Consider the following 69,670-nt stretch of genomic DNA (forward strand, 5'->3'; position numbering starts at 1 on the left):
GTCGAACGCGTATAAAAACTCTGTACTTAGACCTTTCATAACTGAATAAATATAAAGGGATCTATGTCCAAAAAAATCAGAAAAACTGATTTATAATGGCTGAAAATCAACATTTAATAAAGAACTCAGAATCCTTTGAAAATACCACCAGTATGTACCCCTGTCACTTCCGTCAATTCCCTGGCAGGTCTCGGGCGTCACACAGACTACTCGAGCCGCAAACTGGCGAAATCAGGGGACTATGATCAGCCCGTCCCGCCGGCAGATTCCTCGATGACACCAAGTCAACTCGAGTCGCTCTGGCAGGATACAGGGGACCGTAGTCAGCCTGATCCGCAACCCTGGCAGGTCTCGGGGACATAAAGTCAGCCGAGCCGCAATCCTGGCAGGTCTCGGGACACCAAGTCTGCCGAGCCGCAAATCCTGGCACTCACGGTCCGAGCGTCCCCGAAACTCGGGAGGCAAGTCAAGTGCACTGACTGAACTATAATCAGACTGGATGTCCGTAGACATCGGTCCGACTCTGGGTAATCACCATAAAGAAAAACGGGTACGAGGTGGTTTTAAAAATAATGTCCTTTTAAAAAGAAATATCTGAATAATAACTGTAAAACTCAAGTCGTGCTGCGGTCTTAACTGATTCAAAACTCAAACTCTGTTTCTGTAACTGGTAAATAAGCAGCACCAACTTATAGAATTATTACTGTACTGATCATATTCAAAATCGTATTAAAACTTACTCAAAGACTGAATGAAGAAACTTACTTAAATAAACTCATTTATAAAACTCATTTATATAAAATCATTTATAAAATCTATTTTATATAAAAGCACATCAATTCATATAAAAGCACATCAATTCATTCATGAAATTTGATTTATGAAAGAAGGTCCACTCACTGATGGTCCGAGCTCCTTCGATCCCTCAGAGGTCTCCTTTTAAAATCCTGTCGGGCTCCTGGTGCCTGATTACCCCGAAAGATTAAATTAATAAACTGCTGAATAAAACGAAATTCAACTAAACACCCTGCCCCCGGCTCCTAAAAATACGTGCTTTTCAACTCAAATTACTCCTATACCCACATTAGCATTTTCAGACAGTTGGACCAGTTTTTGGGAGGTCCGATACTCAGCTAAACGATAATTGTCAGATCGGCCGACTCGGGACCCGTGGGGTCCACGATCTCCGATGGCCAATCTGGACTTCCCTGAAGATTTCTCATAGGACGGGAACCATGTTCTGCGAATTTGGCCAGAAACGGACGGTCGGATTGGCCAAAATCGCGTTATCGCTTAAAACCCTAACAATAGCCCCATGATTCGCGATTCCGAAGTATCCGGGACTCCGATTCGCGATTCGTCGAATCCTACGCGATCCTGAAATCACGTAGACCGACATATCCAAAATTCAACGCGATCCAACAATCACACGACACTGCACCGACGGACCGCGCAATATGGAAAATCCGTTCGGGGCTCAAACGGACTCCGAATTGAGATCCGCGAAATCCCACGCACTCGTGACGACACGAGGACCTCAAAACTGGCCAGATCCATGCCACCGCCCTGGTCCACGCGCCGCCACACGCGCGGGGCAGATCGGGTGTCCAAAGCGATTCGGGTGTGCCGAAAAATCATGGAACCGAGACTCCAAACTCCTACCCTAGGTAAAACACCCCATTTGGAGTCACTTTTGTTCTTGGACTACCCCCAAAAAGTGACCGAAAATGGTAGTTTTGAAGGGCCGAAGTTTCGGCCAAACTTCAAGTCGAAAATTTAACCCCTTAACGCTAAAATCGATCGAAGCTCATATACCCATCAGCTAGAACACGAAAAATAGCTGAGAAACCATACCTTACTCGATCGATTTGGTGGAGAAACGGGGGAGAAATCTGAACTGGAAGTTCGAGTTGCATTCGGACGAACCGTCAGCTTCCATTGCTATTTCCGGCCGACTCCGGCCACGGCAGCGGGGGCGCTGGGTGGGGGGTTGTTCGCCGTCGTGTCGTGGTTCATTTGGGACCGGTCCCGGAGATCGGCCCCAAGTGTGGTGGCCGGGGGAACGGTTTGAAGGGCGAGAGGTCGCTGCCCAGCCAAAACGGGATGAGAGAGAAAGGCTGACGGGGGAGAGGAGAGAGAGAGCTATAAAAATCTGACTTTTTGACCAAATTACCATTTTGCCCTTCGCGGTTTTTAGACCATAACTTCTTCGTTACAGCTCCGATTCTGGTCTACTCCGTGTCTACGAACTCCTTTCGCCGCGCTCTACGCAATGGCGTAAGCGAAATTCCCAAATTCTTTCTCGATTAAAAAGTCAAATTTTCCCCTATTAAAATATGCGAGGGCAATTTGGTCCTTTCGCTAAAAGATATTTTCTTTACTTTTTAGATATTTTCTTTCTTTTTAGATATTTTGTTTTGGGTTCTTACATGCCTCCGAGGTTTGCTGTTATAAACAAAGGCCTGAGGTGGTTTGCCATTTCTTTGGTCGGTTTGGGGAAACAAAACTGCTCTTCCGCTGGGTTTTTGGCAGTTCCGCCTGTTCTGACGTTGTCTGCCTGTTGTTCTGGCATCTCCTTTGTTTCCGCCAGTCTGCACTCAAAGCTCTCTTGAGAGAAAACATCTCCCTCCAAGGTGCTTTCTTGTCCTTCGGCGGCCCTGAATTTTTCTGGTAGGATGAATACCATATTAACTCCCAAATCACTCAGCAGTAAGTCTTCTAACTCTGCGCCGAAAGCCTCTGTTTCTGCATCCAACTCTTCCTCAAATTCCATCAGTTCTTCCCCGTTTTCTTCCGTCCAGTCATCTTGTTCTTCAGTTCCGAGGGGTTCATTCTGCCCTTCTGCAAATGTTCCATAATCCAATTGTTCCTCTTCATACTCCTCCGTGGGGTCGTCTTCCCCTTGCTGCGGGGTAGGCTCGGATTCCTCTCGTGCCTGCATGATGTTGGGTTGAATGCCATACGACGAGGCTGGATGGATAGGAGCTCTGGCTGAAAGTTCTGTTTCCGGTAGCTTTCTTGAGCAACAAGCTTCCTGTTCTGTGTGGGGAAGTGCTTCAGGATTCTTTCCTTTTCTGGCAGAATTGGTGTCTGCATGTACCTGCGTTTTATTCTGGCTCTTGAGATATGTGCAGTATTGCCTCTGGATTCTCCTTCTCTGAGTTCTGGTTAACTCCATGGTTGGTCTGCCGCTTTTTCCTACGGAGTACCACCTGCCCTCTATGATTGTTGCCATGGGGTTTTCACTCCCGGGTGCCTTGATTGATGTCTCCTTCCTGGGCTGTTCTACCTTCCTTTCGCTGTATTGTGAAGGCCTGAAATGGTTCCTGTGTCTTGCTTTGCCCTGGGGTGAGGTTCCAATCCTATCAAAGACACTAGGTGTGGGTTGATTCTGTTTGTCTAAAACCACTTCTAGCTCTGTTTCACACTTGCACCTGCTACAAAGGACTACCCCAGCTGATATGGTGGCTCTTGGTTTCTGGCTGGTCTCCCTTATGATCCTTCTGCCTCTGCTACAACTAGTATCTGTCATTGGCTGAGTTTCTCTCTGTTCTGGCCAATTCAAGTTGACCATATTGACTTGTGGTTGAGGGAAAGGATCTGTCGTGACCGATGGCGGTTTTTCCGCCAGTTTCAACCTTCCTGCCGTTATTCCTTCTTGTATCACGTCCCTGAAAACGACACAACTATTGGTGGAATGGTTCCAAGAGTTGTGCCACCTGCAGTACTGTCTACCCTTGAGTTCCTCCGGCTTGGGTATTCTGTGAGGCGTTTCTATTGCCTTCTGCAGCAGCATTTCATCGAACAAAGCATCAACCTTGGTTAAATCAAAAGAGTAAACCTTGTTCTGCATTGGCTTGTTGGGAACGAATCCTCCCGTGAATGGTGGTGGCTTTTGGTCTTTAGGTGGCTTTGTAAGGGCTTTGCAACTAATAGGATGTTTTAGTTTTGCCATTTCTGCCACCGAAACCTCTTTCTCTTCTGACTCTTCTGTGTCCTCCTGTGATTCCACCCCAATAGGTGGACTGAAGAGGAAGGGGATTTGTAATAAGTGCCTTTAGAGGAGTTCCTTCTCTGTTGTTCCTCTCTGAGCAGCTCTTCGTATTTGGAAGCCTTATCAGCCAATTCTGCCAGGTCCCCGAACAATATCCCGTCGAACCTCTTTCTGAGAGAGATTTTAAGGGCAGCTTGGGCCATCTGGATGAAATGTCTCTCCTCCATGGGGATTCGGCACTTCATTTTGAGCTTTCTGAACCTGGTTATGAAGTCTTGGGCTGGTTCATCTTCGCTTTGTTTGAGGGAAGCCAGATCACTAATGGTGACTTCTGGCTGGATCCTGTAATAATAGTCATGGAAGACGTTTTCCATCTGTTCCCAAGTTTGCACCGAATTAGCTGGCAGGCTAGTATACCAGGTGAAAGCCTGTCCGGAGAGAGAATTGCCGAAGAGTCTTAGTTTCAACAAAGGGTTGTTCTCAATAGCTATGCATTGGACGGAGAACCTGCCTATATGTTCAACTGAGGAAGCATGGGAATCTTCCCCGTTGAACAAGGTGAAGTTTGGTACTTTGAAGCCTGGAGGTAATGGTATTTGATCGATGCAGGCTGGATATGGGTTCCTGTATATAGGCCTTTCACCTCTTCTGGCCTCGGGTTCCATGATTTCCCTGATCATTCTCTGCAATGCCCCTATGTCATTCAAAGCGTTGACGGGGGGAGGATTCTGTCCCTGTTCTGCCTGAATGTAATCGATTCTGGGCTCCATTCTGTATGGTCTGAGTGGAGGTTCTTCCCTGTGCCCTTCCTGCTCTTCGATATCTGGGTGATTCCTCCAGTTTGCCCCTGGTCTATTCCTGTCCTGGTTAGCAAAAAGGTTATTGCCCCCTCTGCCCCTTCTCCCTCTTGCGGGTGGAGGGAATGGATTAGGGTCCATCCTTCTGGGTCTATATGGCAATACAGCTGGTGGTTCTGGCTGAAATGCCAAAGGTTGATCATGCTGGGCCACCAAGGGTGGAATGGGCTGAGGTTCTGGCTGGTTCTGCTGAACCAATGCAAGGTCATTTGGTCGGGCTGGGACCTCCTGCTCTTGATTAGGAAGGATTCCCTCTCTTGGTCCAGCCTGGACTTCTCTGTGATCTGGCAGTCCAGCAATCTATGCAACTAAAGGATTTTCCTGGTATGGCCATGCCAGTCCTGGCGGAGGACCGTGAGGGAGATCCAACTGCTGGACCACAGTATCAGGGTTTTGGACTCTGGCCATGGCACTCTCTCGGTCTTTCTGGAACTGCCTGTTAACCTGCCATTGCATCATTGCTGTCATATTATTGAGAGTGTCTTGGCTCCTTTGGACCGTGACCTCTTGTCGGAGTATTGACTCCTGTATTTGATTCATCCTTCTGGAGTTAGTTCCAGAATGTCTACTTCCTGTACTACCGCGAGCTGACTGTCTAGCATCGCTTTCTTCTGACTCTGGACCTTCCCTGCGAGCCATTTGGTTGGCCTCCATATCTGGTGTGGATTCTGGCTAGAGCTTCCTGTATTTGTAAATCCGTGAACAACCCTGTCAGAGTGTGTATACTGAGAGATCCCACCGGGCGTGCCAAATTGTTCACCCGTTTTCGCGTTTAGCTCCTGTGATGGAAGGGCGAAATTCCCCACTGGCTTGGAGACCATATACTGGTCAAACAAGTCAGCTTTCTTTGGTGTGCGAGCGTGCCACTGCTAGCAACGTGAATTCTAGCAGATTTCTTTTAGAAAAGATAACTTGCGCCCCAAGTTACTGACTTCTAAAACAAACGATTGTGAATTTGGGTGAGGAATATCTCCCAAGTAAGTTCTTTTCTTGCCTTAGACCGGTAAGGACTTTCACAATTTATCTCAGTATCAAACGGCTGTTCTGGCCAGAAGTGTTTGATAGAAGTGGACTGTTCAGGCAGAACTGCCTTTTACAAGATAATAAATACACATATTTAACTCTAGACAAGTTAAGAGACTGTCGGAACTTCGTTTCCGCTTGAATGGAAGGTTCCGCTGTAGGCTGGACTGGACATATCTGGGTTGGTCCGTACTGCTTTGTGACTTCAAATGCTAGGCTGACCTGCAAATCGATACCAAAGTTGGATTTTGGCAGAGCTTTACGTCTTCTTCACGTTTTGTGAGGCCTTTTGAATAGGCAGAACTGCAACTTCTCCTGCTTGGAAGGGACAGAAGTGGCTATTCTCGATGGTCTGATGAGCTAGGGATTATACTACGAGAGTTGTTCTGCTTGAACAGGGCTCTTCCTGAGTTTTCTGGGGTCCCCACGTTTGTGAAAACTCAAAACTCTGCTTGTCTTGGCTTTTGCTGAACCAAATTTGTAACGAGGTGTCTTGTTCCAGAAGACTTGTTTCCTAAGTCTTGAACCTTGGAATTCAAGTGAGCTCTTGGCTTTTCTTGGTGTTGTGTTTTTTTGATTGATGAATTGAGTGTCCTCTTTCTTGCCTGCTTCTGTTTTTTTATAAGAGATTCTCTCTTGAAGGTGATTTTAAACTTTTAATAATGGGCGGCAACAAATCTTTCAAAACGTGAAGCAGGAAAAGATTTATCATTTATGGCAGATAGGCTCTCAGTAGTCTTTTCCTATGGCGATCCCTTCCCTGGTTTCCTGGGCGGCTGCTTTTGTTTCAACCAACGCCACCGCTTGTGTGGATTTTTTATGGCGGTTGGTTTAATTTGTTTGTGTTTCCTGAATGATTCCCCTTTTTCCGCTCTAATTGGGAAGGCGTGACCTGTGAACCCTTTGGAAGATGGCGTCTCTTTTTGGAAAAAATCTCTGAGTATAGATGGGTTCTTTTGATCTTCAGTTTCTGGCAGTTTTCCAGAGACGTCCCTTCCCATATAAAGAATTTTTAGTTTGAAAATGCTGACTTTCAAAGCTGAGGTAGCCACGTGAGTGTGTCTTTAGTTTCTTTTTTGGGTTTGAGTCCAAACAATATTCGTGGGTTTGATCCTTTCGAAGCCCAGATGACAGCTTCCTTTTTTTTGGGTTTTCTTGGGCTGGGGGCTTTCGTTTTTGACAAAAAGCGTAAAGCCCAAGCCGTCCGGATCCTTATTTTTGTCATTCCCAAGCTTTTGGGCTGAGTGGGATATTTTATTTTATGGGCTTTTGTCTTTTTGATTTTGGCGCGCGAATTTTAGGCCCAAACAACTATACGATCATACTGATTTAGGCATAGCTTAAAGGTGCTCATCAAGATTCTCAATAGAGTTATGAAAGTAAATGAATGTACAACAAGGAATCTCTACTCTCAATAAATGAGAGAGAATACTCCATGATATGATTGGTCAAATCTCTGCGCAGAGTAGTGGATAAGACTTGAAAGAAGAAGTCTTCAAATCTTACCAGGATAATCATATAAAAGGAATGATTCACTTTAGGATATTGACAATCAGATTCCATGATCTAATAATGTGAATAAGGAGTATTGACATAAGAGAATGATTCAATTGCACGGTCATTCCAATTCGAATAAGTTCTTTCACAACGTCTCATTTAGCTCAGATAACCATGACTTGCTGCTAGGCGACAACCATGGTTTGTGGATGTCCTAAAAGGTTTTAATTAACCTTTATTAATAGGAAGAATTTAATTGTAGAATTTAATTCGTCTATCATCTCTGAGGAGTTGAGTCAACCCACTACCTTGTTAAATGGAACCTACGAATCTGCACACCCAAAGAATGTGATTAGAGATATAAATGAGGTGAAATGAAATGAGGAGACACAAGTCAATGGTTGATAATCAAATGTCAAAGTCAACGGTCAAAAGTCAACATGTTAACCAAAGAAATTGACTAAAGTCAAATAATTTGACCGAGTCAAATAATTTGACTGGGTCAATTAAGTAAGACTATAATTATAGTTTAATAGTTAAATTATAATTAAAAGATTAGTTATGGAATTAATATTGACATATAGAAATATTGGATTGGGCTTTTAAATATGATTTAAAAGGAAATGAACAAAATAGCCCAAAAGGCTATTGGGCTCAAAGGATAAGTGGCATAAGATGACATGACCCATGGACCAAATGGAGCCCCAAATGCCCAACCCAATTGCCTTTTGTGTTGTCCTATATAAGCTAAATGTTGGAGAAAACCTAGCTAGGGTTTTTGGTTTTCCTACTTTGATTGATGAGTGATCATCTTTGTATCTCATTTTTCATAAACCAAAAATTGGTCCAATCAAGAAGTAAAATAGCATCCATACGTCTTGATTGCCTTCCCTTCATCTCTAGGAGCATTTGGTGTGGTGAGGTAGAGGACTCCAATCTTGGAGCCTTAGGGTGAAGGAGTCAAAATCAAGAGAAAGAAAAGACATTTCCAACAAAGGCGTTCATTCTTGAGAAATCAAGAAAAGGGGTAAAGATCTATTCCATTTTCTATTTGTGTTCAAAGAGATTAGGCTGAGATACTTAGTTTAAAATAAAAAAGGTTTAGCTTAACTAGTATAAACAAAATGAATCCACCATTTAGAATGTTTTTGTTGTATAGGTTGTGGCTAAAGTTCATTTCCTAAGCATTAGATGCTTGTTTCCTTCAGTTGGTTCATTTGATTGGAATTTACCATAGATACAAATGTTGACCATTTTAGACAAGTGTTGTATTGCAGTTGCCGCAAACTGCATTGCAGTTTCCCAAACTGCATTGTAGTTTCCACTTTCATTTAATTACAATTGGCTAAATTGTTTTGTCATTGGATATTTTTGGTATGATTTTTGAAGTTAATAGAAATTATACAAATGTGTCCTCAATGGATATGCCTTTTTGACTTTGTTGCTTATTTCACGATGGCTTTGGTTTTTGGACAATAGGTGCTTTGCCTTTTTGCACATTGCATCACAATTTTTTTTTAAAACCTTCAATTGTTAATATAGATACTATGTTACATAACACATATTACAAAAACAAGGTTGGTGTAATGGTTTAAGTTCGAGGCTTCCTCCTTTGAGGGTCAAGGTTTAAGTAGGGCTGGGCACGATCCGGTTTGAACCGGTTTTCAATTAAATTTAGAACTTGAACTGTACTGTTCATCCGGCTCGGTTCAGTCTGATTCTGATGAAAAATTTACTACTCAACCGATCCAATCCGGACCTGTTAATATCCGATTCGGCTCCGATTTTTCTAATTTGGACTGGCAAATAATCTTACCTTAGTTTTTTGTTTTACTTTTTATTTTACAATCTTCTCCATCAGATTAAAAAAGTTGAAAGAAACAATAAAGGCATAGGCTTGCTTGGATTATTAAGAATTGAGCCAATTCCAACTAAGTCCAATAGCACATCAGGGGCAGTGAAAATAACTAGGGCTTTGTATTACATATTAGAACGCTCCAATTTGGGGCGGAAAAAAGGGCATGGCCATGGATGACAGCAACGCAGAGTTAGCCATTGGGTGCTTCGTCTCCATTAAGACCACCTTAAGTGACGAGTTTCAGGGGCAAGTCATCACCTTTATCTACATCAAGACCACCTCATTAGTCATTTGTCGGCACATGGTTGAAGGTAACAAAATAAATTTTTTCCTAAGATTAGATATGGATATGCTCTGAGATACTGACCTGAGTAAGCATCTAGCAGGAGGAACGTCACCGTCGTTGCTGCTAAGCTGAGAGCGAATCGAAAAATCTGTACAAGAAAAACCAGATATGAACCTTAAAAGAGACCCAAAAAAAAAAAATATCCAGCAAAATAGATCCAATCGATGCCCAGTAAGAAACAAAAAGAGAAATCAGACATGGAGGATAGGAGAGGAGAGAAAGAGAAAGAGAAAGAGAGAGAAAGAGAGAAAGAGAGAAGAAAAAAGAAAAAGAGAGAGAGAGAGAGAGAAAAAGGGAAAGGCAACAACAGAGAAAATGAAAGGAAAAAAGAAAAAGCATGCGGCTAGGGTTTGGATTTGGAATAATGAGAGAGTGAGAGTGAAAGGACCCGCCCCGATTTTCCCAAAAAAACCGAGGCGGATCCTGTGGATTTCCCGACATCACCCCGATGTCGGGCTCACTTACCAAAGACCGAGACTTTCTGCCAAAATTTCGGCAGAGTCTCCCCTGTAAATTGGACATTTCCCAAAATTTCAACCTGCATAAAAACATATTTTTAATATTCCCAACGGGCAGCATGCACAATATAATTTCATGCAACTCACATAAACGGCCTTCGGCCTTCCTGTAATTCTCAACTACCAAGCATGCTAGCAAATCAATTCATGCCTTAAGTAAGGCAAACGATAAATTCAGAATGTAAATTATTACTAACATTTAGTCTGCGGCTGCACCTAATAACCTTAGGCTGCCTACGTACCCTTACTGAGGGATCAAGTCACACGTAATTCTTCCCTTAAAACCCAATTCCACATATAGGCATTACCTTATTTCATTTCTCTGTATTTCACATAATCTACTCATACGCCGGTACTACCAACGCCACGTGCGACCATACCATACTATCACAATATCTCCCCATACGCCGGTACAACCAATGCCACTTATGGGGTCTGTCTCAACGCCGGATAACCTACGCCACGCGAGACCTGAACATCATATCACATGTCTCCCCATGCGCCGGTATAACCAACGCCACGTATGGGGTCTGTCTCAACGCCGGATAACCTACGCCACGCGAGACCTGAACATCATATCACATGTCTCCCCATACGCCGGTACAACCAACGCCACGTATGGGGTCTGTCGACACGCCGGATAACCTATGCCACGTGCGACCTCAACATATTATCACGTAATCTCCCCATACGCCGATACTACCAATGCTACGTATGGGGCCTGTCTGCACGCCGGATAACCTAGGCCACGTGGGACCTAACTTCAATAGGATGGTACGTGTAGTGTAACCAAAATCCAAGGAGGTGCCTAAGGTAGTGCGTATAGCAATTCAAACTGATATCCTAGACTCTTTTTATACCTTTACAAACACATATAAATATATGATTTAATTCTAATATTATGTAAACCTCAACCATAGTCTAGCACCTGATAATCCTCCTGGGAATGTGAGATTACTCCGGGAGACTCACGGTTAACCAAAGGTCAAACTATCTTAACCCTGGTCAAACGGGCCTACGGGGCCCATGACCTCCAAATTCCGATCTGAAAGTTCCTATGGGTTCTATAAGGTATAGGACAATCGTACTGCAAATTTGGTCCAGATCAGACGGTCGGATCGCTCACGATCGCACGATTTGACGGTTAATATAAAACATAAACTTTAAATTATTTAATCGGAACATCCGGGGCTCCGATTCACGATCCGTGAATTCCTACACGATCCTAGAAATACCTAGATTAACATATATTATATTCGAGACCATCTAACGGTCCCAAACTATCGAACCCGAATAACGCGCAATATACGATCGTCCGTTCGATAGTCAAATGACATCCGAATTGAGATCCGTGAAATCCTACGCACTCGTGAGAACCTTAGGATCTCATCGAGACACAGTGCAACTCCACTACCCTTGCCCACGCGCCACCCCACGCACCCGCAGCGTTGGGTGTCCAAAGTGATTACGCATCGCAGAAAAATCTCAAAACCACGGCTCCAAACTCCTATCGTAGGTATAACACCCTATTTGGAGCCACTTTTGTTCTTGGACCTACCCCAAAAACTGACCGGAAGTGGCTGGAATTGTAATCTCAAAATCGACCGAATTTCAATTAGTAAATCGGATTACCTACGCTAAGAATCGATCCAATCCTACCCAACAGGCAGCTAGAGCGTGAAAAGTAGGTGAGAAACCTTACCTCGCTCGTCGGAATCGGTGGCCGGAGGAGGGAGATCGACGGCGGAGAAGTTCAGACGACACCCGCCGCTTCTTCTGCATTTTCTGGCGAAACCGAAGCGGATGGAGGCTGGAGTCGGTTGGAGTTGGAAGAGGACGACGGCCCGATCATTTTGGTACCAACCCCGTCGTCATCGGTGGCCGGATGAGAGCACGGCTGGCCAAAATGTGGCCAGCTATCGTATCGGGCGTGAGAGAGAGAGAGAGAGAGAGAGAGAGAGAGAGAGAGAGAGAGAGAGAGAGAGAGAGAGAGAAATCTGATTTTTTATAAAAATCTCATTTCAAAATAATTACGATTGTGCCACTGGGTTACTTTTGACCATATCTCTCTCGTTACAACTCCGATTCGAGCCCACTACATGTCTATGAATTCGTCTCAGTACGACCTATCCAAAAATACTAGTCACTGCCCCAAACTCTCTCCGGGTAAGAAAATGACCAAAATACCCCTATCTCAAGGGTAAATTTGTAATTTCCCTTAAACAATTAAATAATTTAAATAAGGGGTTAAATTTGGAGTCGGGGTGTTACAGAGAGAGAGAGAGAGAGAGAGAGAGGAAATAGGTATGCAGCTAGGGTTTGAATTTTGGCTGAGGTGATACTAATTAAAAAAGGTAGGCTACTAAAAAGATTAAAATATAACGTGTTGGGCTTGAGATATAGATGATAGGTTTAGGCCCAATTCTTTGGGCTTCAAAGTGTGAATGGAAGGTTAAGGTAAAATAAGGCCCAATGTATTTATAAAAATTAAAAATTAATTATATTAAAGCCGGTTTGGTTTGGTTCGGTTTGGTTTTTGGAGGCATGGAATCGAAACTCGAACCGGTCCAAACTGGTCGGTTCGGTTTTTGACAAGTTGTTGACTTTTTAGTCAACTCGGTTTTTTTTTCCCTCAATTTTTTTCGATGCAGTTCGGCTCGAATTTCCGGTTTGCCAGTTTGAATGCCCACCCATAGGTTTAAGTCCTTGCAAGTGCCCAAAATTTTCTTCTTTTTTAAGGGTTAATGAAGGGTGGCGGAGATGGTGGCGTGATTGGCCAGCGAAGGTGGCTGGAAGACGGCAACTGGAGGCGTTGGCAGACGACGTTAATGTTGGCAGTGGCCGGACGGTGGCGATGATGGTTGGGCACAGGTGGATCTCTGGATATGTGGCATAAGTTTATTGACTTCAAATAAATTAGTTTAGATATAAGTGGAGTGGCATTGTGTGTAATTTTGATATTTTTAAATTACATTATTATAAAATTACACCCTATTTTGTGGTGATTGACCTCAAGTGAATTAGGTGAAATTAGTTTCCTCTCTATCATAATAATAAGAAACTCTATAGTGACTATAAACCAAACCTCCCTAAAAAAGTAGCTCATATGTTATTTTCTAAAATTGTAATACCAAACACGTTTTCACTATTTTTATTTTATGAATATATTTTCTAATTAATCTACAGGAAACATTCTTGAATCTTGAAAATGTAAATTCGTTATTTGGTTTTCATTCTCTGAAAATATTCTCTGAAAATGTTACTAGATGGGCCCTAAGAACCATGTCATTTAAAGTCACTCACCATAGTCGGATACTAACTGATCTCAGCTCCTAAGTATTGTTTGTGCAAATATTCTCACAATAGAATATCCGCTTATAGATTCTTCAACCTTTGATCTTCCTTCTCTCTCTTCCTCGATTCCTGTAAAAAAAACGGAGTAAATAGACCACACCCGGGGGGGTGTTGGCCAAAGGCCCTTCGATACCTAAGTTAGTTCAATTGAATCTAGGTGAAATAATAGCTAAAAAGGGTAGGAGATTTCTCTAGGGTGAGAACCGGGTGGCTAAAGCCGTGTGGAGAAAATATGGAGATAGGAGAGTGGCGATGCCGGCAGTAATGTTGTTGCCGTCGATTAGGAGAAAAGAGTAGAGCTTCATTTATTTTTCTTGGGTTTTTAGAAGTACCTTGAATGTTTGGTGTAGCCATGTATTTATAGGCTCCTTGTGTGCTAAGGTTTTGCAAAGAATAAACTCTTATTTGGAAGAAGTTTATTCTTTCCCCAATTTGTAGAGATTGAGTCGATTAGGGATTTGATTGTGATCAAATCTCCTAAGGATTTGATTGGGATCAAATCTCCTAAGGATTTGATTGGGATCAAATCTCCTAATTTGATGATGATATTATCTCCAATCTAGATAATATCTAAATTGGTAGCATTATCTTATTAAATAAGGATAATATCCCATATTTAATATATTATCCATATTTTTAGTATTAATTAATTGGCCAAATAAATAGGCTCAATTAATTTACCTAGGGAATATTCTTCTTGTCCACGTGTCATCTTGTGATTAGAGACTAAAATATTTGCACCCACAAATGGCCCCCAGCTTCTGCATGGTGCTTATATGGCATGTAAGAGATGAAATTATTTTTTGGGCTCTCCAACTGCGCTTGGGCTTTCTTCTTTCAGTTGGACTCCTTTTGTAGATTGGGTTCCCAATTGAAGTAGGCTTTTGACTTTTCTTTGAGTTGGGCTCACAGTAGGAATTGACTTGTGATTCCTTTTTGACTTAGAATGCCTAACCTATATAAATACATGGCTTTTCTTCATTATTCTTCACATCACAAACTTAACTTCTCTACTTTCTAACTTGAGAGAGATCTTAGAGAATTTGTATTGCTTGTCGAAGAGAGGAGTTGCGATGCATCCTAAGGTAAGTCGAGCACGTATATTTTTTTTGTCCTCATTTTTTCTTCTTCTTGACGAGGACTGAGCCTGGCCAGTTGTTGTCGTGACGGTGGCAGTGGTTGCTATGGCAGCTGCCACGACCTTTCCTTTCTTTTGGACAGTGGCGAGGACTAGCGGGCTTGGTTCGGTGGGTTGTCATCGCGAGGAGCCAGGGAGGCGGTTGGTGTGACAGTGGCTATGTCATGGTAGTTGTCGCAGTCACGACTACCGTGACTCTCCTTTTCTTTTTGCTTGTGGCGAGGACTAGCCAACACGGGCATGGCTAGTTGTCGTTGCGAGGTGTCGCGACGTAGAGAATGGCTACTGGCGGGACGCTAGTAGCTTTGGTAGCGCTTGTCGATGGTGGTGGTGGTTGCTGGTAGCAACTGCCGCTGTCACTTCACTTTCCAAGGTCTCGTGGTACAACTCGGGGCTGTAGATGCTACCTGGGCTGTCGCGGCTTAGGCAAGAAGTCTACGGCCCTAGCCTGTATATTCTAACTTGCAAAAAATTTCTTTTCTTCTTGCAGTCGTCCATTCACCATGTCTTCTGAAGATGGTAGCAGGTCACCGAGCTCACAAGTGCCTTTGTATCTGTGGATAGGCTCCAAAGTGCACAAGAAGAGGTTTGTGGCTAATCTGCACCACGTTATGTCTGAAGCTTAGTTCCAGAAATGGCGGGCCACTTATGCTTATGTCATTCCTGATGACGTGCATGTCAAGCTTGTGGAGCCTTTGACTGATGATGGGCCTTGTGTGGATGCGAATGATCCAAATGCTAGGATTATCACCTTTCGTCCTTTTTATTTTTCATAAGGCTTCACATTCTCGCTCTTAAAACTTTTCAAGGAGGTGTTCTATGCCATGGAGTGTGCTCTGAGTCAGTGTACTCCGAAATTTTATCAGGCGATATCTCACTAACAATATTCTAACAGCTCACTCCTTAATCTGCTGACACTTGGCACTATCATCATCATTGGTACTCTTACAAAAACCACCATTTCCAAAAATGGTACCATATCATAGCAGAGTAGTAACACAATGATGTAGGACGAAATATGGGTCAATTATGGTGTGAAAAATTAATTAAAATAAAGTGGCTTAAAGTTGGAAGGAAATCGTGCAAGAGAGGAAAATTCCAATTAAATGTCAATTATGGCGCTAGGAAAAGAAGGAAGGCGTATCGCTGGGATTTTCTAATTGATTGAGGAAGTTTGAAGCAATTATGTGTGTCAAGATTTGTATTTAATTTAATATTTAATTTTATATTTCGAAGAATAAGTTATCTATTAGGATGTTATTTTTAGCTAAGTTTAGGAATATTTTAGAATTTAGGGTTTCCTACGGTTTTAGGGTTTCTTTGTTTTTTATTTAAGCCAACTTATGGCGTTGTATTTGTCAGTTTATCTATCTCATTATCAATCAAATATCTTTGAGTTTTACTCAATTTTCTGGTGGATTCTAGTTTGTTGGTGAAAGCACTGTTGCTCGGTTCGGTATGAAAACGCCGTAGTTTAATTGCGAGAGAGAGCGGTTTAAGTTGTTGATCGGGAATTGAGAAGAGAGAGGAGATCAGGGATGTGAAGGGGTTTGCATGGGTGGAGAAGTTTAAAGAGGACTACGACTGTGCCAGTGACAAGTGAAATTATGGACAGACTTTATTTATTATGGTAAACATTTTTCATCATGCATGAATGAGTATTAACTCCATCACAATCTCTACAACATTCCAAACAATTTATTTTGGTACGTCTAATGCTTTTGTAGACTTTTTCTTATCTATTCTTTTAGAATACGATAGTTTGGAGTTCAAAAATTATTACAACGTGGTAGGTAGACGCAAGACAAGAGACGGTTGGATCGGTCAAGTACAATTCCATTACACCATTTTATTACCAGCGATGTGTGAAAAGAAAAAGAAAAGCGAAAAATAACAAAAGATATCATACTACCTACACCTCTTCAAATTCTTGAAAAAAAAATTCTCAAAAAAATCTTCCATCAGTTCAGGTTTTTGAATTTTGTAAAAAATAATAATAATATTGTACTGTTATTGTACGTTTGTGTAATATTACACCATCTGGCTATCTTTCGGCCAGACGAAACCCCAAATTTCTCTCTCATTCATTTTTTTCTGCAGAGATTTTATTTATTTATGAATTCCTCTCCAGAACTTGAAGAAGAGGAAAACCACGAATTGCATAATATTGCATGCATTGTAACTTGTAAGCGTGACTGTGGCCAAACCAGGGACACAACGAGGGCTTTGTCTCCCCCAATTTCGTTAACTGCATCAGGAAAAAAAAAAGAAAAAAAAAAGGGTAATATATCCCTAAGGTAAAATCTTATTGTTATTTAAAATTTTTATGAGATTTCTCGTCATCATCAAATTGTAGAGTCTCTAAATCTAAACGGGCCTGGTTTCAATCCTATTCTTAAATTAGGATTATATTTTAGATCAAAGACAACATTGGGCTAGGTGTTGCTAATTAATGAGATTAGCTAGATCATTGGGTTAACTGTGGAAAGAATGATTCTTTCTCACGCACCTTGATTTTTTTATTGTATACATATTATTTGAGGATCCCTCAACAGAACCTCTTTGTATATATGCATACTGATTTTTTGTGTTGTGTGATGAATGTCTATGCTTATGGCAGAAACGTTTTCGTGTTCCCTTAAAATGGGAATGGGAAACGCACAAATTCTATCATGTTTGCTTCCAAAAACTTTGACGAGGTTCAAGTGCGTCTCTAAATGGTGGTGTGCTCTCATCAGCAGCCCGGAGTTTGTAGTGAAGCACGTGCAACACAATTCTGATCCCGACAATAACATTTTGTCCTCCTCCTCCACTTGTACAGTACTTTTGAGGCGATTATTAGTGGATGATGTGGTATGCGAGAGCCGACCCCGTACCCAGCCCCGGAAGCACATCATTCATGGTTTCGAAGACCAGGACACCAAATCTGTTGTATTCTCAGTCCTTAATTTTTTCTGCTACTGCTGCATTGCTAATTCTGATCATTGTCATTGTACTAATATTGATCCGCTTAGGTTTCTTTCTAGTTTCGAGGACATGGACATGACCAACCTAAAGCAGCCGCTGATTGACAAAGAAAAAACATTTCGTATTGTAGGCCACTGTGACGGTATCATTTGTGTCCAACTTAATGCTGCAGAGGCGGTGTTATGGAACCCAGCTGTTTACACCATAATGAACCGAGCAGACCCAGCATCAAAGCGACTAGCACCAAAGCAGCCACGCCTTCTCCCATGCCGAAGGAAGACACACTTCCGAGGTGCCAGACACCTGCCGAAGCTCTCAGCTGCCAAACCTAATCTCCAGGACACGTGTCGCCACCACAACGGCTTGCACAAAGTCCCACATTGGAACTTTGTGCAAAGCTCCCACTTTCACTTCCCTATAAATAGGGAACAGTACCCAGGTAAAACCAAGAACGATTCCCCTACTTTTACTGTTACTCTGCCAGAATTACTACCCGTAACTGACTTAGGCATCGGCCGGCACCACACCGGTGTCCGAAGCTTAACAGTTGCTTCTCCCCTTTTTATCTTCTGCAGGTTCCTCACCAACCCATTTCACCAAGGGCCTCAGCCCTCTTCCCTGCTGAAGACCCAGCACATATAATCACTAAGTTGGACTCAATATTGGCCGGGCCATTTTGAGCATCAACACCAGCAATTCATGAGGCACCCAAGCTACTGCCTCCGGAGCCGTACCTAGATGTTCACATTGCTTACTTAAGACGGTATCGTGACATGTCACAGGCCCTGGGATTTGGCTATGATCCTAAAACCAATGATTACAAAGTTGTTGACAGTGGATATCCTGGCAATGAATTTTATGGCGAGTATTGATGATGGAAATGACCATATAATTTATACGCCAAAACCAGTAGTGTACAGTTTGGGGACGGATACTTGGAGAGAGATCGCGACGGGCTCCCTGGAAACTGAAACTACAAACCTTTGGCCGGAGGATTTCCAGTTCTACTTAAAAGGGATGTGTTACTGGGTGGGGCACGAGCAATCTAAGTTGGTCGACGGCTTGGCTGACATGCTGGAGGAAGACATTAGGGATGTGATCATTTCGTTTGATAAGAGGGATGAGGTGTTTCATAATATAATGTTGCCGTATGTATATTGTTTAAGCTCAACGGGTTTTTTTTATAATATACGGCTTCTGCTGTGGTATCACAAGTCTGTTGCTCTCTTTGGATGCTACTTGGACCAAACACCATGCTTTTGATCTCACTTTGACCCACAAGCCTTTGGCATTTTGGAAGAGCGATGAGATTCTTTCGGTTTCTTTATATGGTTATCAACCTCTAGTCTCCTACAACCTCCATACAAAACCATCATCTCAGTGTCTTCCTATTCTAGGCGTTCCGAAAGGTTTTGCCGCTGTTATTTACGTGCCTAGTATGGTTTCTGTTTTGGGATTTAGAAAGCTTCACTCCGCGTCAACCAAGGTCTTATAACTCAAGTGATTAAGAATATTATTTGTTGTGCACCCATAGTCCTAAGTTCAATTCCCCCTTCTCTAACAAGCTCCGCTCCACACCACACAAGATAATTGTTGCACCCATGGCACATGCAGTCAGTTGTTCTTTCTCATAGTTATCTTTTGTTGAATTTTTCCGATAAGTCCAATTCAAATGGGATATAACCAAAACATTTAACAACACTCTTATGTAGTGGCCAGCAGATGCTAACAACTTTAGGACCTCAAGTGAAAGATTTGTAGTGTTTTCTTTAATTTTCATTCAATTTAAGAGCTGTAAGTTTATATTGTCTAAGAAATTTGGTTGCCTATTCGATCAAGTATTAGCTTTTGACTTTAATTTTCTTCTAAAAGCTGTGTATATATTGCTATTGAACATATCCCACCAACTCTGATGCAGCAATGCTTGATAATCTTATTCAGTATCTGCAATACTAGTTTCGTGCAGAGCCCAAAAGGAAAATTTGCCCTAAAATATTTGCTCTCTCCGTTACATATATTATTGCTTAAGTCTGTCATGGAAGTTACGTCCTAATAATTCTTGGTTATCTTTTAAATATAGTTAACTTCTACACTATTATATTTCCTGAAATTCTTAATGTAATGTTTTTATTATACTAATGCATTGATAATCTTATATTATCTAGTGCTTATGTACCCAATTTGGTGGAAGACATTTAAATGTCTCATTTTAATATTCATTTGGTTAATCCCGAGTTCATTCTCCAATTTGCATGAAAACTGATTAAAAATCTAAGAAAATTATATTCTATGCTTCAATCATTCAAATGCTCTTTAGTCACCACGATTTATGATTTTGAAAATTGACAAAAATCTGTTTATATGATTTGAAACTCAATGTGACATTGGCAGGTGTAAATTGTAATGAGAACGTCACACAAGGTTTGCAAACAGGGAGCATATACAAATGGTTTAATGACATCAATGTCCCTTAAAATTACGATTAAATCTCACATTAACTTAAAGCCCACTTACATCCCTTGACCGAGATTTGGTGACCCGTTTTGCCCCATGCCGTTAACTACATCCAAAGGTTTGTTAACTTTGATGACGTGGCAGAGATGTTTTTGTATTTCGTACACATGGATCATTATTCACCAATTGAATGGGTGACATGACAAGTGGAGCCCACCTCCGCATAGATAACAAACAAATAATAAAAAATTCTTTATGCTGTAATTTAATTAAAAATTATAATAAAATAAAGAAAAATTCACTATTATACCCAATATAAGAGTCCAAATTATAATTAAAAAAATACTATATGAAATGGACTTTAGAAATATACCAAAAACCCATTTACAACATAACAAAAAGGCTTTAACTTTTTTTAAATTACAAAATTGCAATTGATTTCTTAAAACAAACCCAACCCCAAAACCTCATAAAGAAAGCTCAAAACACTCAATAGGGCATTAAAGTAATTTAATAATCAAAATTAAATTCGATAAAGCCAGCTATCATTTTTTGGTTGTTTTTTTTTTTTTTTTTTTTGTTTATAGAAATTAAATGGTGTAGGGTTTATCTACGTTATTATGCATTTTCGCGACACTCAAGGAAGGAGGGAAAGGAAACGTTGATTCTAAGGAGAATTTTTTCTCCATGCGATTCGGTTTGGAACCAACTTTAGGCTTTACTGGAGGTTCCCCGACGTGTAGGGGCCCTTAAGTGCTTGTCATTTTAAAGTTTCTTTTGCTTGTGGGTGATATATGCAAGAAGAAACGAACGTGAGAAGATCAATCCTTTGACGCCCCTGGCATTTCCTGTAGAAACTGTATATTCGATTATAATACTTGAGATATTACAACCAATATTTATACACAAACTATAAGATATCTTCCTAGTGGTTACAATGAAATGGAAAACTCATCATATTATAATAAAGGCTAATAACAACATAACAGCTAAAATACTAATGTATTGTCATTAAAAACCCTTAACTATGGTAACTCCCGTAACCCCTAAAACTCCCCCGCAAACTTGACGCCGGAGAGGTGACAAGTTTGGAAATAAGACGTGAAAAGAAGAAATATAATAAAGATGAGGAATGGAAACAAAAGAAAATTCATCACATGGAAAGCAGAAAAGGATGTGTATAGAGAGAAAATAAGGAATATTTGAAGGGAATAAAGGGGTTAAGAGAGGGCGCAGCACAACAGTAGAGGATAGGAGGTGAAACCAACTTGGGACATAGATAAAAGAAAACGAGAGCATGGGCAAGTTTGACTTTCAAAGCACCATAGAAACAATAAGGTATGGGGAAGAAAACCATCGGGGAACAAAGAAGTAATAAAGAAAAGATTATAACAAGAGGATAGAGGCCCATATAGATTAAAATAAAGAGAGATGATTGACCCAAAAAACAATAATAAGAAATAAAGGAGGAAACCAAGTGAGTCAGAGAAAGGAAAAGAGAGTGTGGGCAAAACACAGAGTTAAAATCTTTTCAAAATAAAGATGGAAAAAGGAGAGAAAGAAAGAGAGGAGAACACAGGTTGAGCATAGATAGAGCGTGAGAGGCCGATACCAAGGCAGCAACACAGTGATAGGGCTTGACTGGCCGATACCAAGTCTGCAACACAGAGGAAGAGACATGGGTTGTGCAAAGGGAACACCGGCAGAACAGAGAAGGCTCAGCGAGCGTTGATGAGGCTCACGGAGGAAAGAGAGACGGCTTGGTGAGCAATGATAGGCAACATCAACAAAGAAAGGGAAAGTATGGATACCACGATAGAGAAACCACAATTACAGACTAGGAAAAGTGAAAGGAAAGGAAGGTTTATTAATTTCTTTTTATAAATAAAAATTTATAGATATGAGCACGAGTGTTTGGGCAAGAGAGAGATGAAGCTTAAGGGAATGAAGGGGAAGCATGTGTGTAGAGAAGAGAGAGATATTGGAAAAATGGAGGGCTCATGACACCAAAGAGAAAGAGATGGAGTCTTGATATAACCAGAGAAAGAGAAAGAGTTCAAGAGGGAGTTTTGATAGAGAAAAAAAAAAGGAATGAGATCCTGGAGAGAGAGAGAGAGAGAGAGAGAGAGAGAGAGAGAGAGAGAGAGAGAGAGAGAGAGAGGATAGAGCACATGAGGGATAGACAACGGTTGTGCAAAGGGACTAACGACAGTGAAGCACAGCAAGACAGAGACAAAGGCCGGCTAGGATAAGGCTTGGTGAGCGATGACAACTGACAAGGGGGAGAAGGCGCAATCTTCAATAGAGAGCATAAGAAGGAGAAATGGCTCAATCTTCAACAGAGAGCATTACATGGAGAAATGCATGGCTCAATCCCTAACAGAGAGCTAGACAGGGAGGGAGTGAAAGATAAAGGCTCATCAATGAGCAGAGCGCTTCACAGGGAGCGTTGAAAAATAAAAGGAAATGGCAGCAGTAGAGAGAGAAAAAAAAATAATACAGATTGTAGAAGGGAGGAGAAGATGGAGAACTATATAGAAGCAAACACCCTTTCGAGCTAGGAGAGCCAACGACTCTCAAAGTTGGTACATGAAGGATCGCTAATTGGCGTTAGCCATTAGCTTTAATACCATGTAGAAACTGTATATTCGATTATAATACTTGAGATATTACAACCAATATTTATACACAAACTATAAGATATCTTCCTAGTGGTTACAATGAAACGGAAAACCCATTATATTCTAATAAAGGCTAATAACAACATAACAACTAAAACACTAATGTATTGTTATTGAAGACCTTAACTATGGTACCTCCCGTAACCCCTAACATCCAAGCAATGTGGATATGAGGAATGGGGAGAGTATATCTTATCCGTGAAGCTCATCTTTCCCAAAGGTTTGTGTTTGATGACAATGGATATTACCATTGTTGTGCTTCCATACCTTTCCCTGAAAAATGCGAATAGACTGATTTACGGACACTCAATATGTACGTTTTCTTATCTCGGGTAGGAAACGATACGTAAGATAGGAAGTAAGCTTTGGAATAAATTCAATCTCCTCTGATTCATGTTTAAATTCCAAAGAATCTTTTTTTTCTTTTGGCCAGGAGCAGATATCTTTGTTCATCTTTAAATTCCACTGTGTCAACTTTTACAACTGCCCATGGACCATGGGGACCTCTGAAGTCTGAAGGACAGTGTAAGCTCAACTACATACACGTGCCATCTAATAAGATGATTATTGCAAACCTGGACCTTTTGTTCCCTGCCAGCCTGACAGTTATGAATGTTCAAACCTACCCAGATTCCCTGGTAATATTTCGACTCTTCCATTTTCTGAATAACAAACAAGAAAAGACAAGAGAAAAACTGCACTGGATACCACATTGCAGGGCCAGAGGAAAAAACAACCCCAACATCCACATTCTTGACAATGAAAGCTTCAATAAATTTCCACCAGCATTGTGTATGGTTCTCTTATATGTTTATCTTTGCAAATGCTCACAATTACACTTACAAAGCATACATATCTCAGTCTTGTTCATTTTTATTGAATACCAACCCATTATTCATGCCCATTGAAGTAAATTGAAACATTCTAATAAATTTTCTAGAGACATGGTTGACGACCAAAGGAAATGCAATACTCATTGAAATAAAATTTGCAATGTAACCTCTAATCCTTGGATTTGCAGTTCTGGAGTTCTACAGATAATGCAATGATGAATTATTAAAGAAAGAGGGACCTCAGTTCTCAAATCTAAGACTGGTTCAAAATTTATTTTTTATTTTTTATTTATTTTTTAAAACCTCAACAAATTAAGCAAGAGATCAAAGCTTACACGTCCTTGTCCTGCCTCCTACTGGAAATAGTTGCCTAGAAGCTTTTTCTCTACCCATGAAGGTGACAGCACTGGACTTGTCTCACACTCCACAATCTCTCTTTGTGGGTCTTTGGCAGACTCATCCATGTTTACCTTCTCTGTGGGAAAAACTTTGACCCTCCATACCTTAAAAGTTTGGTCCAAGCTTGCACTATAAACCAACAAACCCTTCACCCCCACCACATTCTCTGTTTCCAAAGAAACTGCTAAGCATCTTACTGGCCCATGATGGCCTTCAATGACAGCGATGCATGAATGGAAGCAATTCCCTTCCTCTCTCCTCCAAACCCTTATGGTTGCATCCTCGGAGCCACTGAAGACTAATTCTCCTAAGGCTACCAAGCAAAGAACAGCAAAATGATGACCTTGCAGAAACCCTCCATGGTTGTACCTCCCAGACATCTTCTCCTTCTCCCAAAAGTTTATAAGCCCATCTGATGAGCCAGAGTAGAGGAGGGTGGTGTTCGGTGACGAGCTCAATGCCAAGGCATTCACTGGCGAAAGCTGGAACTTGAGAGTCATGGTCAGAATGTGAGAACTTTCACCAAACACCCTTCTCCAGATTTTGACTGAGCCATCTGAGGAGCAAGTGAAAACACAACCATCTTCTTGGTTGATGACAATCCCATTTACTTGACCTTCATGAGCCACAAATGAATCCACACAACACCTCTCGTTGATCTTCCAAGCTTTGACTGTTTTGTCCCACGAGCCTGTGTACAACAGCTTGTCTTCCTTGTTGTAAGCTAGGCAAGAGATGTGATCATTGTGCTGCTGGCTGCTCTTTCTTGAAAGGAACAAAAATCGATTTCTTTGAGGCAGAGTTGTGATCTTTTTCGGCCTAAAATTCTCTGCAGTGGACGCATCCCATATGCGAACTTTGCAGTCACCATGTGTGGTGAATAGCATTTTCCCTGAGGACAAGATGGCTCGAACTTGACCTGAAGCAGCCTTTATGTAACCAATTTCAGTGCAATCCGGCTGCTTCCAAGCATGAATACGGCTACTTTCTGAGCCTGTGAATATAAAATCTTTTGATAGTGTGATGGAGAAAATGTTACCTTCATGTCGGTGGAGGGAGGCAATGCAATGGTAAAGAAGGGGTTGGGAGGGAGAGGTGCGCACTGGGGATAGTGTCCATGGTGTCCCAGGGCTCATAGGCCGTGTAGGAATTGATGGTTCAGAAGCAGCAACAGAAGGTCTTGCTGAAGAAGCTGAATGAATGTTGTTGGTTTGTGATGAACTTTGTTGCTGGTCACCACGAGGCAACTTGATTCTCTTTCTTTCCTCATCCATGAAGCTCCAGAGGTTTTTCTCACAATTGAACTCCATGGCATTGCTGAGCAAAGCAACGGGAACAGTACGTGACAGCTGCAGGAAATGACAGGAAAAATTAAACCACAATGGTGCTTAAAAATTTGCTTTACTGTGTGTTAGATTTGGAGTTGGTGGTTGTTTAATTTGGAGCATTGGAGGGGACTAGTGTAGGCTTTCAATTGCATTCAATGTGCGTTACCAATTAGAGCATGCTAGTCACTGAGTTGGACAAAATGCAAGGCTCCATCTCCCTCAATGATGATGTTGGAGGGGCCTGGGGCTTGGCTGCACAAGTTTTTTTTCTACTTTGTGCGAGCTGTTGATCAAAAACTCTTCGGATGGAGCAACAATAACTAAATTTAAAAGCCTCTTCCTACCTCCCCATTGCATTTGATATAATAAAATAAAATAAAAATTATCTTCCAACTACTCATAGTACGGCAGCTGCTAATTAAAGCTTATTTAGATGAGAAGTTTAGAGAAAAATAACAGCACCCAGCTGCTAAAGATTATTTGATTTGCAGTAACTCCTATTTCGGCAAGTAGAACTGCTTTTTTTTAAATCACATTACTAAGATGAGATTCTGGTGAAGTGAATCTTTAATTTTGCAAGGAGATATTATAGCCAGAAATAAATGTGGTACATATTCATTGATAGGAGAAATATGCAATACCTTTTAGAGATATTTAGTGATATACCCATTTCTAGCACTAATATTATAAATAAACCCTACACAATTGAATTCCTATAAACAAACCCAAAAAAAACCCAAAAAATGATAGCTAGTCTTATTGAATTTAATATTGATTATTAAATTACTTTGATGCCCTATTGAGTGCTTTGGCTATTTTTATGAGATTTTGGGGTTGGGCTTGTTTTAAGAAATTAATGGCAGTTTTGTAATTTATAAGAAGTTAAAAGCTTTTTTGTTATGTTGTAAATGGGCTTTGGGTGTGTTTCTAAAGTCTATTTTATATAGGGTATTTTTATAATTTGGGCCCCCATATTGGGTATAATAGTGAATCTCCCTAACTTTTACTTGCAAAGTTGGATGCCTGCTCCTCTTCCTATCTTAATTTTCTGCTTTCCTGAATGCTCATGGAAAGCTGTCATTTCTTTTGGTCTGAATTATCATAAAAAGGAAGGGTCAAAAATAAAAAATCATAATGAAAACAAACAAACTTTGATCTCCAAAATTATTAAACCAGTGAATAGTACAGAAATAGTCATTGAGATTCCTCTCTATCCCTCCTCCAATTAGGCAGCAAATCCCCAATAATTAAAACATAAAACAAGTAACATGATCCAATGCTTCTCACTATAATCCCCCCACAATTAATCTCATCCACTCATTTTTCAAATCTCGCAGGCCCTCATGCCTTAAGAGGATACAACTGTATCATCAATAAGGAACGACTCCAGCCAGAGGGGAACCCTTCTACCCTGGTTACAATAGAATTACAGTTTAAAGCATGTTTAGCTAGAATATGAACAACAACCTGATTACATCCGCTTGGAATGAAAGAGACGGTTACATTCTCTAACTGTTGCAAACTCCTCTTGATATCATCAATGAGATGCCCTTTTGGTGCGAAAGACTCCTCATCAGTATTTAAATTGTTAACCACTGCTTGTGAATCAGACTCAACCAGGATAGAAGAGAAGCCTGCATCCCAAGCAAAGTTCAACCCGAATTGAAGTGCCATGATCTCGGCATGTTTGGGGGAGGTGGCAGTGTGAAGGGGAAGGGCCGTAGCCACCATCACTTCCCCTTTCTCATTTCTAATGACAGCACCAATTCCACCCACACCCATATCAGGAATATAAGCAGCATCTACATTGAGTTTAAACTTACCAACAGGAGGGTGAGACCATTTGGAAGCCTTTTCAATAACTATATTAGATTCTCTTCTCATTAGATCTCCATATTCCTCAGCCAAATGAACTGCTCCATTAAAAATCATTTCTTCTTTTTTAGACCAAGCTTCAAAAATCGCCTTGTTTCTATCTTTCCTTAAGCTCCAGCATGTACACAAATAGACGCATTTCAAATGTTGAAAGATAATTCGTGGCAGCTTCAAAGAAATCACCATAAGTGGACAATTGCAGCCCTTTAAAAACTTCCATGAATCTCACTTTCTTCCAAACTTTTTGGGCCCCAGGACAACTCCAAACTACATGTATTAGATTTTCAGAATTTACAATACAGATGGGGCAAGCGTCATCAGAAACAATTTTCCTCTTAAGAAGATTAGCTTTGCAAGGACGAGAGTTGTGGATAGCTCTCCAATTAAAAAAGATGAGTTTTTGTGGAATCTCTTGGGACCAAACTTTCTTCCAAAAAGAATTTTGGGCTCTTGGATCCGAAGAGGAGCCAGCATCCCCATTGCAGTCTTTTTTTTGCAGCATTCCCAATCAGTATCCACTTTTCACAGAATAAATTCCATTATTAGTATAGTGCCATATCCATCTATCCTTATGATAATTAGCACTCAATAGAAACACAGTTTTAACAATTCAATATTCCATACCCCATTAGGAAAAATAAAAGCAATTATTTTGGTTTCTTGATCCAGCACGGGAGGAGAGATAGAGCGAAAAGAAGTAGGCCTAGGAATCCAAGCATCTCCATAAACAAAAGTATCTGCCCCATCTCCCCACAGCATAATTTGAGATGCATTGAGCCACAGCATTAATAAGAAGAGACTTTTCTGCTTTTGAAAGCAATAACTCTTTCCAACCATTGAGTTGAGCTTCTTTCTTAATTTTTCTTTTATACACTTAAAAGCACTCTATTTTTTTCCTACCAATCGCCGTTGGCAATCCCAAGTATTTGGCATGAAAATAAACACTCTGGATGTGTAGGAAGCTGCATACCTCATTCCTTAATTGCATCGGAGCATTAGGGCTGAAAGCAATTGCTGATTTATCAAAATTTATTTTTTGGTCCGCCGCTGACCCATACATCTGAAACACTTTCTTAAGAGCCCTGCAAGCTTGAGGTGTTGCTTCTATAAATAACAGTCTGTCATCAGCGAAACAAAATTGAAGCCATGGTGTTGCTTCAAAATTGAAGCCTTAATTGAACATAATTCTTGAATAATTTTTCAGCATTCTCAAACTGTTTATATCGAGTCAATTTTGTGCTGTTAAATTTTTCGAATTTCATCCAATTTTCTGTCAAAATATGTCACATGCAACTTTATACGTCTCAGTTTTGATCTGAGACATATTTAGGCCAAGTCCAATGCCGGCCAAAGCAATATACACCTTGGTATGGCAAGACCATGTAACCTTTTGAAGCCCAACCAAAAAGGGACTAACTGCACTGAACCTAGCCCTATATCAACTGCAAACAAGGCCAACATATAATTTGGCTAGTCACACTCATCATTGGTGCAGCTTCTTCTGCTAGTTTGGCTCCTCACTGCAATTATGATCATAAGAGCGACACGTCGTTTTCAGAAGCATCTTTTGTATATGCCCTTTAGTGATAACCTGGGACAGAGAATTGCAGATTTTTTCTTTTAGCTCGTGGATTTTCTATCCCAGGTTATGTGTGGCCTTACTAGTTTTCAATTGTCGGAACATAAAATTTTTGTTCAACTATCAAACATGGATTGCATCTCAACCATTTAATTATATACGATCTAACTGTTGAAATGTAAATTCTCTTCTCTCACATTCAAATGCAGGACCATAATGAATATCCAATTCCAAAACCCCTTTCTTTTTTCGTTTATGATAGAAACAAACGGAAATCAAACGTAAGAACTTGAATATAAAGATAAATGCTTTTAACTATATAATCCTTTAGCCAAAACCCCTTACTTGAATTACCATAAAAGGGAAGGGTGTAAAAGAAAAAAATCACAGTGGTAACAAAGAAACTTTGATCTCCAAGACCAGTGAACAGTACAGACAGAGTCATTGAGATTCCTCTCTATCCCCAATAATTAAAACCTTACTCTAATCCCCCGCACTTCTATTCTTATCCACACATTTTTCAGAATCTCTTCCTTCCTGCCCATTTTTGGAGCATGGTCGGTGGTGTTTGTGGCCCAAACTTCGTCGTGCCACCCATCACCTCCTCTTTTATCATTATTTTCTTCACAAACATGTCCCACCACCATAACACAATCCTTTATACTTTCTTTCTCAATTGAATTAACATGGTAGAATCATTGATGAGCTTCCAGACATATCCATTAAAGCATGTTGGTGACAGCTAAGACCACCCCAAAAGAGACATGATTGGATGTCTGCACTGCATGTATGGACATATATATTTTGGTACTACCCCTTCCATATATATTCCCTTTTGTCTTCTAAATGTCAAATTAATTCATCAAACATTATGTATACTATGCATAATGTAGAGTACATTTGATAAACCCCAATTATTATTTTCAACTTGCTATAGCTGTTGTTATTTTATAAAAAATACTTATCTCGTTTTCAGGTAAGTAGAAGTTTCTATATTCTTTCGTGTCAATAGCAGTGTGATATGTGTATATAAATATATTAATTCTTTTTATTTTTGATGTATTATTTTTGTATATGTGTGAAACTATAATTCGCAAGAAAAAAAGAGTATATCCTTACCCACAATGAGGCAAGTAGTATTCTTATTATATATATGAGACCTAGCTAGGGCTTGTTTGCCATCTGAACCTTCCTAATTCTAAACCCATATCTTCTGCTCTCCATACTCTTTCCAATTAAGTTTGCTTTTTGAAAGATGGCCAGAATAGCATTTGGGCGCTTTGATGATTCTTTCAGTTTGGGGTCCCTTAAGGCCTATCTTGCAGAGTTCATCTCAACCTTGCTCTTTGTTTTTGCAGGAGTTGGTTCAGCCATTGCTTACAGTAATCATTTCTTCTATTCAACTCATTTCTATCTTTTGATCTATCAAAAAAATATGCTAAAACTAAAATTAATAGTTCAACTTGCGAGGTACTATGTCATGAATTCGATCCCGTGACAGAAAGACGACGATACAATCTATTAACAATTTATGATTTGAGATTTAATTACTTGCAAAGCAATTTAAATCATGCACTAATAATCCTTGGTGATTTTGTAACTTTTTTTTTTCTTTTTTTTTTCCGGTTTTTGTTTTGCTTTTTGTGTGCAGACAAGTTGACATCCAATGCTGCTCTTGATCCTGCTGGGCTAGTAGCCATTGCTATTGCCCATGGCTTTGCTCTCTTTGTTGCAGTCGCAATTGGCGCCAACATCTCTGGTGGACATGTGAACCCAGCGGTCACCTTTGGATTGGCTCTTGGTGGCCAAATCACTGTCCTCACTGGCATCTTCTACTGGATTGCGCAGCTTCTTGGTGCCATTGTTGCTGCCTACATCCTCAAGTTCGTCACCGGAGGCTTGGTAAGATATTGCTCAACATGTCAATCCAAAATTAATACAACTTTTTCCACGAATAGTGCATGGAATGACAGCTTTGTCCATCCCAACCTAAGCCTTCATGCACAAAATAAGGGCAATTATGATATTTTGGTGTTCTTAATTTTGGGAGTGACAAATTATGACACTTAAGGCTTAACCCTAATCAACTTAGCTAGCACAACAATTAGAATTTGGCTGTCTATTTATCCGTGAATGAAATTAAAAGGTTTTATTTGGGGGATTTAATGGAATTTCTTCGTACAAAATAAAGTTGTGTTGCTAATTTTTGTGATTTATGCGAAGACCGCTAGGAATACCAGATCTGTTCACTAACAACATTTGATTGATTCTTATTTGAGTTCCTTTTAAATTAAATCTTATCTATTATGAAGAAGTAAGATATTACCACTTAAACTGAGACATAATTTAGTGAACAAATTTGATAACTATGACGTCACTATTATGGAAAAAGTGTTTTAAACTAATTATAGTTATTATTTAGCGTATACGTACAAAGGAATCTTAATTTATTAGTTTAATTCAGTGTTGAAACTAACTATGGAATTTCTGTTCAGACAATTCCCATCCACAGTTTGGCTGCCGGAGTTGGAGCCATTCAAGGAGTAATCTTTGAGATCATCATCACCTTTGCTTTGGTTTACACTGTGTATGCAACAGCAGCTGACCCCAAGAAGGGCGCATTGGGCACCATTGCCCCCATGGCCATTGGTTTCATTGTTGGGGCTAACATCTTGGCTGCCGGCCCATTCTCCGGCGGATCAATGAACCCAGCTCGCTCTTTCGGGCCTGCCGTTGCTAGTGGCGACTTCCACGACAACTGGATCTACTGGGTTGGGCCCCTCGTTGGTGGTGGGCTTGCTGGGCTTATCTATGGCAATGTATTTTTTCACACTGAGCATGCACCCTTAGTCAACGAGTATTGATAGCGTTGACAATTGAGTTTGTTGCATGTGTTCCTTCCTAGCCAGTCCTTTTGCCCTTGTAATAAAAGAAGGAAGAGCAAGTTTTTGTTCTTGCTTCTTTTTCTTATCAACTTTCCAATTATTTATTCTCAACTTGGAACCCTGTTTTTATTGTGCTGTTTGTAAAGCCCATTTGTAGCTCACTTTTTCCTTGTGAAAATGAATGAAGTTGGTGAAGCCCGGCCCCTCTTTCTTCTGTGTATATGGTTTGCTTAATTTTGTGGGTTCTTTTGTTTTTTTTTTTTTTTTCTGGCTTTATACAAAGATTCATTGGATGCTCAGAAGTTTCGAACTTTTGACCACATGAGTGAAGGTTGAAGAGTTCAACCAATTGAGCTATACTCCATTGACATGAGTTCTTTTGGTTTTGGATGGAAGGAAAGTCCATTTTTCCAATAATGCAACTGATGACATTCTGTGCATTTGTGGAAATTGGCTTTAGATTACGTGGAAGTAAGACAATTTAAAGCAAAAATACATATGAGAATGTACATGCATTGAAGCCTTAAGCATAACCTAATTATGAATTTTGTATCATTTAAACTGGATTTTGAATTTAATTTATTTATCTAATTAAAACTTTCCAATAATGGTTGGCAAAAATGTCCTATGATGGTTGTGAAGGGTCTACTAGGATTTCTTCATAACGCCATTCATGTGCTTTCCATTCTGGCAGTTGTTGGACAACAACCTGCAATCATATGAGAAAGAAGCAATTAATTCAACCCAACTGTCCATGAATTGATGAAGATGTTTGTTTAGAGACAACATAACCAAAAATACTATATTGTTTTCCAACATAAAGACATCACAAACCAGTCCTCTAGAATCAGGTTTCCCAACTGTGGTTTGGCAAGCAAGTCTCCAATTTTTCGGTTTCTGCAAATTGTTCAATGTTAAGCCCTTCACTACAATTAGGCATACTGCTCTCACAATGATAGTCCAGTCTAATCTAGGCCTATGATCATACCTTTTTAAGGTGTTCCTTCTCTTTTCCTGTTCGAGGGTTTAACAGCTCTTTTCCTTGAACAACCTAGCAACACAAGGAAGATTCTTCACTTGTTGAAAAATTGAAATGACTCAAGTCAGATACAAGAAAAAGGGGGAAAAGAAAACTGGGAAAGATCACCTCAACCATACATGTCCCGCAGGTTCCTACTCCCCCACAATTGAGCAGAGTCCTGGCCTGAACATTTTGAACATTTTGAGCATGTAAATGTTTCTGTTCTAAATCACTAGAGAGAAGCTTAGAGCAAGAGAGAGAAGCTTACATAGGGTCCATACAAATCAATATTTGAATCCAACATTATATTCCTAAGCTTCTGCCCTCCACAAGCTTGACGAAGATGCACATCTGGTGTTTGATCAGGAAGTAACACAGACTGAAAACAAAACAACAAAACCAATGAAGGACACAAATTGTAAGTTTTCATATGAACATATATATACATAGTTTATAGAACTTACACTAACAAATGCAAAATCAACCAAAGGGGGTTGCTCTGGGTCAATAGCTCCAGATGGGTTCTCTTGGGATGTGCTAACTGCTCTAATTTTTCCTCTGGAGAAGAAGCTGTGAGGCTTAGAGGGTCTGAGAGTTGAATGGGAGTTGGCAATGGTGGAATTTATCAAGTGAAATGGGAGGGAGCAAAAAGATGAACCACAAGAGCTCAGTTGGAGACTGCCCATTTTGATGATGATATGTTGAAAGAAAGATTATTATTAATTTTTTTTCTTCAAAAGATAGGTTGTGTTGTGTAGGATAATTTAGCAGTGCTAGTTTCATGGGTTTGGTTTGCATCATGATGGATGTGTGGTGGATTTTGCCAATTACCTTATCCCATATGAAGTGCCTGCCCAACAAATATGATACATAAATAAAATAAAATAAAATACAAGATAATTAAAATGGGGCCAAATCTCAATTGGAATGCAAGGCCTGCTCAAAAAATTGGGCTGGGCTACTTTTGGTTTTGAAAACATTTGGGCTGATTAAACTGGACCAGTCTAGACCCAACAATTTAGAGGCAAATTTCAAAAAGCGCTAGAAGGAGGGTTCGAACCTCCGACCTTGTGGTTAACAGCCACACGCTCTAACCAACTGAGCTATTCCAGCACGTTGGCAATTATTCTAACATTAACAATTTAAAGTAAGTGAAAAGAAACATTACTTTGTGTTGGCGTAGCTAAGTGAGGGTATTATGGACATTTCTCAGTACCAGCTCATCAGTGTTTTGACGGGATAAAATGCCGTATGAAAAAAGATATAAAATGTAAAACTTTCAAATTTTTTTTTTTTTATGAAACAAAAATATATGGTAACTTATTTTGGCCCATTTTTGGATTGGGTTTGATGGGTGGGTTGGGTACAATTGTGGACCTTACAAGCTAATAGCCAATTCTCCCCATAAAAAACACCCAAGATTTCAAACACCCTGCTAAAACCCCTTTTGAAGTTCGAAGTTGCACTACATTTTTCATTTTTATAGACCAAATCAATGAGAATTGAGTCGGAATGCCAATGCTTATGCCCCAAGTCACAAACCTCCGTCTCCTCTTCTTTTCCCCTTTCCCTCGTCTCTCATTATCTTCCCTCAGTCTTAAACCCTTAAAACCTCGCACTCTCTTCACCGCCCTCGCTTCCTCCTACCGAAAACGACACCGTCCCATTCCCAACCAATCTCCCAATCCTGGTGCCAGAAACAAAACCACTCTCAGAGAGAGTAGAGGCAGAGACAAAGCAATGGAGGAAACTAAGGAGACTGAGACTGCTGGGTTCAATAAGAGAAGAGCAGAGGGTAACGATAAGAATGATAGGCCCAAGAAGAACCTTCAGCGAAAAGTGCGCACGCTCAATCCTATCAATACCCTATCTTATGTGCAGGTATATTGACTTTTGAGGTTTTGGCTTTCTGGGTTTTCATTAACTTTTGAGTATACTGCATAATTGATTGCATTGGGTCTCGTGTTATATTTGTTAATCTGATTTATGGGTTTTCTTTAGTTGTTGTTGTTGAGTATAGTGTATTATTCGTTGCATCGGTTCTTGGGTTACATTCATTTCTTTGATTTTTCTCATTTAGAATAGTTCTGCTTGTTTAATATGATTCATCTCAAGTGGATAATAATGATTCAAATAGTCAAAGGTTGTACCTTCAGTAAACCATCAAAACAGAACTACTTTCTGCCCTGACATTTCACTTCATCCTCTCTCTCGCTTTTTTATTACACTGAAAGGCATCTAACCCTCAAATAAGTGACAGTGACTTTACTCGAGTAAGTGGACTTGGGATTTGAATTATAAAAACCGGGTGGGGGTAGTAAAGTTGGGAGTGTGATTCTAGGAACTGGTTGCAATTTTTTTGGATTTGAAAATCTGACTTCTAAATTGGTATTCTGTTTTTGGACTTCAGTTTGGATTTAAATTTGTTCTCATGGTAATTTCTTGGTTGTGGGATTTGACTATTGGTGATGAGAAGGAATCAAAAAAGTTAAATTCAGAATGTTATGGTTTTGATTTACCAAGCAGATTTTTGCTGAGTTTTGCGTTGAATGGATACTTCTTGAAAACCAAAAAAGTTTGTATGTCTTAACTTTAGAAAGCACTGTTTGTTTCTATCATTGATCTTTTTTAGTTATTTATGGGATAATAATTTGGTCTTGCTTTTGCTCATTGCAGGTACTAGGGACTGGAATGGATACTCAGGATACATCTCCTTCGGTGTTGCTATTCTTTGACAAGCAAAGATTTATATTTAATGCTGGGGAGGTAAGTGTCAGGTGATTTGCATTAGGAACTCAATGATAAACCCGTTTTAAAGTAATATAATCTCTTACTATGCAACTCTCACTGCAGGGATTGCAAAGGTTCTGCACAGAGCATAAGATTAAGTTGTCAAAGGTATAAGATATCTGGAATCTTTACCCATCGTCTGTTGTCGGAACTTGGAATAAACATATAAATTGTTCTTCAGGTTTCTTCCTATGATTGAAATGCCTAATTGATGTTCTTGATTCTTCTTCAGATTGATCACATATTTCTCTCTCGTGTCTGCTCGGAGACTGCAGGTGGACTTCCAGGTTTGTTTCTTGAAAGATCAGCTAAGATGTTGCAGTTGCAGTTAAAGATTTTTTATTGTATTTTTGCTCTATCACCAGTAAACTGTGTAGTAACTCTGTATGATGAGATCTTTAAGCATAGTATTGTGCTTTCAATATCTGCACTGGTAATGAAAAAGAGATTGTTCTTGCTGACCCTGAATTGCCCGGCTTTTACTTTACATCACAGGTTTGCTGTTGACTTTGGCTGGCATGGGTGAAGAAGGAATGTCTGTAAGTATCAGATTGACTTTCTATGATTTTCTTCTTTACTGTAATCGGCCTTAAGTTTTATTTAAATTGGATCCAGTCTCCCAGATATTAGTTTAAATCATAATTTGCGTTGTTTTGAAGGTCAATGTATGGGGTCCATCAGATCTCAAGTATTTGATTGATGCTATGAGGTGTTTCATCCCAAATGCTGCCATGGTTCACACTCGGAGCTTTGGGCCCTCTGTTGGGGGTCTTATGGCTAGTCAAACAAAGTTTACAGAGCCCATTGTTCTTGTTGATGATGAAGTTGTCAAAATATCAGCCATTGTTCTACAACCAATTTTCTCGAACGGAGCTCAGCTCCTGAATGAATTATCCATCACTCAGAATCCTACAGAAAAGGTTTTTAATGACGGGGTGGATGTGTCAAAACCCTTTAGTCCTAATGGAAAAAATTCACCTACTGGAAAGCCTGGTGACATGTCTGTCATTTATGTCTGTGAATTACCTGAGATCAAAGGGAAATTTGACCCTGAAAAAGCTAAAGCTTTGGGTCTTAAACCAGGGTCTAAATATCGGGAACTGCAACTTGGGAATTCAGTGAAGTCAGATTTTCAAAACATCACGGTTAGTTCTGAAAACTTTGGAAAGAAATAAGTATAGCATTTATTTTCCAATGGTGTAATCCATTGAAAATGTTATAGTGCATTCTATGTTTTAAATGTTCTATTTCACCTATTTGTTTAGGTTCATCCAAGTGATGTAATGGACCCGTCTATTCCTGGTCCAATTGTGTTTCTTGTCGACTGCCCAACGGAATCTCATTTGCAGGAGTTGTTATCCATGCAATGTCTCAGTAGCTATTATGCAGATTTCTCGGGCCCGCCAGAGAATGCTAATGTTGTGACTTGTGTCATTCATTTGGGTCCTGCTTCTCTAATAAGCAATCCTAACTACCAAAGCTGGATGAAGAGATTTGGTTCAGCCCAACATATCATGGCTGGACATGAAAGGTGAATTGCTTTTCCTTTCCAGAAATCATCTAGGAGCTTCTTGGTGTATGGTTTTGAAAACCACTCTTGGCTTCTCTTTCTGTTTCCAGGAAGAATGTGGAGATTCCGATTCTAAGATCGAGTGCAAGAATTGCAGCTCAACTTAACTATCTGTGTCCACAGTTCTTTCCAGCTCCAGGTTTCTGGTCTCTTCAGCACCTTGATTGCTTGGCACCAGAATCCACTCCTTCAAGTGAGGTTTGTTAGAATATCTTTTCTTCTGTGTACATTAGGTTTGTTAGGATGGCTGGGAAGTTGGCAGGACCTTGATCAATGTTATATTTTATTTTTTAGCCTGCTTTTTAGAAATTTGGGGCTCATTTTGCAGCTAATTTGGTTTTTATTTTATTTTATTTTATTTTTACCAGGGTTCTGTTTCAAAGGTTTGTGAAAGCATTTCCGCTGAAAACCTCCTCAAGGTACAAATTGTTGATTTACTTGGATGCACTAGTAAGTAGTTTTGTGGCACTTATCATGTGAGCCGGATTTTCTTTTCTGCTTCATACAATAATTTTCTTCTTAAAGTAAGACTTTATTCCTAAATTTGCATCAGAAATATATATATATATATATATTTTTTGGAAGCCCTTCAATCTATAAATTTTTTTTTTTTTTGGGTTGAAAGTCCTTGAATCAGGTATTTAGGAAGTCATTTTTTTTTTTCTCTTTTTCATTTTTTTAAGTATCTAAAAGTTTACAGCCCAGAGACAAATTCGACACTTTTGGAGAGTGAGTTTGGTACTGAGAGTTTTCAAAACAGTGCTTTTGGTTTAATTGCATCATGTCATCCTTTTTTTATTTTTTTTATTTTTTTCTGTCTTTTCTTTTACCCAAGTATGATTATGAAAATTTTCCAGCAATGAAAGGATAAGTTTATGCTTACATGTTAGAACCTGTTTCTCACTATCCATGCCTGCTTTTCTCTGCTGCATTGCAAGTTCTGCAATCACTTTATTAATGTAAGAATTTTAATAATGAAGATTTTCCTGTTTGTTGAACAGTTCACTTTGCGTCCTTATGCTCGTCTTGGATTAGATAGGTCGGTTATTCCAAGTCAGGTGGCGTCCTCAGAAATCATTGATGAGTTACTTTCAGAGATTCCCGAGGTTGTAGATGCTGCCCAATGTGTTAGTCAGTTATGGCACCAGTCCACAGAAACAAAGGAAGAGATAAGGTTAACTCATGATGATAAAGTCATAGTTGAAGAGCCATGGTTTGATGAGAATACTCTTCCTAGTTGTTTGGAAAATATAAGAAGAGATGACTTGGAGATAGTTCTTCTAGGGACTGGATCATCTCAGCCATCTAAATATCGCAATGTCAGTTCTATCCATATCAATCTTTTCTCTAAAGGAGGTTTACTTTTAGACTGTGGTGAAGGAACCCTGGGACAGCTGAAAAGAAGGTAACACCGTTCGAACTTTAAAATTGCATTTACTACTCCTTATTCCTGAAAGTTTCTCATTCTTTCTTCCCCTTTAGATATAACATTTTATGTACATTGACAACAGATATGGCGTAGAGGGTGCTGATAATGCTGTGAGAGGTCTTAGGTGTATTTGGATTTCTCATATTCATGCTGATCACCATACGGGGTTGGCAAGAATACTTACTCTGCGACGTGATTTGTTGAAGGGAGTGCCTCACGAGCCATTACTTGTTGTTGGACCGAGAAAACTTAAATTCTTTTTGGATGCATACCAAAGACTTGAAGATTTGGATATGCAGTTCCTTGATTGTAAGCACACCACCGAAGCTTCCTTACATGCTTTCGAGGGCGTTACTGAAACAAATAAGGATCACTCTTTTCTAGGAAGTCCAACTAGTTTCGAGGACCTAATAGATAAAAATACAGATAGGCAAGTGGCACAGAAAGTTGATTCTACTCTATTTGCTAAAGGATCGCGTATGCAGAGCTATTGGAAGAGACCGGGTAGTCCTGTTGACAACAATGTAGTCTTTCCAATTTTAAAGAGCTTGCAAAAAGTGCTCGAGGAAGCAGGTTTGGAAGCCTTGATGAGTTTTCCTGTCATCCACTGCCCACAGGCATTTGGTGTTGTCTTGAGGGCTTCGGAGAGATTGAATAGTGTTGGAAAAGTGATTCCAGGTTGGAAGATTGTATACTCAGGTGATACTAGGCCCTGCCCGGAACTTACAGAAGCATCTCGTGGTGCAACAGTTCTTATACATGAGGCAAGTGATGACATGTATTTTGTGTATTTTTCGTTTGTCAAAGTTGATGGAATTTTGCAATTCCGTAAGAAATTGTGTGAAAAGGAAGAGGATGGTAGTTAATCAATTGCACTGCTGATTGTTGCAGGCAACTTTCGAGGATGGCATGGTGGACGAGGCTATAGCACGAAACCACAGCACAACCAAGGAAGCCATAGAAGTTGGGAACTCTGCGGGTGTTTTTCGCATAATCCTTACCCACTTCAGCCAGCGATATCCAAAAATCCCAGTATTCGATGAGACACACATGCATAAGACATGCATCGGATTTGACATGATGAGTATTAACATAGCCGATTTGCCCGTGCTTCCAAAAGTACTCCCATATTTGAAACTGCTTTTTAGAAACGAGATGATAATTGATGAATCTGATGAGGTTGTAGATGCTGCTGCAAGTGTAGCTTCTTGATAGGAAATTAAGTCATTGTTGTAATTCCCTTTTTTAATTAGTTAATTTTTTTCCTTAACCGTCTGTAGTTTTGAGTAAATTATTCAATTTGAGAGAGCATTGGTAATTGCATGTGGTCTAATGCTAGTCTTTTTTCCCTACTACATGCTAAACTCTCTCACCCGTTCACGCTTATCTCTCCAATACTCAGCCCTCAATCTCTCATCTCTTCGTCCTCCTCCTATCTCGCCAATGAAACCGAGCAAATCAATCAAGTCAACACTAAATATTTATATATACCGTTTCGGAGGGCATCAGAAGGTTCTCTCTCTGTTGTGGATGGAAGAAAAGGTTGCAGAGAAGGGTCGGGTTATTGTAAGTTTGAAATAATTAATATCCTTTTCTGCACTTTGGCCAACCTACATATCACAACCAACTATATCGTGTCTATCTCTATTATTGTGGTGGGCATCAATCCACCCGAACCAATGAAACCAGCCAATTTAAATTATAATTATCGATTTAGTTTGGTTTTAATCAGGAAAAGTTAAATTATTTAAAAATAGAGTTATACTGTATATGGTTTGGTTTAGTTTAACTTCGAACTATTATGAAATATTCAAAATACCACAAACTACCCATATTTAATGAAATAAAAAAGTGAAATTATTTATTAAATAAGGATAACATAGTAAATAAAAAAAATTCATATTTCATTATTAATATGAAGAAGAAAAAAAAGTTTTATATGGCATTTGTCATGTTTTCATGGAATACAATTTTATATTATTATAATTTGTGGAGGTAACTAGTTTCATCATATTATATATTATTATAATTTTTAATGGTGAAGATCTTATTATTTTTCATATTCATCTTCATCTTCCTTGCTTAAACTTAATGGGGGCTTGATAGTTTTATTTATTTAACGTTTTGATTTTCTTTTTTTGCTTTCCGTTCTTAATATGTTGGATCCACATACTTTTCTTCGTTTATTGTGAAATATGTTTCTAATTTGATGCTCTGACTTCGTTCAAACAAAGAATAAATAAATAAAGAAAACCAATTTTCCAATTTGAATTTTCAGGCAACATGCACTATAAATCTCAAGGTTATGAGTCCTATAGTCATTCATGCTATAATTTTCCACGAAAATATGACAAGTGACAAAAAAATACACAAAATACATGTCATCACTTTTTGCAAGCTCTTTAAAATTGGAAAGACTACATTGTTGTCAACAGGACTAGCCGGTCTCTTCCAATAGCTTTGCATATGCGATCCTTTAGCAAATAGAGTAGAATCAACTTTCTGTTCCACTTGTATATCTGTATTTTTATCTCTTAGGTCCTCGAAACTAGTTGGACTTCCTAGAAAAGAGTGATCCTTATTTGTTCAGTAACGCCCTCGAAAGCATGTAAAGAAGCCTCGGTGGTGTGCTTGCAATCAAGGAAATGCATATCCAAATCTTCAAGTCTTTGGTATGCTTCCAAAAAGAATTTAAGTTTTCTCGGTCCAACAACAAGTAATGGCTCGTGAGGAACTCCCTTCAACAAATCACGTCGCAGAGTAAGTATTCTTGCCAACCCCGTATGGTGATCATTGGCTTTCTTTGCTATGCTGGACACCAAGGATCTTTATTGGTGTGGTGAATAGAGGGGTGCCAGTTCAATTGAATTTCTAGTTTTGGTGTAAAATTCAAATTTTATTTCTTAAAAAATAAGAAAAGATGCTCCATTGAATTCATTTCTTAAAATTGAGAAGAACAAAAATTGACTTGTTGCATTAATGCTTCAAGATATTTTGACTTTGTTGAGGGACAAAAAAAAAAAGGTCTACTTTGTTGAGGAAGAAAAAAATTTCTAAGATAAATGTATATAACACCATGTACTACCTGCACTTCCCATAATTGATATTTTAACTGTGTTCTCAATATATGATTAATAAACACATGCAACAAAATTCTTAGTCCAATTCAAGTAGTCACTTATTTGGTACCTCACAAGGAGAATGAATAAGAGTAGGGAAAAGTAGTTGTACTCGGTGGGCACTCAACTTTGGAGCAACGTCTAGAATTTGATGTTGATTAACTTAAATAATTAGTAATCGTGAATTTAGCCAACGAAGTCTAGCCTACTGAAAAATGACTTTGACTTGCAAACTAATAGTCTCAAATTCGAACATCCATCCTTGACACATAATAGTGTACGTTTAAATAATGTGGATGGATTTTTAAAGCGTTTCATTTTCTCTCATGTTAATATTGCCTTAAAATGAATCAATGCATAGCAATGTTGTCTTTTCCTCAAGTAATAGCAATTACATTCATAAATGCATAGCAATATTGCCTTATGCATACAAATGTTTATTAGAAAAAGTGTTATTCCATGAAAGATGTCTTCTATGATAAGAGACATTTGGCATATGCTTCATCAATTTTAAAGTTCGAGAAGCTAAGATAATTGTGGATAGTTTAGCACATTATTTATGAAACTTTTTATGATCAATTTTGTATATAGTTTAGTATACTTTTTATATTCAAATTTGACATGTTAAGAGCATCCACAGTGGGGGGAGTGTAAAGCCACTTTTACATCTCCTTTACATCTCTTGGAGGTGTAAATACGTTTTTTGCTCTAGAAACGATGCAAATCTAAGATGTATAATTGATTTGCTCCATTTTCCCTCTCTTTTTCCCAGCTGGATCCCACATGTAAGAGATGTAAAAATAGATGTACAATTGCATCCATATTTACATCTCATGGTGGTGATGTAAATATACATTCATTAACAAACACCCTTTCCCCCCCCCCCTCCAAAATTGCGGGTGATTCCAATCACCCGGGGTGTATATTTAACATACATCCCATTATACACCCCCCCACTGTGGATGCTCTAAGAATTACAGTCTACACAGAGAGAGAGAGAGAGAGAGAGAGAGAGAGAGAGAGAGAGAGACTCAACACTCTCACGGCTCTATTTAATACAAGTCTTCCAACAAACATTTGAGAGAGTGAGAGAGAGAAAACAAACAAATCAAAGAGAAAAGAAGAAGAAGAGGAAAAATGGTTTTTGAAAGAATTAAGAAGGTTGATGAAATCATTTCAAGCATCCATGAAATGATTCCAAATGTCAATGAAGTTGTTTCAAAGGTACATGAAGCACTTTCCACCAAGACGGGTGCCAGTTCAATTGAATTTCTAGTTTTGGTGTAAAATTCAAATTTTATTTCTTAAAAAATAAGAAATGATGCTCCATTGAATTCATTTCTCAAAATTGAAAAGAAAAAAAATGGACTTGTTGCATTAATGCTTCAAGATATTTTGACTTTGTTGAGGGACAAAAAAAAAAAAAAGGTCTACTTTGTTGAGAAAATAAAAAATTTCTAAGATAAATGTATATAACACCATGTACTACTTGCACTTCCCATAATTGACGTTTTAACTGTGTTCTCAATTTATGATTAATGGACACATGCAACAAAATTCTTAGTCCAATTCAAGTAGTCACTTATTTGGTACCTCATAAGGAGAATGAATAAGAGTAGGGAAAGACAGTTGTACTCGGTGAGCACTCAACTTTGGAGCAACATCTAGAATTTGATGTTGATGAACTTAAATAATTAGTAATCGTGAATTTAGCCAACGAAGTCTAGCCTACTGAAAAATGACTTTGACTTGCAAACTACTCAAATTCAAACATCCATCCATGACACATAATAATGTACGTTTAAATAATGTGCATGGATTTTTAAAGCGTTTCATTTTCTCTCATGTTAATATTGCCTTAAAATGAATCAATGCATAGCAATGTTGCCTTTTCCTCAAGTAAAAGCAATTACATTTAGAAATGCATAGCAATATTGCCTTATGCATACAAATGTTTACTAGAAAAAGTGTTATTCCATGGAAGATGTCTTCTATGATGAGAGACATTTGACATATGCTTCATCAATTTTAAAGTTCGAGAAGCTAAGATGATTGCGGATGTTTTAGCGCATTATTTTTGACACTTTTTATGATCAATTTTGTATATAGTTTAGTATACTTTTTATATTCAAATTTGACATGTCAAGAGCATTCACAGTGGAGGGGTGTATATGGGGGTGTATATTAAATATACACCCGAGTCACCGGAATCGTCTCCAATGGGGAGATGTAAATGGATGTAAATATACATCACCACCATGGGGATGTAAAATAAAATGTATATTTACATCTATTTTTACATCCCTATTTTCACTATCATTATATTCAAACCGTTAACTCCTTAAGCCTCATGCATCATGATTCTTTTCCATCTATAATAATATTTCCATACCAGATAAGGTGGAAGCCTTTGAAGTTTTAGGAGCATAACTGACAAGAGGTATGTGAGTTAGATTCACTTTAACTTGCTCACTGTCACCTTCAACATTAAGTTCAACTGGGACATCAGTTCCTTTCTCTAACTTTTGGTCTTCTCCTTCATTCTCAGAAGTATCTTCATTTGAATCACTATTCGTTTTCTCATCTATGCAAGAATCACTAATTCCCAGGATGGAGTTCTGAAAGTTGACAAGCTTATCAACTAATTCAGGATGTATTGCCAATGGAAGTGAAATGAAGTGAGAGTAATCAAGATTTTGGCTCTTAACTGCCTGTATGTTTAAGGAGAAAATAAGATGTTAATTATGTGTAACAGTATATTTACATCACCACTATGATATGTAAATATGGATGCAATTGTACATTTATTTTTACATCTCTTGCAGGTGGGATCTAGCTGGGAAAAAGAGAGGAAACATGGAGCAAATCAATTATACATCTTAGATTTACATCGTTTCTCGTTTGAGAAAAAAACGTATTTACACCTCCCGAAGGTGTAAAGGGGATGTAAAAGTGGCTTTACACTCCCCCCACTGTGGATGCTCTTAACATGTCAAATTTGAATATAAAAAGTATACTAAACTATATACAAAATTGATCATAAAAAGTGTCATAAATAAAACTATCCACAATTATCTTAGCTTCTCGAACTTTAAAATTGATGAAGCATATGCCAAATGTCTTTCATCATAGAAGATATCTTCCATGGAATAACACTTTTTCTAGCAAACATTTGTATGCATAAGGCAATAATGCTATGCATTTATGAATGTAATTGCTATTACTTGAGGAAAAGACAACATTGCTAAGTCTGTCAAGTTCACAGATTGAAATGAGATTTTGACCGAGGAAAAAAAGGAAAAGAGAGACACAAATACACAAAAATATCTACTTGAAAGCCCAGAAAGCATCACAAAGTGACAACTACCTCCAGTGAAGTCTAAAATCAAGTTCATGGATACAAAAATTCTCCTCAAATCAAGTTCTATTCCCTCCTTTGTTTTGTGCATAGTATTGAATTAATCTTTGGGAAAAAAGAAAAACCTATCCAAACTACTTCATTAGTTTCTCTTTGCAAATAATTAATCCTTGATCACTCAACGAACCCAACAAAATGCTTTTCTGAAACCACAATCAAAACACACAGTTTCATAGGCAGAGTAGAGACATAATGATGGCATCAGATTGAGTTTCTTTTGCATTAAATGCATAGTGATATTTGTACTGATTTAAACCCAAAACGAAAAAGGAATGACAATTAAAAAGGAACTGATGTCCAAACTGCAGGTGGGATCCAGCTGGGAAAAAACAGAAACCTATCCAAACTGCAGGTGGGATCCAACTGGGAAAAAGAGAGGAAAAATGGAGAAAATCAATTATACATCTTAGATTTACATCATTTCTTGTTGGAGCAAAAAACGTATTTACACCTCCCGGATGTGTAAAGGGGATGTAAAAGTGGCTTTACACTTCGCCCACTGTAGATGCTCTTAACATGTCAAATTTGAATATAAAAAGTATACTAAACTATATACAGAATTGATCATAAAAAGTGTCATAAATGATGTGCTAAACTATCCACAATCATCTTAGCTTCTCGAACTTTAAAATTGATGATGCATATGCCAAATGTCTCTCATCATAGAAGACATCTTCCATGGAATAACACTTTTTCTAGTAAACATTTGTATGCATAAAGAAATATTGCTATGCATTTCTGAATGTAATTGCTATTACTTGAGGAAAATACAACATTGTTATACATTGATTCATTTTAAGTCAATATTAACATGAGAGAAAATGAAACGCGTTAAAAATCCATGTACATTATTTAAACGTACACTATTATGTGTCATGGATGGATGTTCGAATTTGAGACTATTAGTTTGCAAGTCAAAGTCATTTTTCATTAGGCTAGACTTCGTTGGCTAAATTCACGATTACTAATTATTTAAGTTCATCAACATCAAATTCTAGACGTTGCTCCAAAGTTGAGTGCCCACCGAGTACAACTGTCTTTTCTTACTCTTATTGATTCTCCTTGTGAGGTACCAAATAAGTGACTACTTGAATCGAACTAGGAATTTTGTTGTATGTGTCCATTAATCATATATTGAGAACACAGTTAAAACATCAATTATGGGAGGTGCAGGTAGTTTATGGTGTTATATACATTTATCTTAGAAATTTTTTCTTTCCTCAACAAAGTTGACCATTTTTTTTTTCCCCTCAACAAAGTCAAAATATCTTGAAGCATTAATGCAAAAAGTCCATTTTTTTTCTTCTCAATTTTAAGAAATGAATTCAATGGAGCATCATTTCTTATTTTTTAAGAAACAAAATTTGAGTTTTACACCAAAACTAATTCAATTGAACTGTCACCCCTCTTGATCGGAAGTGCTTCATGCACCTTCGAAACAACTTCATTGACATTTGGAATCATTGTCATGGATGCTTGAAATGATTTCATCAACTTTCTTAATTCTTTTAAAAACCATTTTTCCTCCTCTTCTACTTTTCTCTTTGATTTGTTTATTTTCTCTCTCTCACTCTCTCAAATGTTTGGTGGAAGACTTGTATTAAATAGAGCCGTGAGAGTGTTGAGTCGCTCTCTCTCTCTCTCTCTCTCTCTCTCTCTCTCTCTCTAGACTCTACTTCTTAGAGCATCCACAGTGGGGAGTGTATAATGGGATGTATGTTAAATATACACCCCGGGTGATCGGAATCACCCGCAAGGGGGGGGGGGGAGGGGTTGTAAATGAATGTATATTTACATCACCACCATGAGATGTAAATATGGATGCAATTGTACATCTATTTTTACATCTCTTGCAGATGGGATCCAGTTGGGAAAAAGAGAGGAAAAATGGAGCAAATCAATTATACATCGTTTCTCGTTGGAGCAAAAAACGTATTTACACCTCCCGAATGTGTAAAGGGGATGTAAAAGTGGCATTACACTCCCCCCCTGTGGATGCTCTTAACGTGTCAAATTTGAATATAAAAAGTATACTAAACTATATACAAAATTGATCATAAAAAGTGTCATAAATAAAACTATATGCAATTATCTTAGCTTCTCGAACTTTAAAATTGATGAAGCATATGCTAAATGTCATTCATCATAGAAGACATCTTCCATGAAATAACACTTTTTCTAGTAAACATTTGTATGCATAAGGCAATATTGCTATGCATTTCTGAATGTAATTGCTATTACTTGAGGAAAAGACAACTTTGCTATGCATTGATTCATTTTATGGCAGTATTAACATTTGAGAAAATGAAACGCTTTAAAAATCCATGCACATTATTTAATCGTACACTATTATGTGTCATGGATGGATGTTTGAATTTGAGATTATTAGTTTGCAAGTCGAAGTCATCTTGTGACATGAGCCACAGTAAACCCTAAACTATAACATAATATGTTTGCTGCTTGGGAGCCCTTTGTATAATCACCTCAGTTTCTAATGGCAACGGTATCTGAATCTCTATCATCTCTCATGTTTGGACTACTTGGAGCGGCCTTGTTCAAGATTCTAAAGAAGTACATAGTCTCCTATATCAATACACATAGACAAATATCATCGGTAGCAAAAGAGATTGATGAGATCGTCCAAGAGATCAGGAATTCGTGGGAGTAACTAGTTTCATCATATTATATATTATCATAATTTTTAATGGTGATTTTTCACATTCATCTTCATCTTCATCTTCCTTGCTTAAACTTAATGGGGGGCTTGATTTTTGTATATTAGTTTTATTTATTTAACGTTTTGATTTTCTTTTCCTTCTTTCCATTTTTAATGTTGGATCCATATACTTGTTTTGTTTATTGGGAAATATGTTTCTATTTAATGCTCGGACTTCATTCAACCAAAAAATAAAGAAATAAAGAAAACCAATTTAGCAATTTGAATTTTCAGGCAACATGCACTATAAATCTCAAGGTCACGAGTCCTATAGCCATTCATGTTACATTTGAAACTCATGGTATATATTGACTAAGACTTAACTTGTATTGTATATGTCAATATATAGCTACCAAGACTTCTTTCTTCTTCATGGTATAGAGAAGGACGACTTCCTCGAACAATATGAAGATTGGAGTGGAGGCATATCATCAAGTTCTTGATCCGCTGACTCAACTATGCTTTGTTATGCACACACTCAAGTCGGTACCAATTGTTTTCTTTGTCATTTATCTTAGTTTTTCTATTTTACAAATAAGAAAGAGACATGGTCTAGTTGTATTCCAGGAAAATATGACAAATGCCATATAAATATATATATATATATATATATATATATTCATATTAATAATGAAATATAAATTTTTTTGATTTACTATGTTATCCTTATTTAATAAATAGTTTCATTTTTTTCATTTCATTAAATATGGGTAGTTCGTGGTATTTTGAATATTTCATAATAGTTCAAAACTAAACTAAACCAAACCATATACAATCTGACCCTGTTTTTAAACTATTTAACTTTTCCTAGTTAAAACCAAACTAAACTGATAATTATAATTTGAATTGGTCGGTTTCATCGGTTTGGGTGGATGGATGCCCACCCACCACAATAATAGAGATAGACACGATGTAGTCCATAACAAAAGAGATTGATGAGATCGTCCAAGAGATCAAGAATTCGTGGAGGTAACTAGTGTCATCATATTATATATTATTATAAAAGGGCTTGTCAAATATACCCATCATTCTATAAGCAAAACTCAATTTCAAACTTAAATGACCAGTAGGATATAAGAGGTCATAGTATTCCTATGTTTTTACATCGTTGCCATCATACTTCATATTTTATTTATAATTTATTCCAAGTGTTTCATTAACTGCCATAATTGCAATTAAAACTCCTTATTAATAGCTTATCAATCACCCCATTTCTTTTGGTTTCCATTCCCTCTAACTTATCGCTTCCTATTAGGGCCGGGCATCTAAAGCCGAAATACCAAAATTGCACACTAACCATACCGTACCAAACCGGTTTCATACCGTTTCAATTGGGATGAGGAGATATTTGGTACGATACCATATCGTATCAAGGGAGTATGGTATGGTAGCGGTACTAGGTATTTGGTACTGGCTAAGAAGCATCGTATCAAGGGAGTATGGTATGGTAGCGGTACTAGGTATTTGGTACTGGCTAAGAAGCAATTTAGTGGCGTATCCCGTATCGGATACTCGTTTGGATACGATACACTTCGGATACGGTCCGATATGCATTGGATACGTATTGCAGTCAACGGATACGTTAGTTGACTAACGGATACGAGTATCCGACATTCCAGACACGAGTATCTAACTTTTCGGATACAAACCTCCAGCCGAAGTTTGCCGTTGAGGGGCTGTTTAGGAGCCCCTGGGCGCTGCGTGTGAAGAGGTAGAGGGAAGAAGGAGAAGAAGAAGAAGAAGAAGAAGAAGATGTCTGACTAGAGGGAGGGAGAGAGAGAAGAAGAAGAAGAAGATGTCAGACGAGAGGGAGAGAGACAGGGAGAGAAGAAGAAGATGTTAGACTGACATAATTGTTATTATCTCACTTGACGACGTATTTGCTAAAACAAGATTTGTAATATATATTTTCTTTTTCATAGATCTGTTTATGGGTTTGGGTCTTAAGCAATAGCATTAAAATGGGCTTTGGGTAATGATATATTTGGGTGAAAAAAGCTATACAAGCCTAAAAATATATAGAATCAGAAAAGAAAGCCCAAAATGCTACACTATATTTAAAATTTAAAATTTAAAATTTATTTAATATATATTTTTAATAACCGTATCCGTGATGTATCGTATCCTAATTTTTGAAAATTTACCGTATTTCCGTATCGTGTCGTATCGTATTTCTGTATCCGTGTCCATACTTCTTAAGGTACCGGTCAATACCGTACCGTACCGAATACCGTAAGTTGTATAATTTTTTCATTTTCTCGCCTCAAATGCCAAACCTCGATCTCTCAGAACAAAAATGCTCTCTCACTCTCAGACTCTCAACCCGTTCGAACTCTCCTCCATAACCAACTCTCTGTCTCTCTCTCAATCTCACTGAAATTATGTATAAAATTAAACATAACCAATTTCAACTAAATTTCTTTATTAGATGTCAACAATTCTAACTGAGGCATAATAAGATCAACACACACAAGCATTAGTTTCTCTCTGTCAACTTCTTTTTTGGATTGTGCACAGATCACCGACATCAAAACCACATTTGTTTCAAAGATAACCAACTATATCAAACCTGCAGCATATCAAATTTTCTTGCAAACATGAAAATGGGGCCTAAAAAGAGTTCTTTTGTTTTTCCTTTTCCCCCCGCATTTCCCCCTCAGGTTTCATAATAAAAAGAAGACAATTTTAGAACTAAAAACCGTTAAAACTTGACGGTATGGAGCTGCATAGCAAGAAAATTCTCCTTCACATACAAAATCTGCATTTCTTTTTGTTAATTACATCATGAATTGGTGCCTGATGTTTTTATTGGTTGCTGCTCTGTTTTTGTCCGTCCCAATGGCCACCTGAGCTAAATTGGTTGCTGCTCTGTTTTTATTTTTATAAATTGGTGCATGATGTTTTTTTTAAAAAAAATATATATAAATTGTTGTGGTATACGCTGGTGAGGCAGAAACTTTATGTTGGGTTTATTCTGATTTTTATAAATTTTGGTACCGAGGTACCGTTTCACACAGATACCGATTTGAAACGGTATGGTACGGTACCAATTTTAGTAAACGATAATCTCATATCGTATCATATCGGTTCTAATTTCCGGTATCGGTAGCAGTATGAGCTCAATACCGTACCGTACCTTGCCCAACCCTACTCCCTATTAATATCAGATTTAGTGTCAGACATAAAGTAAAAATATACATTTTAACTTTTATGTAACTTACTAAAAAAATAAAAAAAAATTTAACTTTACGTTTACGTAACTCAATTACAAATTTTTATTAGGTTTGGTGACTGCCAGTGCCAACAATTTTATTTTTAAAAAATTCATTCCGAAAACCGTTCACGTTTTGTTAAATTCTCAATCCATAGGAAATATAATTTATTAAAATTCCAACAAGATCTCATATATCTTGTCATTGTCCAATTTCTGCAATTTATGATGGAACCATGTTAGGTAACGTCACAAACATAAATTTATGATGGAATTCTTGTGCTACTTATATATTTAGAATTTTGGTTTCTGTATATTCTCTCTAATACGTTTTCACTCATTTTCAAAATCCAAGACTTTTTCTTCAGCTTCAAACCCGAGACATTGAATCAACAAATATGATTCATGTCATTAGAGAATGGTGAATCAATAAATATGATTTTGGTTCTACTTCTTAATCTGAATGTCGTACACAACACCATGTTGGATTACGTTTGTGCAAAAGTTTAGTTGGTTGATAAAGTAGATTTATCATTTGAGCGAACTCATAACACCACGTTATCGTGTTAAACACAGCGTTATCGTAGCACGCAATGTTACCATCAAGCCGAAAGATTACTTAAGCATCTATGCAAGGAAAACTGACTAGAAGGCTATCCAAATACCTAATTATATTTCAGTTTCGTTTGTAGGTTTTTACAGTATCTTTTGTTTTGGTTTTGTTATCCTATCGTGTCTATAAAATTTGATGTGCACATGCTTTGTTTTGGTTGTTATAAATATTTTGGTTCAAAGTCTATTATTTGATGTGAAACTCACTTGATGAATGGTTTCAGTCAGTGTATTATAGGCTAAAGAATCTATGTGCATGCAAGTGTTTATAGTTGAGCTTACACTGTTCTTCAGACTTCAAAGGTCTCCATGGACAAGTGTAACAAGTTGACACAGCGGAATTTAAACATGAACAAATATATCCGCTCCAAGCCGAAAGAAAGAAAAAATGATTCTTTGGTGAAATGGAGCACCAGTTTAAGTCATTGTACATGAACCAGAGGAAACACAAAAATATGGGAGTTGCAGATTTCAGTCTGAAACCAAGTAAAACAAGAGTGAATTTGTTAACCAAAGCTTACTTCCTATCTTAATTACATACATATTGTCTCCTACCCGAGATAAGAAAACGTACATCTCGAGTGTCCGTAAATCACTCTATTCACATGTTTCAGGGAAAGGTATAGAAGCACAACAATGGTAATATCCGTTGTCATCAAACACAAACCTTTGTGAAAGATGAGCTTCATGGATAAGATACTCTCCCCATTCCTGGGATCCATACTGCTTGAAAATGCCACGGGCATCAAAGAATTGAACCTTTCTTGTTCGATTCGTCCTGCATATTGCAATCTCATATATCACCCACAAGCAAAAGAAACTTTAAAAGGATAAACACTTAAGGGCCCCAACACTTCGGAGCAAATAATAAACACCAGAGTAAAAGAAACTTTAAATCACTACAGAAATGGCAGCAACACCTTTTGCTATGCCTTGCATTCATCACGGTTGCATGCAACTGCAATTCAAAAGGACAAGACTCTCGTATTAACTCTTAGAGTGGGATATATAATTGAAACTAAAAACAACCAAAATTAAGAGTGCCAAAAGCAGACACAGCAGAAAGATCATATACAATACCTTTAATTTCTGATTAGCATCTTTCTCTAGAACAAGCCCAGCTTTAGTATATGCATCGGTAATGACTTCTAAGAAAAGCTAAAGAAATTTAATAGAAGTATTAAATTGATATAAATAACTTCAACCTAGACTAGAAAGTTTTTATTTTCTTATTCTATTGATTTCAAGTACAACAAACAAAAAATGAAATATAATGAATGCTTATAAAACTAGGATACGACAAGCACGCAGAAGTCTCCCCTCGCTGCCAATTTCTTCAACAGGAGCATAGACAACACCAGCTTTGGCCAAGGAACCTCTCATACAATTCTGCACGGACATGAAACATCTCAAGTGTTAAATAGCACATAACCAAAATCATAGGAAAAGAAAATAGCATCAACCCCACTCTGGCCATCACCAATAAAAGACATATGAAAGCCACATAGGATGCGAACAAGACAGTGAACTCAATACATATATAAGAAAATGAAAGCTAAGCAATCCTTCACAGCAAAACCAAGGCTTTTATTCACAACATGCTTGTATTTATTTATTCAAAACAAAGGTAAATATTATTTATTGTCAGAAGTCAAAACTTACTGCTTTTGGTAAAGGTGCTCAAGATGAATCCATTATGACAAGTGAACAATGTAAAATTTGAAAACATGTCAGACAGTGCAAAGATTGGTTACTTCAAACTTTTTTACTAGTAGCCGGAGGTATAAACTACAAGAATAAAATCTTAACCTCAACAAAATCATTTTTAACTTAAAAGTTTAAAAACATGGGCTGATGCATTATCATATCATTGCTCCACATAATTAGCTAACACACTATTTAGTTTAGTAGAAAGGGTGAAGAAAGAATCATACCAGTCCCTGAAGTCTTATGGAGACAGGACGATTATCTAAGGCTTCGATCACTTTTGAAGAGACGCTCTGGATAGAAACACACAACATTTTATTTCAAGTAGGCCCCTGTCAGCCTATTTTTATTTGATTCAGTTACACTTACCTGCAAAACCTCAATAGCTGCATGAACTCGGTCTTTGTTCCACAACTTCAGCATAAGCACAGTTAAGTGAAACGTTTTTGGTTTAATGAATATTGACTTTTCAATTCCCAAGTCTGTCAAGTGCACAGATTGAAATGAGATTTTGACCGAGGAAAAGAGAGACACAAACACACAAATTGTTTAGGAAGAACAAGAAAATGATCCTCAACAAGTTCGAATGAATGCAACAAATACAGAAATTAAACAAGTAACATCTTATGGGGGAAACAGTTAACAGTGACCCAATTAACAACTTCATGGAAACTAAATAATATCACTAGTATCAACTTCATGGAAACCAAATAATATCACTATCATTATATTCAAACCGTTAACTCCTTAAGCCTCATGCATCATGATTCTTTTCCATCTATAATAATATTTACGTACCAGATAGGGTGGAAGCCTTTGACGTTTTAGGAGCATAACTGACAAGAGGTATCTGAGTTGGATTCACTTTAACTTGCTCACTGTCACCTTCAACATTAAGTTCAACTGGGACATCAGTTCCTTTCTCTAACTTTTGGTCTTCTCCTCCATTCTCAGAAGTATCTTCATTTGAATCACTATTCATTTTCTCATCTACGCAAGAATCACTAATTCCCAGGATGGAGGTTTGAAAGTTGACAAGCTTATCAACTAATTCAGGATGTATTGCCAATGGAAGTGAAATGAAGTGAGAGTAATCAAGATTTTGGCTCTTAACTGCCTGTATGTTTAAGGAGAAAGTAAGATGTTAATTATATGTAACAGTATGCTCTGAATAGCAAAAGAAAGACGAGTGATGAGGGACAAATGTGTATATAAAGGAATGGGCATAAGCTCTAAACAAATAATAATGACTTGTATTAAATAATTGGTAAAAAAAATTGAGAGAAATTAAAAATAAAACAGAACCACCCCTTCTTCTGCAAAACTACATTGCTAGGCAACTAACCTCATCAATTATAGTATGTATCTTCTCAGAAGCTCTAGATATACTTTCCATTGAGATGCCTTTAATAACTGTGAAAGATAACCAGGTAAAAATAGTTAAACCACATTCACATTCCCCAGACTGTCTGAATCCTCATGTAAGAAATACAAGATTATATGAACTTGGCTAATATGTCCTGTCACAATTATGAAAGAGTTGAACAACTGTAGACCTGAACAATTTCTATTTGATCATAAAGTCAAACTCTTGTTAACCTTTAATGTAAAACTTACTAACTGAATCCTCCTCCTTTGATGAGGGGATTGTAATCTTAACTCCCATCTCATCTTCAATCTCTCTCTGTGTAGATCCCCTGACACACACAACAAACAATAATAATTACAATATATGAGAAAGTAATCCTATAAATATACTTTTATAAAACATTTACATGCTGAACTATGTACCCTTTTCCTCTAATAAAGCGAACCAAAGAAGCACCAACCTGCATAGCAAGGAAGAATGTGAGAACAAAATAAACAGAACGAGTGTCATCAAGGCAACAAAAAAGTGAGTAGTAGGAACGTAAAAGGGTAGAATGGGGTATGCAATGACTAGCATTATGAGAAATGCCTTTGAAGTCCAATGTGCAGTAAGCAATACCGGCACCAATTCTATAAAAATCCTAGAAAATTCCTACCGTAAGATGATGATACAACTGATTTTGTTTCTATTCAGCACTCACTCATGCACTGATCTTGAACTCTCCAACTCCCCCCCACCACACAAACAAAAGAAAAAGATAGTACATGAAAAGGCATTGTAGCATGAAGGGTGCAAGTAAAAAATATCTTGAAAATCTCAATTAAACTGTAAAACTAAGCAAAAACATATGGTGCGGCCTGATAACCTTATGGACCAGAAAAATAGAATTTTCAACAAAATCATGCCTCAACTGAAATTGAATGCTTTTCAATAGCAACCACTGATTCTCCTTTGAAGACTGTCTTTTCTCCATTATCTTGCAATGCACTGGAACTAGCAGTAAAGTTCGTTGCAGCCACCTCTACGACATCGTGAGCACTTGAAATTCTGGTAGATGTGCAATGGTGCACTTCTTGGACTTGAGTATCAGATTCCAGCTCATCTGTGGTCACCCTTACTGAGCATTCTGCAAACCAATAAATCTGTAATAAAATCTGGACAGTAACCAATCATTACGCCTATAAAAAAATTATTTTTCCAACCCAATCGATCATAAGTTTAACAATCGCCGACCAATAATGTGTATAGATCATTATACAAAGTTGTAGATATAATTACATGTTTCAGTATGTCTCAATATTCATGTAAAAAATAAGAGAAACTTTACTGCAATTAGTATCTAAAGCTCAAAGGATTAGAATCAATGTGAAAAGTTGCTGGCTTCTATTAGCCTAGGCTCCATGATGATATTTAACGGAAACCCACCTTCATTGGAAGTGGCTTGAGTAGTGACTGGTCTCCATACAGCATTAGTTGTTCTGATCTTTTTGTTACGATCCCTGCCACGTTGCTTATCTTTTCCACCACCCATTTTAATATTATAGCTCAAACCACAATAACCACGGTATCCCTGTCACACGGGTATGAGTCACAAAAATATCTACTTGAAAGCCCAGAAAGCATCACAAAGTGACAACTACCTCCAGTGAAGTCTAAAATCAAGTTCATGTGTTCCCTCCTTTGTTTTGTGCATAGTATTGAATTAATCTTTGGGAAAAAAGAAAAACCTATCCAAACTACTTCATTAGTTTCTCTTTGCAAATAATTAATCCTTGATCACTCAACGAACCCAACAAAATGCTTTTCTGAAACCACAATCAAAACACACAATTTCATAGGCAGAGTAGAGACATAATGATGGCATCAGATTGAGTTTCTTTTGCATTAAATGCATAGTGATATTTGTACTGATTTAAACCCAAAACGAAAAAGGAATGACAATTAAAAAGAACGAACCAAGAAATGATTCACTGGCTCCAATGCAACATAAGCAGTAGTAAATTTCAGAACTCGATCCACTCTGCAATTTTCAAATATAGGGATTAAAAGATCATTTCTTTAACTCTCCTCCTCGTAAAAAATAAAAAATGGTTTATTTTTCCACGAAACAAAACTGAATTCTACAGCCGAATCAGATATATGGAAGACAAACATAGGAACCCAACAAAAGAAAATCGATAATGTTAATTAAAAGCATGCTGACTTTGATAAATTAATTAGGCGTTGTTTGGCGACGGAGAATTCAGCAACTGAATTGTTGAGCCTTTTTTTAATTATTTATAGTTAGCTCAATGAATAAGGTATAGGAGGCAAACAGAGTGTTAGAAGAACTAAAAGAAGAGTAAGCGTTCAGTACCTGAAGAGGGACCTGGAAGCTAACATTAGCAGTAGCCGTTATTATGCGATGTCTCTGAAGAAGAAAAAGCAAAGGTTCAATGGAGGAGACACGGATTGAGTTCGGTTCTGATGACACGTATCTTTTTGCAGGTGCGAACAGGGACTGCAATAGTAACTTACAACAGGGTCCATTGGGCCCAAAGGCCCAATTCTAAATGCATCATCATAAGCACATTTTCTTTCCTAATTTGAGAAAATTATACCAATCTCTCACTTTAATTTATTCTTGCATCCGAAAGTCTATATTCAATTTTCTCAAACACCGCTAAGAAAAAATTATTGTCCCATGTAAGAGCATTCGCAATCATGCTCTTTATTTTTTGGTTAGAATTTAGTTAAAAATACACAAAATCTATTTTAGAAGTTCTCTATAAAATTTGAACTCCAATCATACCCCTATTTTACGTAGTTATAAATACTATAATTATTTTTTAATTCAACATAATTGGTACATCTCTATACAAAATAATATTAAAAAAGAGTAAAATAAACATAAAACAAAGCAATATTAAATTACAGGAAGCTAGTAGGAGTTCTTTCTCTCTTCTCAGATTTAGGAGCTCCTAGAAGTCTCCTTAGTTTAGGAGGTGGATAAGGAGCATGGTTGAAGTTGTATTTTTCCAATTCCTCCCTAAAATATGTCTAAGAAGGTGGTTTAAGGAGCCCATTGCGAATGCTCTATTTTGTTTTGTTTTGTCTTTTAAAAAAAAAAAAATCAAACAACATTGACTGAAGGAGATTACTTTACATGTAAATAGGATTTTGATTAACTTTCTTTGTTTTGAAATTTGAAAAGTGTCAAATTCTTATTTGCTTTGAGAATGAACTCTTAGTTTGAAGGAGCCAAATTTTTCTCTTTTTAAAATTAAATCGACGAGGTTGCAAATATGTTTACACGTAAGCAAAGAAAAGAAAAATAAATCAACATGTGACACCTAAGCAAGGATGTGAAGCTAGGTGGACTTCAATCTAATTAAAAACTTAATTATTCTAAAGATAATAAATAAATAAAATGCATGCTGAAGATTATCCGTGGAATTCTTTTTTTATTAGGGCAAAAGACTTAATTAAATCCCATGATTGTAAAAGCAACTAAAGTAGTTTTATGAGGAATTAAGGAAAAAGCGAACAGATACTTTAACCTTTGTCATAAGATCCGAAATCAATCATATTCCATACTTGATCCACAAGTGATCAAATAGTCTCGGTTGAAGGCAAGAACAACTACTTCAACCTCTCTCCACATTTTCAAGCTTTGAACAAGGAAGAGACACAACTTGACCAATTTATTAGGCCAATCTTCAAACGCTTGATCTCAGCTATGGTTTGTGTAGGAGTCTTTTTTGGCTGCTTACGATCCCGTTCTGTCAAAGGTTATGTTCTCTCAGCCTTGGCCATAATTGGCATTCTATTTGGCTTGCGCATCCTTTGTTACATCATCTATCGGTGCTTCAAGAGGGAAATGCAGCATCCTCACAGCCCTCGCATCGAGCAAAACCCAAACGATGGGTTGGAAATGCAGCCATGGGAGATTTATGCTCACCACCATGCAACTGTGAGCAGAAATTAGAACCAAATTCGTGAAGTTTAGAGGTCAGAATCACCAGCAGGTTATACGTATTATCCCTGAAATTCTAAACTTATGGAAAATTGATAGCTTGCTTCTCTGTTGCAAATGGATAATGCAGTCAACTTTGGATCAAATATTTTAGTTGGTCCCATATAAGCCCATTGTGGATCCTTTCTTCGTTGTAATTCAATAATGGTATAAGATCATTACAACTGAATCAGTATAAGTTAGGCAGGAAAACTTGTATGAAATGGGATAACACCGTTTTGTTATCCACAGATAATCACATTGTTACGTGAAAAAGTTATCATACACAACATATCATGATTGACCAAAAATAGCAAAATAGTACTATCCCTGTTTCATGTAAATATTTTTCCAAATTAAAGGTCATATCATATATGATTGAGATTACCAATAATCTTAATTCAACTTGACTTATTTTTTTATTTATCTTTTTATCCGTGTAACGCCTATTTGTCACCTGCATAAACCAAAAACAAAAAAGTGAGTCCCACAAAAACAACACCATTAACTAGCGGAACTCTTGACTTGAATTGAAATGAATTAAATCTTAGTCAATAAAATGTAATTTAAAAAAAAAAAGACAAACTAGTCATTGGTGGTGACTGTAAAAATAGGAGTTAGAACTAAGAATAGTCCTAAATCCAATGCCCTCTTTAAAAAAACCAAATCCTCCAGCCATTTTAACACATCACACTCCTATATATAAAATTACAATAATTTAATATTGTAATTTAAAAAAGAAGATTATAAAATGATTACATATATACAACAAGCATGCCTATTTCTAGGAATAATTGGCCAAAAATTCAACTAAAATCATACTAAATCTGTTTTACATTATATATACATATATAAAATAAGGAACATGACCTTTCAGTTTCAAGACTATCTGCATAGCTGCAACAAAAATTTATTGTATGTACTTGAAATATATAATAAGCAACCAGTTTTATACTAATATGAGGGGTATTGTATTTGAATCCCGTCTCTCCTAATATCACTTATATATATATATATATATATTAAAAATTAAAATTAAAATCCACGCATGAGCAAAGTCGTAATTAATAGTGCTACACCAAAGTTATGTACACATATGAGATATGTATACAAGTTAGCTATAGCTAGATCCCTAATTGAAGAAGTCCCCTTCCCTTCTAGAGCTCAAAATACTCGCACCCATTTTGCGTTGAAGTCATGTTTTCAGCAACTTCATTTATGCAGGTCACACGCCACACTTTAAGAACCCCATCAAGACTCCCAGTGCAAATTGTGCAACCCTCCTCAGTCTCTTCCCCTAATCGTCCAGAAAATGCTGCGACACACCTGATTGGGCCTCTGTGCCCCACAAGCACTGCTAGACACGTGTGCTGGCCATCCTCTACATCCCTAGACCAAATCCTACTGGTTGAGTCAGCGGACCCACTCACCACGTAGTTCGCCACGCTGGCCAAACACATCACTGCATGTGTGTGGCCTTGGAGTGTACCCCCGTACTGCAATTGGCCTGAGAACCAGCCCTTGAGCCAATAGTGTATGTACCCGTCGGTGCACCCGCCGTAGAGGACCGCCCCATCTGAGGTTAGGGTTAGGGTTTTGACCGGAGAGCACTTGGCGGGTAGAGTCATAGTGAGTGAGTGAGGAAGCTGGTCGCCGCTGCAAAAGTTACGACGCCAGACTCGGATTGTAGCATCGTCTGAGGCTGTGTAAAGGATCCCGTCGTCGGCGACAATGATGGCATTGATGGGCCCGGAATGAGCTTGGATGGTCTCAATGCACTTGAGGTCCGAAATTCGCCACACTTTGACTGTTTTGTCTGTGGAAGCTGAGTATAAGATGTCCTCGGATACATTGATAGCTAGTGATGTTACAGCACCCGTATGCTTTATCTGTTACATAGATAGAAATATTAATCAAAGTAAATTTGACTAAGTTTTTTTAGCAAATTGCAATTATAACAACAAAAACCAAGAACAAGAATGATATGCGATGGATTCATCTATTACTAGTATTAATTAATGACTGTTCCTATGTTCCATCTACTAATTTTAGCATAAGAGAGAGAAAATTTAATTCGCACCTCATCTTGTCTTGTCTAATAATGGTCATAAAAGATGACCAACAAAATCTATGAATTCAATAAATCAGCTCCAAATGTGGTAGTGGGATATGCATTCATGTGTACCGTTGGCCAGTCCCAACGTCGACAATCTCTCAATAGCTAGAAATCATTTTACAATATGAATTCTTACAAAGTTCTTTTCATACAAATCCAACTATAATTATATGTACAGCAAACCGCTAATTACTCGAAATTCTATGAGAGATGTGATCATTGGATGGACCCAAAAAAAAATTTTAAAAGGCCAATAAGTCTAAATATCTTAATCGGGAGGACCACTACATAAATTTAATTCCAAAATTGTCTATAATACTAGGTTGGGGCATCCCAAGCCTATATGTGATTTCCCTATCCGATTTCACCATCTCACTCTTCCTTTGACACATTGGGGCATCATAATTAATGGTCTCTCCAAAGTTTCAACCCCTACATGTCACACTCATCAATATTCCAAAAACAAAAAACAAAAAAAACTCTTACCCTCCCAAAACCTACCATTAATTAATAAACAAAAAGAAGAAATATATCAAACATTGAGTACTTACAGTCTTATCTTTGCCGGCAATGTATAAGCTCCGAACATAACTTCCGGTCTTTGGAATAGTAGCCAACCTGACATGCTTCAACCCCCCATCCCATGCTCTCTGCCAAACCCTAACCTTGCCGTCGCCATAAGCTGCATAGATCTTGTCCTGGGAAACTTCGATTGCCACAACCATGCAAGCCTTGGCCTTGAGCTGCCCACATTCTGTGAACTCAGGGAGCTTCCAGAGCCTTATGAGGTTGGTGGTGGAGCCGGTGTAAACGAGGCCGTTGGATGCGGCAATGGACAAGATCTGGCCGTCCTTTTGGAGGACGGAGGAGATGCAGCGGTAGGCGGTGAGGAGGTCGGGGTTCTTGGAGGAAGTAGGAATGAGAGGGTGGAGGGGAGAGGAGGTTGGGGAGGCATGGAGGCTTAGGGTTTGGGAGAGGGAGGAAGGAGAGTTGGTAGGGTGTGGTGGGGTGTATGGGAAGTGTGAGAAGGATGGGGCTTCCTTGTTTGAAATGCTTCTGAACATGTTTTGGTTTTGTGTATTTTCTTCTCTTGTTGGTGTGATTTTGGGTTTAGGTTTGGTTGAAAAAGATGGGGTTTGGGGAGAGTTGGAAGAGCAGTAGGGAAGCATTTTCTTTGTCTCAAAATGCAGCAAAGGAGGGGGTCTTCTTTTGGTGCACACATTTTGGTGAAATGAAATGTATAAATGCTGTGAAATTGGCCAGTGGCGAGCACTGGTGGTGTGTAAATGTTTATAAATGCCATGGGCTCGTAATTTTAGAGTAAGATGTGACAACACATACGTATACGATACATATTCCATATCTCTAACGTCTTTTACAATTTTATAGTTTATATATTTTACTTTACTACTCAAAAGTGTACCGAAATTTAGACTTTACTACATCAAATTTTTTTCATATCAACTTCGTACACAAAATTTGAGTTTTCTACTATTTTCATACATCCGTTAGTCATTCCGTCAAATATTTCATAGTTTTAACTACATATGGCTTGCTTAACACTAGGCTTGGGCACAGATCAGTTTGGAACGGTAGAGGACTCTTCCGTTAACAAGCCTTCAGTAGACCAATTTCTCTTCTATTAACCAACCATTAGAACCTTTAATCACTTGAATCGCTTAACCGCTTATTTAATTAAGATTAATTCAATAATCCGGTAGTATCATTTAACAAAAAATCTTGAATTAAAAATATCTTTTACTAATGCTTAGTTGAAAAACTCCAACTCAGCATTTAAGAAAATGCCCAATAGACAAAGATATGTCAAATTCAGGGATCCCTTCTTTACCAGGGATCATTTCCAGAGGTTTTAGTGAGGAGTTGGCAAATTCATACTTGCATATATTAATATTTAAATGTTGGTACTTAAATATTGAAACGTCTATAGAATATAGCACCATGACAAATGCAAGACAGTAGTATTATAGGCTTATACTCTAACTAGTATTTGTGTATGTGTATATCTAAAGAGAGACAGCTTCTATAGAGAGATTTTTCAAATAAACTTATTTGAGGGATACTGACAGGACCCGATCCAAATTTCACTTTGGAATTCGAGTCGGACCCTGTCCGTATCCGATACCTGGCGAATGTCGGGTACAAAAGACCTTTTTACCCTTCCAGTTACAAACTACGATTTAAAATTTCCCTGGACTCCTATCGAAAATTCGGCAGAGTCTCCCCTGTAATTTGTTCAAACTCAAAAATTTTCACCTGTCAAACGAGCAAATATTTACATCCAACTGCCATAATAAGTAAACAGGGTATCCAACAGTTCTGGTTCTCAACTATAACCAGATATCAGAGCAGTTACTAATATATACAAGAAATTAAGCGTTTTACAACAAGTCCTACATTTCGTAGGTGGCGCGGGAGCTAGGAGAAGGCCTAGTGGTGGATTCCTGTGCACGTCTACTGCCTGGGGGAGCAAAACATTTGAAAGTGTGAGTGGACAAAAATAGAGTTCTCGAAAACAATATATGAACATAATAACCCCCACTGTAAAAAATATAGATATGAAAATCTGAATGTTCGACTATATTCAAATACAAAACATTCACAAATTTATATACATATATACAATCACATTCAAAATCAATAAAACTTGCATGAAAGCACTGAATTTACTTTAAAACTACCACCTAAGTGTACCCCTGTAATTCCGTCAATTCCCCTGGCAGGTCTCGGCGACACACAGTCTATCCGAGCTGCAAACTGGCAGGATTCAGGGGACCGCAGTCAGCTTGATCCGCTGGCAGGTCTCGGTGACACAAAGTCAACCCGAGCCGCAACTGGCAGGATCCAGGGGACCGTAGTCAGCCTGATCCGCAATCCTGGCAGGTCTCGATGACATAAAGTCAACCCCAGCCGCAAATCCTGGCAGGTCTCGGGACACCAAGTCAATCCGAGCCACAAATCCTGGCACTCACGGTCCGGGCTTCCCCGAAACTCGTGAGGCAAATGTCAAGTGCACTGACAAAACTGAGGGTAAACTGGATGTCTGTAGACATCGGCATAACTGAAGGCAACAGCTGTATCTGGGTACTCACGGTGTTTTAAAATAAAATATTTTTGAAAAGTCTGATAAATAACTGAATTTTGTTAAATATGAAGTTGTGCTGCTATTTTATCTGATATAAGTCTCAAACTCTGCTTTCTATAACTTTTTAGCATATTCAACTAAGCAGCACAAAAATAACGATATTTCACTGCACAAATCATGCTAGGAAAAACACATTCAATAAAACTTACTCAAGATCAAATAATGAAACTCATTCATATAAACTCATTTATATAAAATCATTTATGAAAGAAAGTCCACTCCCTTCTGGTCCGAGCTCGCTGGACCTCTTGAAGGTCCCTGCGAGTCTGTCTGGCCCCGGGTGCCTGATTAAACCATGAATATTAAATTAATAAAACTGCTCAATAAAAGTGTTAAATTAAAACCCTGACCCCCGGCTCCTACAAATGCGTGCACTAACTTTAAAGTCAATCTTATGCCTACTTTTGCATTTCAGACGTTTAAAACGGTCTTAAAAAACCTGACGCTTTACTAAGCGATAAACTGTCATACCAGTCGATACGGAACCCTGTGGGGTCCACGACCTCCGATTGCCAATCTGGGATTCCCTAAAGGTTCCTCACAAAGAAATACCCATATCTTGCTAATCTGGTCCAAAATGGACGGTCAGATTGACCACAATCGTGTAAACGCATAATTTCCAAACCCTAGCCCCAGGGTTCGGGATTTCGGAGTATCCGGAACTCCGATTCACAATCCGTTGAATCCTACACAGTTCTAAAATTATGTAGAATAACATATCTGAAATTGAGTGCGATCCAACTGCTCAACAGTATTGAACCCGGGAATCGCACAATATGTAAAATCCGTTCGAGGCTCAGACGGTATCCAAATTGAGATCCGCGAAATCCTACGCGCTCGTGACAACACGAGGATCGCAAAAATACATAGTGTCACTGCACTACCCTCACCCACGCGCTGCCACACGCCCGGGCAGCGGTGGGTGTCCAAAGAGATAACGTCTCGCCGGAAAAACTCAAAACCACGGCTCAAAACTCTTATTCTAGGTATAACACCACATTTGGAACCACTTTTGTTCTTGGACATACCCCAAAAACTGGCCAAAAATGGCCGATCACGGAGGCCGAAACTCGGCCCAATTTCAAATCGAAAACTGGGCAATCTACGGTTAAAATTGATGCAAACCTATCCAACCAACAGCTAGGGCATGAAAAATAGGTAGGAATCCATACCTCACTCGACAAATTTGGAGGAGAATTGAAGGAGAACGAGAGGTTTGAAAATCGAACAAAACCGGTCGAATTTTCTCTTTTTCCGGCCAGCGCCGGTCGTTTCGTGGGCGGAGATCGGTCGGGACGTGACGGCGAGGGCGAGGCGGTCCCGTTGGTACCTGCGCCGTGGCTCGGGGTGGCCTGTGGCGGCGGCTGAAGCGATCGGAAGGGGTGGCTGGCGCGGGAGGGAGGAGAGAGAGAGAGAGAGAGAGGAGAGAGAAACTGAGGGGGAAGAGAGAGAGAGAAGGGATAAAAATCTGATTTTTGTCCAATTTACCGTTTTGCCCTTCACGGTATTTTGACCGTATTTTCTTCGTTACAACTCTGATTCGAGTCCACTCCGTGTCTACGGACTCGTTTCGTCGTGCTCTACGCAATGGTGTAAGTAGAATTGTCAAATTTCTTTTCAGTTAAAAAGTCAACTTTTCCCCCAATAAAATATTATGAGGGCAAAATTGTCTTTCTTCAAAATAAATTAATAATTAACTCAGAATTTTTGTTTTGGGTTATTACAATCTACCCCCCTCAAAGAAAATTTCGTCCTCGAAGTTTACATACCTGTTACTCGAAGAGATAAGGGTATTGTTCCAGCATTTGGTCCTCAGGTTCCCATGTGGCCTCTTCCACATTATGACTCCTCCATAAGACCTTCACGAGTGGGATCTCCCTCGAACGCAAAACTTGCATCTTTTGTTCTAAAATCTGAACTGGTTGCTTGACATAAGTCAAATCTTCTTGTAACTCTATCGGTTGTTCCTCCAAAACATGAGAAGGATCAGAAATGTATTTCCGGAGCATCAAGACATGAAACACATCGTGCAATCGAGAAAGATCTGAAGGCAAGGCAAGTCTGTAAGCTACTGGGCCTGCACGCTTCACAATCTCATAAGGTCCAATATAGCGAGGACTTAGTTTTCCTCGCCTTCCGAACCGCACTACGCCCTTCCAAGGCAATAACTTCAGAGACACCCTGTCTCCAACCTCAAACTGGAGGTCTTTTCTTCTATTGTCTGCATAGCTCTTTTGTCTGTCCTGGGCCATTTTGAGTCGTTCTCGAATTACTTTCACCTGTTCCTTCGTCCGTTCAACATCATCTGCCACTTCCAGTCGGTGCTCGCCTACTTCATCCCAATAGAATGGAGTTCTACACTGTTTCCCATACAAGGCATCAAATGGGGACATTCTGATACTCGCCTGGTAGCTGTTATTATATGCAAACTCCATAAGTGGAACTTCTCATCCCAGTCCTCCCGAAACTGCAGTGTACAAGCTCTCAACATATCTTCTAAAGTCTGAATTGTCCTCTCAGACTGACCGTCGGTTTGGGGATGAAAGGCAGTGCTAAACTGCAACTGGGTTCCGAAAGCTTCATTTAACTTCATCCAAAAACGGGAAGTAAACCGTGGATCTCTATCAGAAGTAATAGATACTGGCACCCCATGAAGTCTTCCTATCTCATCTATGAAGAGCTTCGCCAACTTATTTAACGTGTAGTTTGCTCTTACCGGTAAGAAATGGGCGGACTTTGTGAGTCGATCCACAATCACCCACACTCCATCATGTTTATTTTGTGTTCGAGGAAGCTTGAATACGAAATCCATAGTAAGATGCTCCCACTTCCATTCAGGAATTGGAAGTGGTTGTAACAGCCCTGATGGTTTCTGTCGTTCTGCTTTCACTTGCTGACAAATCAAACACTTCCTGACATACTCTGCTATCTCTTTCTTCATGAAAGGCCACTAGTAGTGCTCTCTCAAAGTATGATACATTTTAGTACTTCCAGGGTGCATTGCAAAGGCTGAACTGTGGGCCTCCTCGAGAATTTCCCTTTTTAGAACTTCATCATTAGGAACATTTAACCTGGTACCCACCATTAAAGCTCCATCATTTCTCACTGAACAGTCAGTTCTGTCACCACTCTCCACTTTTGCTCGTAGGGTGCAAATCAAAGGATCCTGTACTTGAGCAGCGAGTATTCGTTCTACCAGCACTGGTCTCACCTGGAGAGTAGCTAACAATGCTCCCTGCTCATCCACGCCCAGCTCAACTCTGAGCTTCCTCAGTTCTAACATCAACGGTACATATCTCCCTCAGAGGTAAGCTACTGAACTAGAAGATTTCCTGCTGAGTGCATCAGCTACAACATTAGCTCTCCCCGGATGGTGCTCGATGGTACAATCATAGTCCTTAATCAACTCTAGCCATCTTCTTTGCCTTAGATTTAACTCCTTCTGAGTGAATAAATACTTTAAGCTCTTGTGATCTATAAAAATCTGACATGTTGCCCCATACAGGTAGTGACGCCAAATCTTCAAAGCAAAAACTACTGCAGCCAACTCCAAATCATGAACAGGGTAATTCATCTCATGCTTCTTTAGTTGCCTCGAAGCATAAGAAATCACTCGACCATGCTGCATTAGCACACATCCAAGTCCCTGTTGGGATGCATCACTGTATATAACAAAGTTCCCACTATCGTCTGGGAGTGTCAAAACCGGGGCAGTGGTTAACCTGGTTTTGAGTTCGTTGAAGCTCTTCTCACACTCATCTGACCATTCAAACTTAACTCTTTTTCTTGTCAAACGAGTGAGAGGTGCCGCTATAGTAGAAAAACTTTCCACGAAATGACGATAATACCCGGCTAACCCAAGAAAACTTCGTACCTCAATAACACTGGTTGGTTGTGGCCAATTTACTACTGCCTCGATCTTCTGAGGTTCAACATAGACACCTTCTGCAGAGATTACATGCCCCAAGAAATTAACTCTGTCCAATCAGAATTGACACTTACTGAATTTAGCAAACAATTTTCTCCTCCTCAGAGTCTTCAGCACCAGTTCCAAGTGCTTCATGTGCGCCTTCTGACTCTTAGAATACACCAGGATATCGTCTATGAATACAATCACAAAGCGATCCAAGTAACGTCGGAACACTCTGTTCATAAGATCCATAAACGCAGCTGGCGCATTTGTCAACCCAAATGGCATCACCAAGAACTCATAGTGCCCATATCTCGTTTGGAAAGCTGTCTTAGGCATATCCTCTTCTTTAATCCGTAACTGATGATATCCAGATCTCAAATCAATCTTGGAAAATACCTTAGCACCCATCAGCTGATCAAATAAATCATCAATGCGAGGCAACGGATACTTGTTCCGCACCGTGACTTTGTTCAGCTGTCTGTAGTCAATACATAACCTCATGGTACCATCCTTCTTCTTAACAAACAGCACTGGAGCACCCCAAGGGGAAAAGCTAGGTCGGATGAAGCCCTTATCTACTAACTCCTGCAACTGAACTTTTAATTCCTTTAATTCTGCTAGTGTCATCCTGTAGGGTGCTTGAGATATGGGATTCGTTCCTTGAACAAGCTCAATAGTGAACTCGATTTCTCGGTGATGAGGTAACCCAGGAAGATCATCAGGAAACACATCCGGAAATTCCCGTACCATTGGAATATCTTCCAACTTTAGCTCCTGATTTCTGGTATCGATTACGTGGGCTAAATATCCTGAGCACCCTTTTCTGAGCAATCTCTTTGCCGTCATCGCTGAAATGAGGCAAGATGGGAGCACTCTACGCTCACCATAAAATGTCACTTCAGGTCGTCCAGGACTACGAAATACAACTTCTTTCCTGAAGCAATCCACTGAGGCATGATGCTTGGCTAACCAATCCATGCCCAAAATAACATCCAAGCCCACCATTTCCAACGGAATCAAGTCTGCTTCCAAGCATACATCTCCTACCAACACGGTACTATCTCGATACACCGTACCTACATGAAAAATCTCTCATGTAGGTACAGAGATCGCTAGTTCGTCTCGTAGGGCTGCAAGTCTTACATTAGCATTGTGGGCAAAGTTAGGTGTAACAAATGAATGCGTAGCCCCAGGGTCAATCAATACTCTAGCAGGAGTTCCAAAAACTGATAAAATACCTGTAACCACATCAGGTGATGCCTGTGCTTGCTGCTGGGACATGTGGTACACTCTGCCTGTAGCTCTGGCGCGTCCACCTCCTCCTTGCTGCTGACAACCACCTCAGCAGGCAACACTGGTCTGGGCCCCACCACTGGACGAGGCTCCCATATACTGCTATCTGCCCTGAGTGCCTACCCCTTTAGGCGATGCGACTGTCGCTTCTCCACCCCGAAGCAATACCGGGCACTCCCTCAAGAAATGTCCAGGCTGACCACAATGAAAACATCATGCGGTACCCTGTCGGCAAGTCCCGGTATGATATCTACCACACTCAGTACACTGCGAGTTCCTCTTCCTGCCAGCTGCTGATGGTAGCAATCTCCCAGAACCTCTAACTGTACTACCCCTAGAACGGTTCCCAGAACTACCACTCTGATTGGAACCTCCACTCGAGCTGACTCCAGGTCGAAAACCTCCATAATTGCGGCCACTAGATGACCCAGAACTGTAGCTACCTCTCATGGCTGATCCCTGCCTGGGACCACCCATATCAAACTATCTCCTCCGAGATTCACCTCGTGCTCTGACCATCATCTGGTTGCTCTCTATCAGCGAAGCCGACATCACCAAATCCCCAAAATTAGTCAGTCGCTGACTGATCACAATATCTCTAATGGAGGCCTTCAATCCTCTAGTGAACAACTGACATTTCTTA

The 69,670-nt window shown here is 38.8% G+C and overlaps 8 protein-coding genes and 1 non-coding gene across 13 annotated transcripts in view; 2 read left to right on the forward strand and 7 right to left on the reverse strand.

Annotated features, from left to right (window-relative positions):
- Window positions 1-23,780: 23,780 nt before the first annotated feature.
- LOC117623500 (protein JINGUBANG-like) lies at window positions 23,781-25,514 on the reverse strand. Its single transcript, XM_034354507.1, has 2 exons — window positions 25,414-25,514; window positions 23,781-25,268 (listed from the first exon to the last, which is right to left on the reverse strand). The coding sequence occupies exon 2, from the start codon at window positions 25,227-25,229 to the stop codon at window positions 23,874-23,876; it is 1,356 nt and encodes a 451-aa protein (XP_034210398.1). The 5' UTR covers window positions 25,230-25,268; window positions 25,414-25,514; the 3' UTR covers window positions 23,781-23,873.
- A 1,081-nt stretch (window positions 25,515-26,595) lies between these two features.
- On the reverse strand, window positions 26,596-27,179 carry LOC117621041. The gene is made up of 2 exons (XM_034351300.1): window positions 26,751-27,179; window positions 26,596-26,658 (listed from the first exon to the last, which is right to left on the reverse strand). Exons 1-2 carry the CDS (start codon window positions 27,177-27,179, stop codon window positions 26,596-26,598), a joined length of 492 nt encoding a protein of 163 aa, XP_034207191.1.
- Window positions 27,180-29,674: 2,495 nt separating this feature from the next.
- Window positions 29,675-31,806, forward strand: LOC117623501 (aquaporin TIP2-1). The gene is made up of 3 exons (XM_034354508.1): window positions 29,675-30,083; window positions 30,353-30,603; window positions 31,197-31,806. The coding sequence occupies exons 1-3, from the start codon at window positions 29,957-29,959 to the stop codon at window positions 31,563-31,565; spliced, it is 747 nt and encodes a 248-aa protein (XP_034210399.1). The 5' UTR covers window positions 29,675-29,956; the 3' UTR covers window positions 31,566-31,806.
- Window positions 31,807-32,066: 260 nt separating this feature from the next.
- Window positions 32,067-33,417, reverse strand: LOC117623502 (photosynthetic NDH subunit of subcomplex B 3, chloroplastic). Of its 2 annotated transcripts, XM_034354510.1 has the most exons (6): window positions 33,072-33,417; window positions 32,876-32,986; window positions 32,734-32,790; window positions 32,575-32,637; window positions 32,421-32,483; window positions 32,067-32,295 (listed from the first exon to the last, which is right to left on the reverse strand). In XM_034354510.1, exons 1-6 carry the CDS (start codon window positions 33,291-33,293, stop codon window positions 32,212-32,214), a joined length of 600 nt encoding a protein of 199 aa, XP_034210401.1. In that variant the 5' UTR covers window positions 33,294-33,417; the 3' UTR covers window positions 32,067-32,211. The 2 variants fall into 2 exon arrangements, with proteins under 2 accessions (XP_034210401.1, XP_034210400.1); XM_034354509.1 differs by having other exon boundaries at window positions 32,203-32,483.
- Window positions 33,418-33,646: 229 nt separating this feature from the next.
- On the reverse strand, window positions 33,647-33,720 carry TRNAN-GUU. Its single transcript has one exon. It is a non-coding gene; the product is annotated as a tRNA-Asn (tRNA).
- Window positions 33,721-34,037: 317 nt separating this feature from the next.
- On the forward strand, window positions 34,038-39,782 carry LOC117623406 (tRNase Z TRZ3, mitochondrial). The gene is made up of 12 exons (XM_034354372.1): window positions 34,038-34,488; window positions 35,284-35,373; window positions 35,461-35,505; window positions 35,630-35,684; window positions 35,893-35,936; window positions 36,057-36,542; window positions 36,663-36,928; window positions 37,018-37,165; window positions 37,336-37,386; window positions 37,969-38,372; window positions 38,479-39,160; window positions 39,288-39,782. The coding sequence occupies exons 1-12, from the start codon at window positions 34,120-34,122 to the stop codon at window positions 39,606-39,608; spliced, it is 2,961 nt and encodes a 986-aa protein (XP_034210263.1). The 5' UTR covers window positions 34,038-34,119; the 3' UTR covers window positions 39,609-39,782.
- Window positions 39,783-51,831: 12,049 nt separating this feature from the next.
- LOC117623210 lies at window positions 51,832-57,033 on the reverse strand. 4 transcript variants are annotated; one of them, XM_034354105.1, is made up of 14 exons: window positions 56,905-57,033; window positions 56,505-56,568; window positions 55,974-56,118; window positions 55,454-55,674; window positions 54,971-55,008; window positions 54,797-54,876; window positions 54,525-54,592; window positions 53,978-54,296; window positions 53,549-53,661; window positions 53,407-53,472; window positions 52,771-52,861; window positions 52,553-52,620; window positions 52,393-52,430; window positions 51,832-52,250 (listed from the first exon to the last, which is right to left on the reverse strand). In XM_034354105.1, the coding sequence occupies exons 1-14, from the start codon at window positions 56,928-56,930 to the stop codon at window positions 52,070-52,072; spliced, it is 1,518 nt and encodes a 505-aa protein (XP_034209996.1). In that variant the 5' UTR covers window positions 56,931-57,033; the 3' UTR covers window positions 51,832-52,069. The 4 variants fall into 4 exon arrangements, with proteins under 4 accessions (XP_034209996.1, XP_034209997.1, XP_034209999.1 ...); XM_034354106.1 differs by lacking the exon at window positions 56,505-56,568 and having other exon boundaries at window positions 56,905-56,984; XM_034354108.1 differs by lacking the exons at window positions 56,505-56,568; window positions 56,905-57,033 and adding an exon at window positions 56,189-56,353.
- Window positions 57,034-59,594: 2,561 nt separating this feature from the next.
- LOC117622710 (protein JINGUBANG-like) lies at window positions 59,595-61,855 on the reverse strand. The gene is made up of 2 exons (XM_034353474.1): window positions 61,210-61,855; window positions 59,595-60,431 (listed from the first exon to the last, which is right to left on the reverse strand). The coding sequence occupies exons 1-2, from the start codon at window positions 61,825-61,827 to the stop codon at window positions 59,700-59,702; spliced, it is 1,350 nt and encodes a 449-aa protein (XP_034209365.1). The 5' UTR covers window positions 61,828-61,855; the 3' UTR covers window positions 59,595-59,699.
- A 7,655-nt stretch (window positions 61,856-69,510) lies between these two features.
- Window positions 69,511-69,670, reverse strand: part of LOC117621042 — a 2,434-nt gene continuing 2,274 nt past the window's right edge. The window contains exon 2 of the mRNA XM_034351301.1: window positions 69,511-69,670. This exon is cut by the window's right edge and continues 419 nt beyond it. Within this exon, the coding sequence (XP_034207192.1) occupies window positions 69,511-69,670 (160 nt within the window).

The sequence above is a fragment of the Prunus dulcis genome, chromosome 3 (genome assembly GCF_902201215.1).
Source record: "Prunus dulcis chromosome 3, ALMONDv2, whole genome shotgun sequence".
Taxonomy (NCBI): domain Eukaryota; kingdom Viridiplantae; phylum Streptophyta; class Magnoliopsida; order Rosales; family Rosaceae; genus Prunus; species Prunus dulcis.

What these genes read in the sequence shown, in the direction of transcription:
- LOC117623500 (XM_034354507.1), bottom strand. Translation starts at nt 25,229, where the DNA reads ATGGAGTTCAATTGTGAGAAAAACCTCTGGAGCTTCATGGATGAGGAA.
- LOC117622710 (XM_034353474.1), bottom strand. Translation starts at nt 61,827, where the DNA reads ATGCTTCCCTACTGCTCTTCCAACTCTCCCCAAACCCCATCTTTTTCA. An exon ending in TTGCCGGCAAAGATAAGACT is followed by an intron (nt 60,432 to 61,209) that starts GTAAGTACTCAA and finishes TCTATGTAACAG; the next exon opens with ATAAAGCATACGGGTGCTGT.
- LOC117621041 (XM_034351300.1), bottom strand. Translation starts at nt 27,179, where the DNA reads ATGATTTTTAATGGAGCAGTTCATTTGGCTGAGGAATATGGAGATCTA. An exon ending in GTTTGCAACAGTTAGAGAAT is followed by an intron (nt 26,659 to 26,750) that starts GTAACCGTCTCT and finishes TATTGTAACCAG; the next exon opens with GGTAGAAGGGTTCCCCTCTG.
- LOC117623210 (XM_034354105.1), bottom strand. Translation starts at nt 56,930, where the DNA reads ATGTTAGCTTCCAGGTCCCTCTTCAG. An exon ending in GCTTCCAGGTCCCTCTTCAG is followed by an intron (nt 56,569 to 56,904) that starts GTACTGAACGCT and finishes TGAAAATTGCAG; the next exon opens with AGTGGATCGAGTTCTGAAAT. An exon ending in TCAAGCCACTTCCAATGAAG is followed by an intron (nt 55,675 to 55,973) that starts GTGGGTTTCCGT and finishes ATTGGTTTGCAG; the next exon opens with AATGCTCAGTAAGGGTGACC.
- LOC117623406 (XM_034354372.1), top strand. Translation starts at nt 34,120, where the DNA reads ATGCCAATGCTTATGCCCCAAGTCACAAACCTCCGTCTCCTCTTCTTT. An exon ending in ATACCCTATCTTATGTGCAG is followed by an intron (nt 34,489 to 35,283) that starts GTATATTGACTT and finishes TGCTCATTGCAG; the next exon opens with GTACTAGGGACTGGAATGGA. An exon ending in CCGCTGAAAACCTCCTCAAG is followed by an intron (nt 37,387 to 37,968) that starts GTACAAATTGTT and finishes TTTGTTGAACAG; the next exon opens with TTCACTTTGCGTCCTTATGC.
- LOC117623502 (XM_034354509.1), bottom strand. Translation starts at nt 33,293, where the DNA reads ATGGGCAGTCTCCAACTGAGCTCTTGTGGTTCATCTTTTTGCTCCCTC. An exon ending in GCGGGACATGTATGGTTGAG is followed by an intron (nt 32,638 to 32,733) that starts GTGATCTTTCCC and finishes TTGTGTTGCTAG; the next exon opens with GTTGTTCAAGGAAAAGAGCT. An exon ending in AGAAGGAACACCTTAAAAAG is followed by an intron (nt 32,484 to 32,574) that starts GTATGATCATAG and finishes AACAATTTGCAG; the next exon opens with AAACCGAAAAATTGGAGACT.
- LOC117623501 (XM_034354508.1), top strand. Translation starts at nt 29,957, where the DNA reads ATGGCCAGAATAGCATTTGGGCGCTTTGATGATTCTTTCAGTTTGGGG. An exon ending in TGGTTCAGCCATTGCTTACA is followed by an intron (nt 30,084 to 30,352) that starts GTAATCATTTCT and finishes TTTTGTGTGCAG; the next exon opens with ACAAGTTGACATCCAATGCT. An exon ending in AGTTCGTCACCGGAGGCTTG is followed by an intron (nt 30,604 to 31,196) that starts GTAAGATATTGC and finishes ATTTCTGTTCAG; the next exon opens with ACAATTCCCATCCACAGTTT.